The 72,089-nt window shown below is 37.9% G+C and overlaps 1 long non-coding RNA gene and 1 pseudogene across 1 annotated transcript; one reads left to right on the top strand and one right to left on the bottom strand.

The window, feature by feature from the left end:
• Positions 1-30,610: 30,610 nt before the first annotated feature.
• Positions 30,611-32,541, top strand: LOC123598107 (annotated as a pseudogene).
• A 186-nt stretch (positions 32,542-32,727) lies between these two features.
• Positions 32,728-42,800, bottom strand: LOC123598108. The gene is made up of 3 exons (XR_006712395.1): positions 42,791-42,800; positions 33,164-33,167; positions 32,728-32,837 (listed from the first exon to the last, which is right to left on the bottom strand). It is a non-coding gene; the product is annotated as an uncharacterized LOC123598108 (long non-coding RNA).
• Positions 42,801-72,089: the final 29,289 nt, after the last annotated feature.

The following is a 72,089-nucleotide window of genomic DNA, read 5'->3' as shown; positions in this document are numbered from 1 at the left end:
TTATCTTTCATTCTGTTAATGTGGTCTATCACATTTATTGATTTGTGTATGAAACTGTGCCAGGGATAGGGATTCTGGCAAGAAGGTGTCCTGAATCTCCCTACTGGCTTCAATGAGTCTGGTTTTATGTTTGCCTGGAGTGTAAGAGTCTTTCAATTAGTTTATGGATTTCTCACAGAGGGAAGTTGTCCATGAACTTTGGCTGCATTATTATGTTCAGAGAAGAAAAGAGTATCCATAGCTTCCTAGTCCACCACCTCACTGACATTCCTGAATTCATTTTTTTTTACTTTTTTTAATGTTTATTCATTTTTTGAGAGAGACAGAGCATGAGTGGGAGAGGGGCAGAGAGAGAGAGGGAGACATAGAATCCAAAACAAGCTCCAGGCTCTGAGGGGTCAGCACAGAGCCCAACACAAGGCTTGAACCCACAAACCTTGAGATCATGACCTAAGCCAAAGTTGGATGCTTAACTGACTGAGCCACCCAGGTGCTCCTGAATTCATTTTTTTTTTAACGTTTATTTATTTTTGAGACAGAGAGAGACAGAGCATGAATGGTGGAAGGGCAAGGAAAGAGGGAGACACAGAATCGGAAGCAGGCTCCAGGCTCTGAGCCGTCAGCCCAGAGCCTGACGCGGGGCTCGAACTCACGGACCGTGAGATCGTGACCCGGGTGAAGTCGGACGCTTAACCGACTGAGCCACCCAGGCGCCCCCTGAATTCATTTTTAATGATAAAAAAGAGTAAGTTTAGGGCGCTGGCTGGCTCAGTCGGTTAAGCTTCCGACTTCGGCTCAGGTCACGATCTCGCGGTCAGTGAGTTCGAGCCCCGCGTCGGGCTCTGTGCTGACAGCTCAGAACCTGGAGCCTGCTTCGGATTCTGTGTCTCCCTCTCTCTCTGCTCCTCCCCCGTTCATGCTCTGTCTCTGTCTCAAAAATAAAAAAAAAATAAACATTAAAAAAAAAGCATTTAAAAAAAAAGAGTAAGTTTTACATTCTTTAGTCATACAGTAATAGCATCTCAAAGTTAGTATATATTACCATCCCACTCAACCATGAATTCTGGGCTTGAGTTCCAGTGACAAATCAGAAACTACTTAGAGTTACCAGAATTGGGGGGTGCCTGGGTGGCTCAGTCCATTAATCCAACTTCAGTTCAGGTCATGATCTCACAGTTTGTGAGCTCAAGACCCACAGAAGGCTCTGTACCAACAGCTCAGAGACTGGAGCTTGCTTCGGATTCTGTGTCTCCCTCTCTGCCCCTCCCCTGCTCATGCTCTGTCTCTTTCTCTCTCTCTCAAAAATAAATAAACATTTTAAAAAGTTTTTTAAAGAGTTACCAGAATTGTGTGATAATGGAAGGACAAGAATAAGGCAGGGTTGAAGTCAGGATAAGGGTTAGATTAGATATAAACTAAAGAGATAGTCAGAGGCTCTTTACTTATATTTTTGGAAACAAAATGCTTGAGCATGTTTTTAAACTGAAAAGAAGATGCCATTGGGGAGAGATGGGTTGAAAAGAGATAGGATATAAAATATAGCTCAAAATCCTAAAGGAGATGGATAGAGTTAACTGAAGAGGGAGAAAAACAATTTCTTTCCTGGGTAATAATAATAATAACAGAAACAACAACAATAAAACTAGTTCTTCTAACTTGTACACTTACCTTGTGCCAAGCACATGCGCTCTATGTACACTACCTCATTACTCTTTATCTCAAGCCTATGTGGTAAGTACTGTTATTACACTCATTGTGTAGAGAAGGAGACTTAAGCACAGAGTAAGTAATCTGACTAAATTCACACACCCAACAGACTGAAGAGCTGAGATGCTGTCTGACTCCAGAGACATTCTCTTGTCCACTCTTATGGTTCTTCTAAGGAATGAAGGAAAGATGAAGAAAATATATTTAATTTCATAAATGAACAGAAGGAATACTGAGGAAATGCTTACCTGACTGTCTTGATGTTTTGAGTAAAGGTGGAAGCACCATATGCTCAGGTAGGGGACAAAAATGAGGCTAGGGATTGAGGAAAGGAGTAATCGTTTACAATAAATCCATACAATACAGGAAAAGGACCCTGCCACAGATTAAGAAAAGAATTGCTAAGCATAACTCAGAGGCCCAGCTGGGTATGGAACGTTTGCACTGGTAATGGCACCATCAGCATGGCTATGCAACTGTTTTGAGCACTTCTCAGAAACCCAGAGGCAGGAACTAAGAAGACAGATCATTGATCCATAACAGGGGAATGGAAAAGGGGTGAATGGACAAGAAATATCTTTAGGGAATTAATGATGGTGGTGAGAATAGTTGGAAAAATTGATTATTTGGTCCAGGTCAAGTTGGAAGGGAAACAAAGCAAATGAATATCTGTTGAGTCAAGCAGCACGAATAAAAGGCACTTTCTTTTCAATATGTAGGAACATTTGAAATGTATGTTAACCATTTTATTCGAAATCTTTAATTATATAAAGAAATTTTATCTTTTACTTGAAAGCTACCTTGCATTTTATCCTTCAGTTGAAACACACATATCTGAGTTACCTAGTAAGTACACTAGGTCAAAAATCTAGAGACGTGGGACTAGCTAGACTCTGTACTAGTGACCTAGGCAGTTAACTAATTCAGCCACCTTGTGTCTCAATTTTCTTGTTAAAAAAAGGAAAGCAAAGAAAAGAAAATTGGGTTTAATGATCTAATATTCTATGCTTCATTTCTTCCTTATATTCCATGGTAAAAATAAATTACAAAAATTTCCAAGCTTGTTCTCTACCTTTACTATAATTGGAAACTGACTTCCCTGAATATGTGTTAATACAAAACATTTTTATTTTATTTTTTAACATTAAAAAAACATTTTTAAACCAAAGGGCTGCACATTTTTCAATACCAACTTTAAAGTTTCAACAACCAGACAGTGAAATGATCTGCAAAACAAACTAGAAATCATTAGTTGCTCAACACCTCCATCTTCAGGGTCTCATTAGTCTTAAAACAGAATTACGACTCACACAGCAACATGTAAGATAATCACTAGTCTTAAAGTTGACTAAGTCAGGTTTCAATGTTAATACCATACCCAGTGAGTCTGTATTTACTTTTCAATTATTTAATTTCAATTATTTTGTTTTCTTTCAATTTCCTCATCAGTCCTTTATGTCATACAGTTCTTATCCAGAATATAGGCATTTACTAATCAATATTTACTGCATGTTTTTAAATTCAGAATTATTTTAAGTTTGAGTCAGTTGATTCCTTAAAACTAGTGTTCACTGTGTGCAGAGCTTCCTGGTCAATGCTGGACTCCGAGAGGGATAAACACATTCCTGAAAGTAGATGTAAGGGTCCTTCAGCATCCCTCATGGCTATGTGGACAGTGTCTGGTGCCCTTGATGAAGCATGAACTCTGGATTGAGACAGACCGGTCTCCAAACTTTAGTTCAGCTGCTTACTAGTGCTGGTAAGATCTTGGACAATTTTTCTTACACATCAGCACTTCATTAAAATAAGGGAGGATTTTTATCTCCTTAACAATGCAATCATAAGGATTGAAAATAGGTAATGCCTATTTTAAATATCTATCAAATAACAGAAATTAAATATTTGTTCTCACTTTAATCCTTCATGAAGGAGATAATAGAACAGTATCTCTGTGAGTATGAAGATTTAAATACAAGGATCTCTTAAATGGTATGCTGGGAACATGGCCAGGCAAAGCTTCTGCATAACCATTGGGCTCTGTGCTGACAGCTCAGAGCCTGGATCCTACTTCAGATTCTTTCTCTCTCACTCTCGCTCTCTCTCTCTCTCTGCCCTTCCCCCACTTGTGTGCACGTGCTCTCTCTCTCTAAGATAAACATTAAATATAGGTAGACATAGATAGATATAGATATAAATATAGATATAGATATAGATATATAGATATATAGATATATAGATATATAGATATATAGATATATAGATTCAGTCAGGAAAGAGAAACATTCTCCAAAGATAACTAATGTAAAATCTAGGACATTCTGCTACATTTCACTTAAAATCTATCTCCAAGCTAAAGTAGAGCCTCACTTGTAGGCAGCTAGTACTAAAACTAGAAAATCTGCTAAACATTGTAAGTTTTTAAAATGTCTTAAATTCATAGTAACTCAGTCTGATTTAATAAGAAACTCAAATGTTCAGTCCCACTACCAAATTGTCATCAATAAAAATCATTAAATACTGCAACATAAAAAAATTTTGTTGAGTCAGATAATGATTTTTACTGAATCAAAAACAATTTACCTTCCTACTCCATTTCAAAGGAAACCTAGGGATCTGAAATAGAAACCTAGACTTAAAAATATGACACTCCAAATCTGATTATTTTGTATCATATCAGCACTTCCTTCAAAATAACAAAATAATTATAACTATCGGATTCTAATTTTTATTTTTTAACATGGAAAATATTTAGGAATGTTATGAAATTCTACTTCCAACAATGGAGAAAGTTATGACCATAGAACAACCATAGGAAATAGCAATGTCAAAGAAAACACTGGGAAGTCCAAAAAAATATCTTTAAATTCACTCTTCGTTTTAGAGGTTTTCTTTTCCCAAAAGAAACTAACTGATTGGGGCACCTAGGTGGCTCGGTTGATTAAGTATCTGACTCTTGGTTTCAGCTCGGGTCACGATCTCATGGTTTATGAGTTCAAGCCCCAGGTTGGGCTCTGCACTGACAGTGCAGAGCCTGCTTAGAATTCTCTCTCTTCTTCTCTCTCTGGCCCTCTCCTGCTTACACACTCTCTCTCACACACAAAATAAATAAATAAACTAAAAAAAAAGAAAAAGGAAAAGAAAGAAACTGACTGGTTTACACAATCACTTACACTGACATTATTTAGCCAACTTGCTATTGGGGTAGTTTTGACTTCTATGTTAGATTCTAGTGCCACTAAACATCCAGATTATATTATCCCATTTCTCTTTGGAATGAAGATGGTAAACAACTATTTCTCCAAGATGTCTTCATCTTTTTGATTAATATTTTTTCATACCATTGTAAATTTCAAAATTTTTTAGTCTCAATATAATTGAAATTTAAAATGAGAGTCCAAGACCAAAACCAGTTTTTGTTGAACTCAACTAAATGCAAAGAGGCATTGAACAGACTTTAAGTAGGTCACTCAAAGAGCTATTGCCATCATTATTAAATACGTAAGAGTGAAATTTCCGGGATCAGATGGCAACTCTATGTTTACCATTTCAAGGAAATGCCCATCTGTTTTCTAAATCAGCTGCACCATATTACATTTCCACCAGCAATACATCAGAGTTCAAGTTCTCTACATCCTCCTTACCAACATTTGTTGTCTGTCTTTTTTATTATAACCATTATAGTAGATATGAAGTGTATCACATTGTGGTTTTAATTTGTATTTTCCTAATGGCTAATGATGTTGAATATCTTGTACTTATTAGCTTTTCATATATCTTCTTAGAAGGAATGTTTATTCAAAGCATTTGCCCATTTTTAAACTGAATTATCTGCCTTTTTATTATTGAATTGTAAGAAATATTTTATATTCTATATACCAGTACCTTATCAAATACATGATTTTCAGAAATCTTCTCCCAATCTATAGGTTATATTTTTGCTTTCTTGATGCTTTGAAACACAATAAAACAGGGGTGCCAGAGTGGTTCAGTTGGCTGAGCTTCCAACTTTGGCTCAGGTCATGATCCCATGGTTCAGGGGTTCAAGTCCTGCATCTGTCTCTGTGCTGACAGCTCAGAGCCTGGAGCCTGCTTCAGAATCTGTGTCTCCCTCTCTCTCTGCCCCTCCCCTGCTCATGCTCTGTTGCTCTCTCTCTCTCTAAAAGGAATAAACATTTTAAAATAATAAATAAATAAAAATAAAACAAACACAATAAAAAATATGCTTACACGCATGAGAGCACACACACACACACACACACACACACACACACACACACACACACTACATCAATGTTCAAAGTAGTATTATTCATAATAGCCAGAAACTAAAAAGAACCCAAATGTCCTTCACCAACTGAACAAATAAACAAAATGTGGTATATCCATTCAATGCAATATTATCTTGTAATAAAAAAGTTAAAAGTACTGATAGCTGCAACACAGATGAATCTCAAAAACATTACACATAGTGAAATCACAAAAGACCACCTTGTATCATCGTACTTAAAATGTCCAGGATAGAACAAATCAGGAGACAATAGATGCTGGTGAGGATGTGGAGAAACGGGAACCCTCTTGCACTGTTGGTGGGGATGCACACTGGTGCAGTTGCTCTGGAAAACAGTGTGGAGGTTCCCCCAAAAATTAAAAATAAATCTACCCTATGACCCAGCAATAGCACTGCTAGGAAGTTACCCCAGGGATACAGGAGTGCTGATGCATAGGGGTACTTGTACCCCAATGTTTATAGCAGCACTTTCAACAATAGCCAAATTATGGAAAGAGTCTAAATGTCCATCAACTGATGAATGGATAAAGAAGATGTGGTTTATATATACAATGGAATAATACTTGGAAATGAGAAAGAATGAAGTCCTGCCATTTGCAGCAACATGGATGGAACTGGAGGGTATTATGCTAAGTGAAATAGGTCAGTCAAAGAAAGACAGATATCATATGTTTTCACTCATATGTGGATCTTGAGAAACTTAACAGAAGACCGTGGGGGAGGGGAAGGGGAAAAAAAGTTACAAACAGAGAGGGAGGGAGGCAAACCATAAGAGACTCTTAAATACAGAGAGCAAACTGAGGGTTGATGGGGCCGGGGGAGAGGGGAAAGTGGGTGATGGGCATTGAGGAGGGCACTTGTTGCGATAAGCACTGGATGTTGTATGGAAGCCAATTTAACAATAAATTATATTTTTTTAAATTTTTTTAACGTTTATTTATTTTTGAGACAGAGAAAGAGACAGAGCATGAACAGGGGAGGGGCAGAGAGAGAGAGGGAGACACAGAATCTGAAATGGGCTCCAGGCTCTGAGCTGTCAGCACAGAGCCCGATGTGGGGCTTGAATTCACGAACCGCGAGATCATGACCTGAGCCGAAGTCGGACGCTTAACTGACTCAGCCACCCAGGCGCCCCGACAATAAATTATATTTAAAAAAAAAAACAAATATGATGATCTCTAAATGCATATTACCTTTGTCCTGGTATCAAATGGTATGGATAATCAGTTGCTTATGTGCTTAAGCTAATTAAAATTCTGATATTTCATAATAAAGTATACTGTAAGCTATAAAAATAAAATGAAATGAAATGAAATGAAATGTCCAGGATAGTCAAATCTATAGAGACAAGAAACATATTAGTGGGTGCCTAGGGATTGGGAGGTAGAAGAGGTACAAGAGATACAAGAGGGGGGAACTGGAGTGGCTGCCAATTGATACAAGGTTTCTTTGTATTATGTTACACTAGTCATGTTACATAGTTACGTTACACTAATGGTTTCACAGCTCTGTAAATACACTAAAAAACATTGACTGTACACTCTACACAGGTGAATTTTATGTTATGTAAATTATATCTCAATAATGTGTTTTAAAAAACTAGTATATATGATCACCACATATATCAAAAGTGAGCCAGAACCCCTTAAGGAAGGACCCTCCTACACCTCCAATATTTATACTGTAAATCTTTCTCCTATTCTTTTCCAAAGGGACTTATAGGTGACTGTGCAACTGGGGAAGAAGAAATAATTAGACTTTTAAGAGACTACTGAATACTGGAATTAATAAAATAAAAAGGAGCAGGGAGGAGTATGTCTAAAATGCAGGTGTACCCTTGAAGGGCATGTTAGTATATCCAAGATCTGCAATTTAAGTCAACAGAAAAATACAACTCAATGCAGACAGGACTGCTAATGGGCCAGATCCTTCAATTAGGAAGATTTGGGTCACCCCAAAGACAAAGCAGATGAAGCGTTATAAACTATTTTTCTTTTTTCCCCTTTCCCACTGTTAACAGCGAACAATTTTATATTTTGATATTTAATATACAGGTTATCAAAGGGAAAGTGTGATGCAGACAAAAGAGTAGTTAATACCATCCAAAGATGGATAAAGTGGGACTCTGTGTACACTACACTGAGGAGAAGCTTATCGTGTTTTTGATTTATGAGGAATGACAGCATTACACTAACTGGAAGAATGATTTAGCTACTGAATTTTTTTGGATATAAACATGGTGAAAAGAGGTGTGTATAAATCCCATATTAATAAGAGCGCTGGACTGCGGTATTGCCGCTTTTGTTAAAATGCAAATTATATCTCCCAAGATCCTCTTCCCACTATGGTAAGGGACAGGGAACTTGTGCAAGAATTGGAAGACCGAGTGAAGCAGGCGTCACTATTCTGAGAAGTTCATCACAGTCAGACACAGTGAGGGACAGATGCAGAGGTGTCCAGCATGTAAATCACACTCATCTGTTCCTGATTCAGCTTGTCTTTCAAACTACTGGCCCTGCCGACCATTAGCAGCCCAAGCCTAACACCAGAATCTTGGCTGTGGAATCACAAAGACAACCGTTTCCAATAGACCTTTCCACAAGCTCCCACTTTGAGGTCCCCCTTTGACAGCTGGATATACTTGACCTCTCAGAATTTTTTGCAAGCTGTGACTTCTCCACCCACTCCAATGGAAAAGGACGAGTCAATGACTTGTTTTGTGATCTGCTAACTACCCCTTTCAGACCTTCACTTTCTTAGCTTTCTCATGTGTGTGTTCTAATTCCTAAAACAAATCCCTTGCTCCCATAGCATTCATGGTGGTTTGGCTTTCCTGATAAACCCTGACTGAACTCTAACTGATTCTGTTTATAGCCACAAGGGCCTAATTGCTCACAAGTAATTCCAGGAATTATGTTGGGTGCGGAAGGGACCTGTCTTTATATAGTTATAACCTAGCAATTTCAGCTCTGTGCTCCATTTACATGTTTGAAAACATTTTAAGACCCATCTTTGTAAGTTATTATGTTTGCTTCACTCCCATAAAAAGGGGCCTGCTCAAACCACAATCACCCTTTTGGAGAGAATGTATTTTTTCCCAGTATCTTATGCCACTGAATGATTCGGGTCTACAATGCCCAGTCAAATAAGTGTCGATATACTGTTTGATTGACCTGTCATTAAAATCCCATCTTTGTGGCTTAGGTTGTTCACTTGGTTTAAATATTCTATACTTATCAACTCCAATTTGGTGCTTTTCTGAAGATGCCTCTCTAAAAAGTTTTAAAGCTATTTAACCTTAATATAAATATAAATTTTATGAGCTGCATTTTAACTACCAAAGCCACTATCACCTGAAAATGATGTAATGGTAATAGATTTATTACATTTATATTTGACATTTTCAAGCACTGAAATCCAAACTCATTTCCAAAGGTCTCTAAACTAACCTGTGTCAAGTCAGTAACAGTTTTATGACTTGGAACAAATACTCATTAGTTGTTAGAGTGCTTATCTGGTTTTGTCTTATTTAATTAAAAATAATGTCATGAACTTGAAATTATGAATATTAGCAGCTGAAAACCCTGACACAAAATTTATTTTTAAAACAGCTGTGACATGAGTGATAGAAGTCTTCACGTCCCTGCTAGTCACATTAAGTGTTCCTTTCTCTTTTTGAGACTTGAAGCAGCCCTATAATGTTAAGGAAGCTAAGGTAAGAAACAAACAGGATTGGCTTCTACTCTTCTGGTATTCATGAAATTAAGAAACAATTCATCTAAAAATGTAAGTGATCAGAGGGTGTCATCTTCTCAGCTACCAACAAGTTGGATTGACTGAATGAATGATACTTTTCTCTTGAAAGCAGACCATATGCAATCTCAGGGTGACCTGGAGTAAAGCTGTCAAATCCCCCTAAAAGGGTGGGGAAAAGTCAGATGGAAATGCATAGGAGTGGGTGATGGAGAAGAGGTTGTGACTCTTTTGAAATCATCATTTGAAATGATCTAAGGATGTATTTCCAGGATGCAAGAGGAACTAATAGTAAAGAACAGCCAAAATCCCATATGGGAAGATAGTATTACAGGCTAACTCAAAAGAGAGGCAAGAGAAGTTTTCCTGAATCAAAGGGAAAACATGGTAGAGTACTTGGGTGGCTCAGTCAGTTAAGCAACCTATTCTTTTTTTTATGTTTATTTTTTATTTAGTGTGTGTGTGTGTGTGTGTGTGTGTGTGAGAGAGAGAGAGAGAGAGAGAGAGAGAGAGAGAGAGAGAGAGAGAGAGAGAAAGTGCACACACAAGTGGGGGACGAGGAGAGGGAGAATTCCAGGCAGGCTCCTTGCTGTCAGTGCAAAGCCTGCAGGGCTCGAACCCAGGAACCGTGAAATCATGACCTGAGCAGAAATCAAAAGTTAGATGCTTAACTAAGCCACCCAGGCACCCCAAGTGACCTACGCTTGATCTTGGCTCAGGTCACGGTCTCCAGGTTCATGAGTTTGAGTGCCACATCAGCACTCTGTGCTGACAGCATGGAGCCTGCTTGGGATTCTGTCTCTCCCTCTCTCTGTCCCCCCTGCTCCCCCTCCAGGCCACTGCCACCTCTTGTGCACGTGTGTGCTCTCTCACACTCAAAATAAATAAACTTTCAAAAAGGGAGGGGGGACCATGGTAAAAATGAAAGTACGATAGATTCACATGAGTTAGAATTTTTGTCTTTGAACAGAGTTTGTCCTTTGTATTTGATATCTGACTTGTGGTTGGCTGCTGTATCTTTTCCTCATCCTTCTATCTTTCCGTGTCTTTTAAGTGTGTCTGATGAAAATCATATATTCTTGGATCTTGTTTTCTCAATCCAATCTGAGATTCTGAGATTCTAGATTTTTAATTGATGATTTTTTTAATGTTTATTTTTTAGAGAGGGGGGGAGCAGGGGAGGGGCAGATAGAGAGGGAGACAGAATCTGAAGCAGGCTCCAGACTCTGAGCTGTCAGCACAGAGCCATATGCAAGGCTTGAACTCAAGAACCACAAGATTATGACCTGAGCTGAAGTCAGATGCTTAACTGACTGAGCCATCCAACCACCCCTAATTGATGATCTTAAATCATTTGTTCCTATTTTATATTTGCATATATTTCAGCCACCTTATTTCATATTTTTTATTTATTGTATTCTCCCTCTTTTCTTCCCTTTCACAATTTCCATTTGGACAGAACTACTTTCCTTCTGTTGGTTTAAAAGGTAAACATCTAACACTGAGAGTCATTGAATCACTATACTCTGAAACTAACATAACACTATGCTAGCCATACTTGAATTTTAAAAAAGGTAAACATCCGATTTTTCTTCTTATGGTTTTTGCTTTTGTTGGAAGACTTATTTATTTACCATTATTGATTTCTTAAAGTTATTGACATTAATATCTTTCCCTCCAAGAAAGGTCCTGGTTCATTATATTGTACTTTGCCTTTTTTATTTATTTGATATTGGATTTTATTATTTATAATAAACCTACATGCTATTTTATTACTCTTAACTCCCAAATCTCTTCTGATTTAAAGATTTTCCCCAAGAGAATTTGGTTGGGGGTTGTATAACAAGGCCTTGCAGGCTGTATTTTTTATTATATTCTCATATTTGAATGACAATTTAGCTGGATAAAACCAAATTTTAATTCAAATTTTATTTTCCTTCAATGCCTTAAAATTATTTTTTCATTTTTTTTATATATCTAACGTTAGTGTTGAGAAATACGGTGTCAATCTGGTTCATTTTATTTGGTGGGGAAGCTTTTAGAATTTTTTCTTTGTCTTAATGTTCCCATATTGTGCTATTAAATTTCCACATGTGGATATTCCCTCTATCCTGTTTGGTCCTGTATGAACTCCTTCTAGCTGAGATTTTTTTTTATCTTTAATAATGAGAAATTAAACTATATTGTTTTTTCAAGTATTTATCCTCTCTTATTTTTCCCTCCTTTATGAAATCCCATCAACTGGATATTTTCACTTCCCCTGTCATCTCTCTTAGTCTTCTTTTTTTTTCCTCTTTATTCTATCTTGCTCCCTCTAGGTGAGTTCCTCAATCTTATCTTCATTAATTTACTCTTCTGCTAGTGTTGGCTGATATCTACCCCATTGCTTAATATACTTTAATACCACCTTCTCCATTCTGAATATTTCCCCTTAGTTCTTATTTACAACTTTTTTTAATCTTTTTTTATTTTATTTTTTGTTTTACTTATTTTTTTTAGAGAAAGAGAGCATGAGTTGGGGAGGGGGTGGGGCGGAGAGAGGGAGGAGAGAGAGACAGAGAGAGAGAGAGAGACAGAGAAAGAATCCCAAGCAGTCTCCACACTCAGCATGGAGCCCAATGCAGGGCTCAGTCCCATGATCCTGGGATCATGACCCGAGCCAAAATCAAGAGTTGCACACTCTACCTATTGAGCCACCAAGGAGCCCCAATTCTTATTTATAATTTCCTTTTCTTGCTTCATATTACTAATAAGTATATTTCTCAAGCATGTTTTAAATTCTTGGTACATTGTGTTGCAATAAAACTGCTTCAGATGATATATGGTATTGAGTTTATATCTTTCGCTTGTAATAGTTCTACTTTTCAGGGTTCTAGTATCTCTGTTTTGTTTTGCTTTGTGCACTTGAGAACTGGAGAGCATTCGCTATTCTATCCAGAATTGTGTCCTGAGAATGGCTTGAAGGCCAGGTACTAGTTTGTCAGCCCCAGTGAATTAAGTGAGAGAACAGGAGGCTAGAAGGCCTGAGGCACTACAAAACCTTCACTAAGCCTTCTTCCCTTTACTGCCACTGCACAGGCAGATCCTCTGATCAGGGTTTCACCTTAATACTTAGAAGCACATCTGAAAGGAGGAAGTCTTCCTACACTGTAACTTCATCATCCGTGGGCCTTTGGAGAGGCAAGAAATGGAGGAGTGAAAGCCCAAGGGCAGCTAGTCTCTCTGGGGCTGCTTTCAGCCACATCCCACCCACCCCAGCAGGGCTTTTGTGTTACTCTCTTATCATCACTGGACAGCTGCTGCCAATTTCCACGGTGAAGGGGTGGACATTGATGGTCCCAAGGACCTAGGGAGGAGGCAAGAGCATAACTTGCAAACTCCCCTCTCCCTGCTCACTGCCTCTGGCAGCCTGCTATCTGAGGCTGTGGCCACCACACCCACCAGCTCAAACAGCCTTAGTCCCACTCCTTCATTTTGTAGTTTCTTCATGGCTGATTTCCCCATCTTGACAGGAATGAAAAAACAGGTTTAATTCCTTCTGGAAGCCTTGTGCCTCACACACATGTTATTCTTTTTTTTTTTTTTTTTTCTCTTTTATTTATTTTTTTATTTTTTATAATATATGAAATTTATTGTCCAAATTGGTTTCCATAAAACACCCAGTGCTCATCCCAAAAGGTGCCCTCCTCAATACCCATCACCCACCCTCTCCTATTCTTGATCATCATCCAAGATACAATTCCCTCGAGTCAGATCTCCTTTCCCACAGTTTCATTCCCACTTTACTTTGGACTTCTTTCCTCTAAACCAACCATAATGTTCCTCTTTCTCTAAAATTTACTTATCGTGTCTCAAAGAAACTCCTTTCAGAGTATAAATAACTTTACAACATCCTCCATGTCTTCCAATGCCTTGCCTAAACTGAAACTTGGATACATCACAAGTACATCACAGCAGCCCACTGAGGGGCAAATGCCCATTTTCTCATATACATCAGGTCTGAGTTTGGAGATCAGACTTTTCCTTATTTTCCAATGCTCCTGTCCAGATCTCTGCTCCTCCCACTTCAAGTAAAAATCCCTGCTCCTTTAAGGATCATGCCTTTCTTTTCCTCATCACTGCTATTTACCAGTCTCTATCCACACCTCCCTGATTAACCAAAGACACTGGCAAACAACTCAGACTTATATACCCCTCTCCTGCCATCATCCTGGGTGACTTTGACATCCACATGGACAGTCCATTCATCACATTGTCCTTTTAATATCTTTGTCTCCTCAATTATAATGCCTTCAACCCATACCACTTCAGCTACTATTCCAGTATTAATAAACAAAAATCATGTTCACTTATTAAGTACTTAGTATTTTCCAGGAGATATCCTTAGTGTTTTACATGATGGTCTTATCTAATACTGACAGTATTACTATGAGTTAAGTACCATTATTGATTATTTCCATTTTCCAAATGACAAAACTAAGGTTTTGAGAATTTAAATAACTTGTCCAAAGTTGGTCACACAATTCACAATTAAAAGAACCAAGATTCAGGAAGGAAGTGAAGAAACAATATTTGAAATATTCAAAGTACAAAGTATATAAATTTTTATTATATTATCTATACTTTCCTCCCTTTTGCCACTAAAAAAAAAAAAAAAAAAAAAAAAAAAAAAAAAACAAGAATTGATACATCAGTAATATGGAACCTGCTCATCAAAAGCAGCTGGAAAAGTTGTTAAGACAGCAAATGAAGTGAATCATTAAAAAAAGGTATAAAGTGCGGATCCATCTGTCTTAATCTTTGTTAGAAAATACACTTCTTTTGCTAGAAATTCCTGGTGCTGACACAGTTATTACCACAATATTTATGAAAGTTGAAGTTGGTCCCAAGATAGTTTAAACAACCTAGCTAATGTGCTGAAAACGAAAATAAATGGCTTACAAACCTGATTCATGAGAGGACTCTAGGATACATTGCCCTTACTTCCTTTTTCAAAAACAGTGATATCTAATCTTATTCTGTGAATTAGCATTTTATCAGTTTTCAAGCATTATCTAGTGACCACATCTACATATTTATTCACAGAAGCATGAAGAACTAGAACAAGAAAATTATTAGTATCTCTCGCTTTGAAGATGTCCAGCTAAGTTCTGAATGCCTGCCAGCTTCGTCAAGCATTAATTATTTAAAAAAGTAAAACATAAAAATGATCCTGAACTTGAATGATCACTGTAGAGAGATTGTAAAACTGTTAGAAATGAAAAATGGCTCATTTTGATATTGGGAAAGGAGATTTTGTTAGAATTCATCATTTACTCATAGCATTCAGATTTTTATATTACCCTACCTCACCTTTCTTTCTTCTTCCTTAATTAAGGTGATAACAAAACCAATGAAGTTTAAAACACAATGGTTGCTTTTAGTCAAGAAGAAAATAGAAAATTTTTAATTTTCTACCTAAAGATAAGGTATTTCTAAATCTTTCTTTCACTCTCAAAGTAGCAGAATATATTAAATATCTGGGGAATATTTTGGAATTCATTACACAGGGACCAAAACTATCATGCTTTCCCCAACAATCCTGCAGCTGACAGAGTTCGTGCCTGGGCAATGTGCTTTTGAGTTACTGTTTCCCATAAAGAGAGGTAGGTGGAACATACAACTTTCTATATTGACCAAATTGCACCCATGCACACGTTTCCAGAAGATTCCATTGTGGCTTCATTTAAAACAATACATATTTTTTTTTTAATTTTTTTTTTCAACGTTTATTTATTTTTGGGACAGAGACAGCATGAACGGGGGAGGGGCAGAGAGAGAGGGAGACACAGAATCGGAAACAGGCCCCAGGCTCTGAGCCATCAGCCCAGAGCCTGACGCGGGGCTCGAACTCACAGACCGCGATATCGTCACCTGGCTGAAGTCGGACGCTTAACCGACTGCGCCACCCAGGCGCCCCTAAAACAATACATATTTCAGATAATACCTCACTGCTGCCACCTAGGCTGTTTAAGCCAAGAAAAGTGACTTATGCATTGACCATATTATACAAAGGCAACTCAACTCCTCAAGCCAGCCTATAATTGTTTCCCAAAAGTTAGAAAAAACTGAGAGGGTTTGTGATCAACACTCTCCCCCCAGCCAAGGAAATTCTACAGAATGTGCTGCAAGGAGAAAAAAATGATCCCAAGTTAAGGTTTGAGATGTAAGAAGGGATGATGAATAAAGAAATTGGAAAATATATGGGAAATCTGAATAAGCATTGAATGCATAAAACAAGAGTATACATGTCTAAAACAGTAGCAATAGTGTTTAACTAGTGATTTTTTTTTTTATGATACAACTAAAATACTGCACAAAAACAGCATATAAAATGGAGGGGCATATTTGACTTAATGTGTTTAACATTATATTATTCACAAAGATAATACTTACATTGATCAACTTTAGACTTGTTAAGTATGCATGTTTGAATGTTTTGGGTAAACACTAAATGTTTAGAAATAGAGTGTATAACTTCCAAACTAATATAAGAAGGAGAAGATGAAATGAGGGGAAAAGGAAACTAAAGAGAGAGAGGATTGGGTGCTACAACAGAGACCAGACCAATACACCTGTCAAATTAAGAATGTACAGGGGTGCCTGGGTGGCTCAGTTAGTTGAGTGTACCACTCTTGATTCTGGCTCAGGACATGATTCCAGGGTTGTGGGATGGAGCCCCACATGGGGTTCCGTGTTGAGTGTGGAGTCTGCTTAGGATTCTTCCTTTCTTTGTCTTCCTCTCTACCCTCTCCCCTGCTCGCTCGTGCTCTCTCTCTCTATTAAAAAAAAAAAGAATGCACATAACTGCAGAGCCCATGATCCACAAGTTCCATGCCTAGTAACACACATTTGAAAGCCTCTTGCACATGTGCACCAGGAGATACTTACGAAATATGAGGGAAGCAACCCCCTCAAGGTCTTTGCACTATCCCCTCTGCTTGTAACATTCTTTCCCCAGATCATTGCATAGTTCCTTCTGTCACCCCCAAATCCATTTTCAACTATTCACACTCTCTATTCATTCATTCATTCATTCATTTTGAGAGAGAGAGAGAAAAAATGTGAGCAGGGCAAAGGCAGAGAAAGAGAGAGAGAGAGAGAGAGAGAGAGAGAGAGAGAGAGAAAATCCCAAGCAGGCTCTGCACTGTCAGCACAGAGCCCAACATAGGGCTCAAACCCACAAACCGTGAGATCATGATCTGAGCTGAAATGAAGAGATGGATGCTCAGCTGACTGAGCCACCCAGGCACCCCCAAACTATGCACACTGTTAATGAGATCTTCTCTGATAACGCTGTTAAAATCTCCATTCTATCCCCAATATAGTCACTCCTTATTTTTGTCTCTGCTTTGTCTCTATCATACTTATCACATTCTAACAAATCATATAATTTACTTTTTTTGTCTATGTCTTCCAACTAGAATATAAGTTCAATAAGAGTGGGGATTTCTGTCTCTTTTGTTCACTGAGGTATACCCAGAATCTAAAACAGTGCCTCACACACAGTGGGCATTCCACTGAAATAATATCCTCACTTATTTTAGCAGAGAGGAATAAAGAAATATCCCTAATGTCCATCAACATGGAAATAGACATGGGATTTGTGTTTATACAAAGGTATATTATGCAAGTGAGAATGAATAAACTGCATGCATCGATATGAATGAATTTTAAGAACAGATTGTTGAGCAAAAGCAAGTCACCAAAAGATATATACAGCATGACTACCTTTACATAAAGCTCAAAAATGTGAAATGTAAACAATATATTGTTTAGGGATACATGAGTATCTGCTAGAACTATAGACAAAATCAAGAGAATGAAAACTCAAAATCAAGATCCTGATCAAGTCTGGGCTCTGAGAGAGAAGGTAGGTGAGATGGGAGTACAGAAGTTCTATGTATTAAGCTGAATGGTAAGTACATGGGTATTTGCTTTACCATTTTTTGTATTATTTCCTATATATTAGATATAATATATACCCAACTGATTTGATTTTTTAAATTTTTCAGTGTTTATTTATTTTTGAGAGAGAGTGTGTGAGCAGGGGAGGGGCAGGGAGAGAGGGAGACACAGAATCTGAAGCAGGCTCCAGGCTCTGAGCTGTCAGCACAGAGCCCGATGCAGGGCTTGAACCCATGAACCATGAGATCATGACCTGAGCCAAAGCCAGATGTTTAACCGACTAAGCTACCTAGGTGCCCCTATACCCAACTGACTGTAAAGAGCAACACAGGTTTGGTCTTTGTCTTTCAATGATTTTCTGCTTCTCTGGTCACTAAGATATAAAACATGGTTCATGTCTCCCTGCTGCTGAGTGAACAAGAATCTACTGGGCATCATTAAGTAACTACACTTGGGGACAGAAAGTAATAAGCCTCAGATCCAGGTCTAGCTCTTGTCTTCTAACAGAGTATATGAAAAGCCCACATTTGATGGGTAATAAAATGGTGCTTTGCTATTTAATCTTGCCAAATCCATCTTTATTCCTCTCATTCTTGATGAGTCACGGCAGTTAGTCCTCAGATAACATAAAAAAAATTCGTTCAGGGAGCCTGTGTGGCTCAGTCCATTCAACATCTGACTCTTGATTTTGGCTCAGGTCATGATCTCATGGTTGTGGGACCCAGTGCCATATCAGGTTCTGCGTTGACAGCATGGAGCCTGCTTGGGATTTTCTCTCTCTCTCTCTCTCTCTCTCTCTCTCTCTCTCTCTCTCTCTCCCCTTCTCCCCTACTCTCTCTCAAAATAAATAGAAATGTTTTTTTTTAAAAAAACAATTTCTTTCAAAACTACGCACAAATCTTTACAGCACAATGCCACAACTATGGTATTTAACCTCCAACAGACCATCAATCAGGCATCTAAGTCACTGTGACTAAACTCTCTCCATGGTCCATGCCATGAGTACATTTGTCAATGGCATTTATTCTATTTCACTTCTATCACCAAAGCAATTCCTGATGATGTTAGAATGAATAGACTTAAGTTTCATATTCTTGTAAAATGTTGCCACCTTGGACTTAAATTTTATAATATTATAATAAATATAAATTAATCATGACCTTTGGAGAGCCCCATCACTTAACTAATTTTAACCATTCTACATTAAACCTTTGAAGATTATTCTCAACATAGAAAAATAAACTGTTTCCCGATATTATACCTGTCATAGGTACCATATCTAAAAGTTCTTCAGTCACAACTAAATTTTCCTCAATACCAAGATAAATACAGACAACGTGGTAGTATTATTTATATCTGTGTTCTCATCAGCTACAATTTAAAAACTCTGCAAATGCTCCTACACTCAGAAGCAGTATTTCTAGATAGGCTTCTATCTGTAAATGCTTTCCTTTGTTTGGGAAAAAATTTCTGCCACACTTGGTAGATAATCTTATAAATAAAATCTTATAAACTTTTTACTATCTGCAAAAAGTTTTCATACTGGGTCAGTTGTTTCAATTACCACACAGTTGTTTCAATTAGAATTTCAAAGTATCTGCAACTGTTTTGTTAACACTCCAAAAGAAGCCCTACTGGTATGTCAGTTCCTTTATCAGATCCTTAGGTTTTTCTTTTTTATCAGTTGTCTTTACCTGGTATCAGTCACAGTCCTAGGATGATTTACTTCCTAATGACCTTTTAAAGTTGTATTCTTTCAGGGGCACCTGGGTGGCTCAGCTTGTTAAGCATCTGACTTTGGCTCAAGTCATGATCTCACTGCTTATGAGTTTGAAGCCCTGTGTAGGGCTTTGTGCTGACAGTTCAGAGCCTGAAGCCTGCTTGGGATTCTGTCTCTGTCTCTCTCTACCCCTCCCCCACTCATGTACTGTCTGTCTGTCTCTCTCTCAAATATAAATAACACTAAAAAATGTTTAAGTTGTATTCTTTCAAAACAGACATATCTCGATATTAAATACATGGAATATCTATTTCTTATGTGTACACACAGAAAATATTCCCTTTTGCTCTCTCCCATTTTTCTTGACATATGCAGCCTTCTTTATCTATCTTTTACTTTGCCACTGATGCCAGATATAAGAATACAATGTTTTATTTCTCTCTTAATAAGTGGTGATTGACCCTCAGTGTCAACATCAGAGAGACCATAAGAAGAGACAGAGCCTGGAACAACTCTAGTACTCACCTCCAGTCAATAGTTGCTTTATGAAAATGTGGGTCCATCATTGTCGAATGTCTGATGTTTCAAGAAGTACCAGAAATTCATGCTTGAGGTTATTAAAAATAACTCACAATTTTTAATATTGGCAAATAATTCAATTTCTTTCTAACATTATATGGTTCAAGTAAAACACTTAGCTGACCAGGTACAGATTATAGGGAAGCTGTTTGAGACACCAATAAATGCTTTGATGTTTCAGTTGTTGATGTGACCTTATCAAATTCAAAGGTAATTTAAGATACTTAAACTTAAAATGCTCCCAAGGAAACACAAGATTCTGGTACCAAGTAATTAGATTCTGAGTTCCAAAGCTCTGCAGAAAAATACCCACACTCCTAGTTAAACAGCAAAACAACAGATCTCTGGTCCACTGTCAGTGCAAGTTCACTTGTGGCAGTATTTAAACAGAAGGATAGGGGCGCCTGGGTAGCTCAGTTGGTTAAGCGTCCGACTTTGGCTCAGGTCACAATCTCACGGTCCGTGAGTTCGAGCCCCGCGTCGGGCTCTGGACTGATGGCTCACAGCCTGGAGCCTGCTTCGGATTCTGTGTCTCCTTCTCTCTCTGCCCCTCCCCCGTTCATGCTCTGTCTCTCTCTGTCTCAAAAATAAATAAAATAAACGTTAAAAATTTTTTAAAAAATAAATAAATAAATAAACAGAAGGATAAATGGAAAGAGCCAAGTCACCTTTTTCCCTTTAATCTTCACACACAGTGAGACTCCAATTCTTCCCCTTTCCTTTCCTTTTTCTACTTTATCAAATCTGAAAATGCCAAGGCATTTTACAGTTTCCCAATATTAACCAAAATGTCTGAAGTCACCAGATAAAAACAAAGAAATATCCTCATAGTTAAAGGGGATATGGGAGATAGTTAATTTAACTCATGTAAAAACCCAATAATTTAGTCTTAAGCTAAAAGAAAAAATTCTATGTGCAAAAGTAGCAGAATTAAATAATTTCTGAAAAAAAATTCCCAGCAACTGATGGACTAATTTTACATAGCTTTGCAGAGTGACTGACTACCCTCTTAGGAGTTCATTAAAAGCCATTTAATGAAAAATGTAAAATGTTAACATCCTCTCTGATACCAGATCTAACTTCATTGCAATTTGCATATTTTATTCATCAACATTGTCTTTTAATTTTTAATTAGTGTTAGCCTTAAAACACATTTCCATCATCCGTTTCATCAAATTAACCTTTATGATGTAATGAAAAAATACAAAGTACAAAACACAGACAGACTACATTTAGGAAATTTACAGACACTGATGATAATATTAAGAGCCTCTTAACACTGTTTCTTAGGTTAAGGTCCATCCATAACCTACTAAAGCTCTTAATTGACCTTCTATCTCAGGTCAGACAGATCCAATAAAGTATGTAAAACTAATGTGAATGCCTGCAAATAATGTTTTGAGGATGGAGCCAAGAAAGCACAACTTACTCATTGGTATATTACCAGCACCAATACTTAACTCATTTCACAAATGTTAGTTAAGCAGCTACTGTGTGTCTACCAAGCCCACTATACTAGGTACTGAGAATAATAAAATGATGAACGAGTAGCTAAAGAGTTTACAGAATTGCTATTTATTCAGCACTGTACCATATACAATACTGTTATAAGAAGATATGTTAATTTGAATCACAAAACCAAAGCATAGCCTATAATAAACATCCTTATGGTCTTTCTACATTTTCCACTTGAACATTTGGAAGTTTCAAGTGTATATAAATGATATCCTATTAACAGCATTATGCGCATATTAGAGGTAATTGTGCATTGTTATATCAAATATTTGAAAGTCTTCAGTATCCATTATTTAATCAAGTGGTTGCAGAGTCAGCTGGCATATTATTAACCAGCTTCTCTACTCTGCCTCATTAAAAAAGCTTGTGTACAGAAAACAAGCACTAAACATGAAATAACTCCATGAGGTATTTTATTTTAATAAAAAACATATCTGTGTATACATACACAAACACACACACACACATATTTTGTATGTATGCCCTAACTGTCCACTAAAGAAGCCTAGAAACTGATCGACACAGTAGTAAAATTCCTATTAATGAAATTTTTTCCATTAAAAGAAGCCAGAATTTCTTGAAGAAATTGTTGATTCAAAGTCTGGGACAGAAGATGTACGAGAAGAACCTGGAATATCTTGACATACCAGAGAGCAAGGAAGTTATCAATAGGACTCAAGAGGATATCACTGGTCAATGATGGGGTAATTTGAGCTTCAATAAAGAATATAATTGCATGTTTCTTGCTCAAGATGGTGATGTAGGAAGACTCTGAACTCACCTCCTCCGTAGAACACACCCAATTACACCTGTTAATAGAGCAATTCCTCCTGAAGAAGAACTGAGATCTGACTTAACAGCTATTAAATAACCAAAGACAAAGAGAATGGCAAGAGAAAAATAGGAGAGATGGAGACACAGTAACAAAGGGAACCCTTACCCCCAACACTGTGAGTGGCAGTGGGAAGGGATAGTACTAAGAGACCTAGAACATATCCCTCTGTCCTTGGGCACAGAAAAATAGTTGTGGTTTAAAAGAACAACTAGCATATAAGACAGAAAACACTAGAACCCTGCCAAGAAGTGAAGGAACTATGGGAAGGCTCTCCAGGTCAGTGGTACTGGAGAATGATAAGGTTTATGTTCCCACCCCACAATGGAAACCTGGACCAGAGCAGGGTCCTGACACCATAAGGAGTGGGTCCAGCTATCACAGGGAGCTTACAACTTCAGGGAACCCAGAGTCCACAGGCCCACACCAGCACTAGCCATGTTGGGACACAGGGAAAAAAAAGGCTGTGGTTCCAAAGGACCCAAGAACTACGGGAGTATTCTCTCCCCATGCACCTTAAAAGCCTGGAGCAGGATCTGACTCACTGTGATTCAGTCAGTCAACAAAAGTCACCAAGCATACATAGTTTGCATAGAGGTCACCGTACACAAGACCACTTCTTCCACTTAGGAGAAGTAGTCATTTTGCCTTATCCATAGAAACAAATACAGGAAATCAAGCAAAATGGGGATGCAGAAGAATATGCTCCAAAAGAAAGAATAAGAAAAAAACTTCAGTAAATGAATTAAATGAAACAGGTAAGCAATATGACTGATAAAGAATTCAAAGTAATGATCATAAAGATACTCACTGGGCTGGAGAAAAGAATAGAAGAACCCAGTAAGATCTTCAATAAAGAGATAGAAAATGTTTAAAAGAACGAATCAGAAGTAAAGAATATAATAACTGAAATAAAAAGAAAAACACACACTAGAGGTAATCAATAGTACATTAGAGAATGCAGAACACATTGACAATCTCTGGAAGACAGGGTAATGAAAAGAACACAAGCTGAGCAGCAAGAAGAGAAAAGAATTTAAAAAGTCCAAGAAATCTTTCACATTACAGGAGTCCCAGAAGAAGAAGAGAGAGATGAAGGTGTAGGAAGCTTATTTGAAAAAATAATAACTGAAAACCTCCATAACCTAAGGAGGGAAATAGTCCAAAAGCACAGTTCCAAAAACGATGAACCCAAGGAGGTCTACACCATGGCACATAATAATTAAAATGTCAAAGTTTAAAGATAAAGAGAGAATCCTAAAAGCAGCAAGACAGAAACAAAAAAAGTTACCTACAAGGGAAAAACCTACAACACTATCAGCTAATTTTCCAGCAGAAACTTTGCAAGCCAGGAGGGAGTGGCATGATACATTCAAAGTGCTGAAAGTAAAAAACCTACAACCAAGAATACTCTACCGAGAAAGGTTATCATTCAGATTTGAAGGAGAGATAGAGTTTCCCAAACAAAAGATAAAGGAGTTTATCACTACTAAATCAGGCTTACAGAAATGTTAAAGGGACTTAAGTGGAATAGAAATAGCCATAATAAGACATAAGAAAAATATGAATAAAAGATGTAAAATATGACAACATATACATAAAATGTGGAGAAGGGAGTAAAAAAGGAAGAAAAGAAGAAAAAGGAAAAGAAAAAAGTATTTTTCCAGGTTTTTTTTGGTTGTTTGTTTTTTGGGTTTTGTTTTGTTTTTGTTTTTGCTTTTGTTTTTGTTTTTGTTTTTGTTTTTTTTAGAATGTGTTTGAACTTAAATGACCATCAAATTAATATGGACTGCTATTTACATAGGACGTTATATATGAACATCATGGTAACCACATACCCAAAACCTATGATAGATACACAAAACATAAAGAGAAAGAAAACTGAACAAAATACTATAGCTACTCATCAATCACAAAGAAGAGAGTAAGTGAAGAAAAAAGGAACAAAGAGGAACTACAAAAAACAAACTTTAAAAATGGCAATAAGCACATATCTATCAATGATTACTTTAAATGTAAATGGCCTAAATGCTCCAATCTAAAGACAATGGTGGAATGGATTGAAAGAAAGAAAGAAAGAAAGAAAGAAAGAAAGAAAGAAAGAAAGAAAGAAAGAAAGAATAAATAAATACTCATATATATGTGGCCTACAAAAGACTCACTTCAGACCTAAAGATGCAAACAGACTGAAACTGAAGGGATGGAAAAACATTCACAATGCAAATAGAGGTGGAAAAAAAAAAAGCCAGGATAGCAATAATTGTATGATATGAAATGACTTTAAAACAAAGACTGTAGGGGTGCCTGGGTGGCGCAGTCGGTTGAGCGTCCGACTTCAGCCAGGTCACGATCTCGTGGTCCGTGAGTTCGAGCCCCACGTCGGGCTCTGGGCTGATGGCTCAGAGCCTGGAGCCTGTTTCCAATTCTGTGTCTCCCTCTCTCTCTGCCCCTACCCCGTTCATGCTGTCTCTCTCTGTCCCAAAAATAAATAAACGTTGAAAAAAAAATAATAAAAAAAAAAAAAAAACAAAGACTGTAACAAGGGACAAAGAAGGGTACTACATAATGATAAAAGGATTAATCCAACAAGAGGCTATAACAATTGTAAATATCTATGCATTCAACACTGGAATACCTAAATGCATAAAGCAAACATTAACAAACATAAAGAGAGAAACTGATGATAATACAACAATGGTAGAAGACTTTAACACTCCACTTACGTCAACGGATAGATCATCCAGACAGAAAATCAATAAGGAAACAATGTCTTTGAATGACACATTGGACTAGATGGACTTAATAGAAGTATATAGAACATTCCATCCAAAAACAAATACACATTCTTTTCAAGTGTGCATGGAACATTCTGCCGAATAGATCACATATTAGGCCATAAAGCAAGCCTCAATAAATTTAAAAAGATTGAAAAGATGCCATGTATCTTTTCTGACTGCAATAGTAGTACTATATCACAAGAAAAAAAAACACAAATACATGGAGACTAAGAAAAACCAAATGGGTCAATGAAGCGGTCAAAGAAGAAATAAAAAAATACATAGCGACAAATAAAAAAGGAAACACAATGGTCCAAAAATCTCTGGGACACAGGGAAAGCTGTTCAAAGAGGGAGGTATATAGCAATAAGGACTACCTCAAGAAACAGAAAAAGACTCAAACAATTTAACCTTATGGCTAAAGAAACTGGGAAAAGAAGAACAACGGCCAAGGTGAATAGAAGAAATGACATAATAAAGATCAGAACAGAAATAAAACACATAGAGACAAAAAAAACAATAGGAAAAGAAACAATAAAACCAAGAGCTGGTTATTTGAAAAGATTAAAAAAGTTGACAAACCCTTTACCAGACTCATCAAGAAAAAAAGAGAGGATCCAAATAAATAAAATCAGAAACAAGAGAGAACAAATGATATCACAGAAATACCAAAGATTGTAAGAGAATACCATGAAACTTATGTGACAACAAATTGGACAACCTAGAAGAACTGGATAAATTCTAGAAACATACTATCTTCCAAAACTAATCCAGGGGGGGAGGAGAAAATATGAACAGACTGAATATGAATAATGAAATTGAGTCAGTAATCCAAAAATACCAAAAAACAAAAGTCCAGGATCAGATGGATTCACAAGTGAATACTACCAGACATTTAAAGAAAAGTTAAAACCTATTCTCCTTAAACTATTTCAAAAAATAGAAGAGGAAAGAAAGCTTCCAAATACATTCTTCAAGACCAGCATTATCTTGACAGCAACACCAGATGACACTGCAAGAAAAGAAAACTACAGGACAATGTCCCTGATGAACATAGATGCAAAAATCCTCAAAAAAAATTAGCAAACCATATACAACAATACATTAAAAAGATCATTCATCATGATCAGGTGAGATTTATTCCTTTGATGCAGGGGTGGTTTAATATTTCAATTCAATCAACATCATACACCACATTAACAAAAAATAAAAAATCATATGATCATCTCAATACATGAAGAGAAAGGATTTGACAAGATTGAACACTCATTCATGATAAAAACTCTCAACAACATGGAGTTAGAGGGAACATACCTACCATAATAAAGGCCATATATGAAAAATCCACAGCTAATATAATCCTCAATGGTGAAAAACTAAGAGCTTTCTATCTAAGGTTAGGAGTAAGACAAGGATGTCCACTCTCACTACTTTTATTCAACATAGTACTAGAAGACCTAGCCACCTTAACCAGAAAAGAAAAAAGAAGGGGCATCTGGGTGGCTCAAACATCCAACTTTAGCTCAGTTCAGCTCTTGCAGTTCATGAATTTGGGCCCTGCATCAGGCTCTGTGCTGAGCCTGGAGTCTGCTTTGGATTCTGTGTCTTTCTCTCTCTCTGCCCCTTCCCAGCTTGCTCTCTCTCTCTCTCAAAAATAAATAATAAAAACATTGTAAAAATTAAAAAAAAAGAAATAAGAAGCATCCATACTGGTAAAGAAGATAAACTGCCACTATTCCTAGACAACATGATGCTACACATAGAAAATCCTAAAGATTCCATCAAAAAACTACTAGAAGTAATAAACAAATTCAGTAAAGTGGCAGGATACAAAATTAATATCCTGAAATCAGCATGTTTCTATACTAACAATGAAGTCACAGAATGAAAATTTTAAAAACAACACCATTTGCAATTGCACCAAAAAGAATAAAATAAAACATCTAGGAATAAACTTAACCAATGAGGTGAAAGACCTGTACTCCAAAAACTATAAAACATTGATGAAAGAATTTAAAGATGACACAAACAAATGGGAACATATTCCATGCTCACGGGTTGGAAGAATTAACACTGTCAAAATGTCCAGGTTACCCAAGGCAATCTACAGATTCACTGCAATTTCTATCAAAATACCAACAGCATTTTTCACAAAACTAGAACAAATAATACTAAAATTTTTATGAAACCACAAAAGACCTCAAATAACCAGAGCAATCCTGAGAAAGAAGAAAAAAGCTTAAAGTATCTCAATCCCAGATTTCAAGATATACTACAAAGCTTTAGTAATTAAAAAGTATGCTACTGGCACAAAAATAGACACAGATCAATAGAATAGGATAGAGATCCCAGAAATAAACCCACATGTTAATGGTCAATTAATCTATGACAAAGGAGTCAGGAATATATAATGGGGAAAGACAGTCTTTTCAATAAATAGTGCTGGGAACGTTGGACAGCTACCTGCCAAAGAATGAAATTGGACTAATTTCTAACACCATACACAAAAAATAAACTCAAAATGTATTAAAGACCTAAACATGAGACCTGAAATCATAAAAATCCTAGAAGAGAACAAAGGCAGCAATTTCTCTGACATCAGCCATAGCAACATTTTTCTAATTATGTCTCCTGAGGCAAGAGAAACAAAAACAAAAATAAACTATTGGGACTACATCAAAATAAAAAGCTTTTGTACAGTGAAGGAAACCATCAATAAACCAAAAAACAACCTACTAATTGGGAAAAGATTGTTGTGAATGATATATCTGATAAAGGGTTAATAACCAAAATATATAAAAAACTCATACACTTCAACACCAAAAGAACAATTCAATTTAAAAAAGACAGTCCCTTCAACAAATGGTGGTGAGAAAACAGGACAGCAACATGCAGAAGAATGGACCACTTTCTTATACCATACACATACAAAAAAAAATCAAAATCGATGAAAGACCTAAATGTGAGACAGGAAACCAGTAAAATCATAAAGAGAACACAGGAAATAACCTCTCTGACACTGACCATAGCAACTTCTTACTAGACATGTCTCTGGAGGTAAGGGAAACAAAGGCAAAAATGAACTACTGGGATTTCACCAAGATAAAAAGCTTCTGCACAGTGAAGGAAACAATCAACAAAACTAAAAGGCAACTAATGGAATGGGAGAAGATATTTGCAAATGACCTATCTGATAAAGTGTTACTATCCAAAATCTATTAAGAATTTATCAAACTCAACACCAAAAAAACAAATAATCCAGTTAAGAAATGTGCAGAAGACATGAACAGATTCTTTTCTAAAGAAGACATATACATGGCTAACAGACATATGAGAAAACACTCAATATCACTCTTCATCAGGGGAAAATCAAAACTGCAATGAGATACCACCTCACACCTGTCAGAATGGCTGAAATGAACAGCACAGGAAACAGATGTTGGCAAGGATGCAAAGAAAGAGAAACCCTCTTACACCGTTGGAGGGAATGCAAATTGGTGCAGCCACTCTGGAAAACAGTATGGAGGTTCCTCAAAAAGTTAAAAATAGAACCACCCTATGATCCAGCAATCACACTACTAGGTATTTACCCAAAAGATACAAAAATACTGATTTAAAGGGGCACACTCACTCTGATGTTTATAGCAGCATTATCAACAATAGCCAAATTATGAAAGAGTCCAAATGTCCATCAACTGATGAATGGATAAGGAAGATTTGGTATCTATATACAATGGAATATTACTCATCCATAAAAAAGAATGAAATCTTGCCATTTGCAATGACATGGATGGAGCCAGAGTATATTATGCTAAGTGAAATAAGTCAGAGAAAGGCAAATACCATATGATTTCATTCATATGTGGAATTTAAGAAACAAAACAGATGAACATAGGGGAAAGAAGAGAAAAAGGAGAGGGAGACTCTCCTTCAAATGGTAAGAGACTCTCAAACCATCAGAGACTATTAACTAAGAGAGAACAAACTAAGGGTTGCTGGAGGGGAGGTGTGTAGGGGATGGACTAAATTGGTGATGAGTATTAAGGAGGGCATTTGTTGTGATGAGCACTGGGTGTTATAGTAAGTGATGAATCACTAAATTCTACTCCTGAAACCAATATTACACTATATGTTAATTAACTAGAATTTAAATATAAACTTGAAACAAAAAAAATCCAATTAAAAATGGGCAGAGGATCTGAATAAACATTTTCCCAGAGAAGACATACAGATGGACAACAGATACATGAGAAAAATGCTCAACATCACTCAGCCTCAGGGAAATGCAAATCAAAACCACAATGAGCTATCACCTCATGCCTATCAAAATAACTGAAATCAAAAAACAAGAAACAACAAGTGTTGGTGAGGATGTGAAGAAAAAGTAACCCTCATGCCTTATTGTTGGGAATGCATTTTGCTGCAGCCACTATGGAAAATAATGTAGAGATTCCTCAAAAAATCAAAAACAGAATTACCATATGATCCAGTAATCCCACTACTACTTACCCAAGGAATACAAAAACACTAATTCAAAAGATATGTACCCTTATGTTTATTACAGCATTATTTATAATAGACATATTATGGAAGCAGCCCAAGTGTCCATCGATAAACAAATGGATACAGAAGATGTGGTACACACACACACACACACACACACACACACACACACACACACACAAATGGAATATTACTCAGGCATAAAAAAGAATAAAATATTGCCATTGCAACAACATGAATGGATTTAGAGAGTATAATGCTAAGCAAAATAAGTGAGTAAGAGAAAGACCAATACCATATACGATCTTACTTACATGTGGAATTTAAGAAACAAAACAAATGGGGGCACCTGGGTGACTCAGTCAGTTAAGCCTCTGACTTCAGCTCAGGTCATGATCTCCCAGTTCGTGAGTTCAAGCTCCGCATCAGGCTCTATGCTGACAACTCAGAGCCTGGAGCCTGTTTCAGATTCTGTGTCTCTCTCTGCCCCTCCCCTGCTCATGTTCTGTCTCTCTCTTTCTGTCTCTCAAAAATAAATAAAAACATTTTTAAAAACTAAAAAAAAAAAGGAACAAAGGAAAAAAGAGCAAACCAAATAACTAACAGACTCTTAACTATAGAGAACAAACTGATAGTTACCAGAGGAGCCGTCAGGGGGTGCAAGGATGGGTGAAATAAGTGAAAGGAATTAAGAGTATACTTATCATGATGAGCACTGAGTAACATACAGAATTGTTGAATCACTGCATTGTACACCAGAAACTAATATAACATTGTATGTTAACTATACTGGTATTAAAATAAATTAATTGAGGCAGCCACCTGAGTGGCCATTGCCACAGACACCTCCAGAGGGACCCAATTGAGGAAGCAGAGGTTTCGCTGGCTCCCGCCTTCACCTAGGTCCTCCCTGGACATTCAAGAGGGACTGCAGGTTATGGGTACTACATATGCTTTCAGAGCAGTACTGTGAGGAAGCTTAAAGTGGGATGGCAGGAGAGCCTCATCCTTATGACCCGTGACTCCAGTGATCCAGAGAACTGGAATCAGAAATTGCATAGCAGATCTCGTAAACTGTATAAACATTCAAGTACTCCCGCACGTGTTGCTAAAGGAGTTGTTGACCACACCAAAATGAGTCTACATGGTGTTAGTGGGGAACATGAACGATCAAGAGATAGATGAAGGTCAAGTGACAGATCACAAGATTCATCTCATGAAAGAACGGAATCTCAACTCACTCCTTGTATTAGAAATGTTACTTCTGTGGGGTCCTGGATGGCTGTCGGTTGAGCATCCGACTTCGGCTCAGGTCATGATCTCATGGTCTGTGAGCTCGAGCCCCACGTCTGGCTCTGTGCTGACAGCTCAGAGCCTGGAGCCTGTTTCAGATTCTGTGTCTCCTCTCTCTGCCCCTGCCCCACTCATGCTCTATCTCTCTCTCCCTCTGTCAAAAATAAACATTAAAAAAATTTTTTTTTAAAGAAATGTTACTTCTCCAACACAACAGCACCATGTAAATGAGAAAAAGACCATAGTTCCTCTCATCCAAGCAGTCCTCGTCTTCAGAAGGCATCTCCAAATGATTCTAGTAGCAGTGCTGGGAACAGCAGCAGAAACAGTAGTCAGTCAAGTTCAGATGGTACCTGTAAGACATCTGGGGAGATGGTGTTTATATATGAAAATGCAAAAGAAGGAGCTCGGAATGTAAGAACATTGGAACGAGTAACACTGATAGTGGATAACACTAGATTTGTTGTAGACCCATCCATTTTTACTTCACAGCCAAATACAATGTTGGGCAGGATGTTTGGATCTGGCAGAGAACCTAATTTTACACGTCCCAATGAGAAGGGAGACTATGAAGTGGCAGAGGAAATTGGCTCCACTGTGTTTCAAGCTATTCTGGATTACTACAAAAAAGGAATAATCCATTGTCCTGATGGCATATCTGTTCCTGAACTGAGAGAAGCATGCGACTATCTTTGTATTTCTTTTGAATATAGCGCTATTAAATGTAGAGATCTCAGTGCCCTAATGCATGAGTTATCAAATGATGGTGCTCGTATACAGTTTGAATTTTATCTGGGAGAAATGATCCTGCCTCTCACGGTAGCTAGTGCCCAGAGTGGGGAAAGAGAATGCCACATAGTAGTGCTTACCAATGATGATGTGGTTGATTGGAATGAAGAGTATCCACCACAGATGGGAGAAGAGTATTCACAAATTATTGATAGCAAAAAAATTATATAGATTTTTCAAGTACATTGAAAACAGAGATGTGGCCAAATCAGTTTTGAAGGAGAGTGGTCTTAAGAAGATTAGATTGGGAATAGAAGGTTATCCTACCTACAAAGAAAAAGTAAAGAAAAGGCCTGGCGTCCCCCCAGAAGTGATTTACAACCATGTCCAAAGACCCTTTATTTGAATGTCTTGGGAAAAGGAAAAAGGAAGGAGTCAGCATGTAGACTTTCAGTGTGTAAAAAGTAAATCTATCACCAACCTTGCAGCAGCTGCCACAGACATTCCCCAGGACCAGCTGGTAGTCATGCACCCGACTCCACAAGTGGACGAGCCGGATATTCTCCTGATGCACCCCCCTTCTGGCAACAATGACCTCAGTCCTGATGCACAGAATCCAATGCTGTGATGCTGATGTTCTTGAAACCATCACATGCTACCCTTCACGGTGACGTCGCACTCTCATTCTGCACTACAAGGCCACGCTCTTCATCGTGAGATGCACATAACAATGTTTAGGATATTGCACTGGAGGCTTTTTTTAAAGACCAAAGGTAGCTGAATGGTTTTTTAAATGAATGCAACTCTAGCATCCTGAGGTTCCAGTTATACAAATGTATTTGCTTACCAGTAGGTTTGTGAAATTGGTTCTTTGTATGGGGGACTGTCCTTTTTCATACACATAGATATTTTCAGAAGTGGGGAAAATTGGCAGGTGGGGTCTTTTCAGCTTAGATTGACACTTTTCACACCCCATGTAAAATGTAGAATATTACATAGTTGCATTTTATAAATGGTGGTTAAATGGAACTGTTCAAGCCATTTTTATAGTTGTGATGCACAATATAACTGAAATAAGTGCTTCTATCAAAGTATTCCTTCAGTAAAATGTATATAGTTTGCTGCCCATGATGAGCAAAAAAAATGAGTATTTATCATTGGGCTTATTTGAATGGTTAGGATGAGATTCAATGCCTATATCTTCTTTCTCCCCACTGCTGTTCTCGCCCTTTTACAGTGAGTCACATGCAGGAAGTGTGAACATGCCTTACCCTTAATCTGCTCAGATATTTACTTACTAATTTTTAAAAATTTTTTTTCAATGTTTATTTATTTTTGAGAGACAGAGACAGAGCATGAGTGGGGGAGGGGCAGAGATAGAAAGGGAGACACAGAATCTGAAACAGGCTCCAGGCTCTGAGCTGTTGGCACAGGGCCCAACAGGGGGCTCAAACCCATGAACCGTGAGATCATGACCTGAGCCAAAGTCAGACGCTTAACTGACTGAGCCACTCAGGCACCCCACTAATTTTTTATTCTTAAGAGTTATGGGATAGGAAAATGAAGTGTTTGCTCTTCATTTACTAAATGATTGTAAACTCAAGTTTTTCATCAAAATAAAATTCCATTGTTCTAAAATAAATAAATAAAAATAAATAAATAAATAAATAAATAAATAAATAAATAAATAAAATTAATTGAAATTTTATTTTAAAAAATTTTTTAAACAATTAAAAATAAAAATACCAGATAATCCAATAATTTCACTATTGGGTATTCACCCAGGAAAAACTTAAACACTAACTCAAAAAGATGTATGCACTCCTTTGTTTGCTGAAGCATTATTCACAATAGCTGAGACATGGTAGCAACCGAAGTATCCATCAGCAGACACATGGATGAGGAAAATGTGGCATATATATACAATGGAATATTATACATCCATAAAAAAAGATGAGATCATGCTATTTGAGACAACATAGATGGACCCAGAGAGTATTATGCTAAGTGAAATAAATCCACTGAAAAAGATAAATACTATATGATTTCACTCATAAATGGAATTTTAAAGAATAATAAAAAGCAAAATTAGAACTATAAATACAGAGAACAAATTGATGCTTGCCAGAGGGACAGGGGCTTGGGGGTTGGGAAAAATGGGTGAAGGGGAAAGGGAGATATAGGCCTCCAGTTATGGAATAAGTCACAGGGAAAAAAAGCAGAGCATAAGGAATGCAGTCAATAATATTATAATAGCAATGAAATGGGACAGATGGTATCTATACTCGTGGTGAACATAGTATAATATATAAACTTGTCAAAAAAACTAAGCTGTACACCTGAAATTAATGTAACATTGTGTGCCAACTATACTCAATTTTTTTTAAAAACACAATTTTATGGATTTCATGCTATTTCATTATATGGAATAAACCACAACTTTAAAACTTCAAAAAGAAAAGGAAAAGAATTGCAATGGGTTGAAACTCATAAAATATGTTTAAAGTTTTTAGAAACTATTAAATATTTATTAAATATTTTTATAAATTCAAAAAATGATAAAGAACAAATTTATTATCTTAAATAATGGCTTAAAAAGGGGGAAAGGGAAGGGGTGCCCGGGTGACTCAGTCAAATAAGCATACACCTCTCAATTTTGGTACAGGTCATGATCTCATAATTCATAGGTTTGAGCCCTGAGTCAGGCTCTGTGCTGACAGTGCAGAACGTGCTTGGGACTGATTCACTCTCTCTCTCTCTCTCTCTCTCTCTCTCTCTCTCTCTCAAAATAAATAAATAAACTATAAAATAATAAAATAAAAAGAAATAAAAAGGGGAAAGGCACTCTAGTCTTGATAAGGGATCAAAAGATTTATTCTGCTTTTCTTACACAAATTGAAACAATGGCAACAAATAGTTGAAAAGACAAAGTATTGCTTTATAAAAGTATTTCATTTATGAGATAAAAAGAAATTATAAGATTAGAATATCTCCACTGAATTAATAAGTTAAGGCTTTGAGCATTAAAAGCTACTGATATCAAAGAAAATCAAAACTTGATGAAAATCAAGCTGATAAAATTGGGATATACCTCCCAATGAAAGAAAACAGCAAAACAAACAATCCAATTAAAAAATGGGCAGAAGATCTGAATAGACATTTCTCAAAAAAAGACATACAGATGGCCAGGAGGTACATGAAAATATGTTCAACATCATGATGATCACGGAAGTGCAAATCAAACCCACAAAGTTATATCATCTCATACTTGTCAGAAATAGTTATTTTCAAAAAGACAAGAAGTAAGTGTTGGCAAGGATGGCGATGAAAGGGAACCCTCAAGCATTATTAGTTGAAATGTAAATTGGTGCAGCCACTAAGAAAACAGTATGGAGGTTATCAAAAATTTTAAAATAGAATTACAAGGTGTGCCTGGGGCTCAGTCAGTTGAACATCCAACTTGATTTCAGCTCAGGTCATGACCTCACCATTTGTGAGACTGAGCCCCAAGTCAGGCTCTGCACTTTGAGCATGAAGCCTGTTTGGGATTCTCTCTCTCCCTCTCTCTCTGCCCCTGACAGCTTGCACGTGCTCTCTCTCTCTCTCTCTCTTTCAAAATAAATAAACTTTTTAAAAACTTAAAAAATAAAAAAGTTACTAAGAAAGGAAATCTTATAAGTTCTCATTACAAAAATATTCTGTAATTATGTATGGTGACAGATGTTAATTAGACTTACTGTGGTGATCATTTTGCAATATATGCAAATATTGAATCATTATGCTGTGTACCTGAAACTTATATAATGCTGTATGTCAATTATACCTCAACAAAAAAGAGAAAATAAGAATAAAGAAAACATCAGCATCTATAGTCTTGTCAAAGGGTTAGAACCTCAGTCTGATAATTTCTCTGGATCCAGCTGCATATTTGCAGAAAATAGAGGAAACAAAGGAACAAGTTGAACTGCACCATGAGTCTTCAATAAGTAAACTCCAGATGGGGAAACTCTAGAGGTCAAGCAAAACAGACCAAGTTCTTCAAAAGAAAACTTATAAGGGAAAAATAGGAATAAAAGAAGAATTTGTAGGTTAAAGGAGACTAAAAAAACACACCAATTTTTCTTTTATTTGACAATACTAAACTACTAAATCTAGGGATGCACCTTGGCTCATGGTTGTATGAACCATGAAGAACTTCAAGGAAATGATTACTGTAAAAGTCAGTGGTGACTTTGGAAGAAAGAAGGGAACTGTGACTGAGATGTAGCACAGAGGCTCCTGAGGAGCCTAAATGCAATTTCTTGACCTGAGTGGCGGTTATTAGGGTCTTCACTCATTAATCTACATATTTATTTCACGCGATCCTCTGCATCAGCATTTTTTAGCCATTTCTTACAGTAGATAAGAGAGCACAAGTACTACAGCACATGCTTTAGGATTAGTCTTGGATTTATACAGCCCACATTCTATCCAGTCCTCGTTTTCTGAACACAAGCACCAAATGAAGTCATTCATCAAATTAGGCAATTAGGAAATATTTATTGAGACCTAGTTCAATAAACTTTTCAGACACCCTTCTAAACTTCTAAGCTGACATTAAAATGAAGAGTCTTGACATTTCTAAATAATGAGATTTTGCTTCATCAGTCTAGTAACTATTTACTGTGTATCTCCTAGGTGTCAGGCATTGTGCTGAACATACAGAGGAGGAACAAGACAGACATGTTCCCCAACTTCAAGAAATCCATATAATCTCCATTCATGAACTGAATGGTATGTTGTAACAGGTTCTCTGTATACATGCTTTCATTTCCATCCCTCAGAATCCCCATTGTATGCTTGAAGAAATTAACTTAAAGTTTAAGATAGATTAAGTGACATGTCAATTTAGGAAGAAATAAAGCCAGGATTCAAACTAGGTCAGTATAAATCCATAATTAGCATTCTTAAGTGTTTCCCAAAGCTTCTCAAAGTGAGATTCTAATTTTCACAAGAGTGTCTGATGATTTGCCAGGGTTATAAAAATTAAAAAAAAATCACAGGATAAATATGGAGCATTTTCCTGGAATGATGATTATACTAAAATTGTAAAGAATTTAAAACATATTTGATACTAGCATGGATATATTTTAGTGTATTACACAAAATTCAAGTACATTTTAAGATATAATATTACAACAAAGTCATTTCACTCTAGAAGGTGAGAGATCAAGACTTTCTTACTCAGGGCAAGTCATTTGTGCTTGTTCCTATAATTCCCTATTTTCCTTACCTGGATAACTCTACTCCTCTTCAGGACTCAAATCGAATCATCATTTCTTCTAGGAACCTTTCTTCCTCACCTGTCCCAATCCCTCAAATCGCAGACTGGATTGGAGGCCCATCCCTCCCCTCCCAATTGTGTACTAGTAGTACTAGCTAGTGGTGTACACTATCTACATCTTGAAATTGTTATTTTGGTTTTTGTTTGTTTGTTTGTTTGTTTGTTTTGTTTTTTTATTATTTTTTTAATATATGAAATTTATTGTCAAATTGGTTTCCATACAACACCCAGTGCTCATCCCAAAAGATGCCCTTTTCAATACCTATCACCCACCCTCCCTTCCCTCCCACCCCCCATCAACCCTCAGTTTGTTCTCAGTTTTTAAGAGTCTCTTATGCTTTGGCTCTCTCCCACTCTAACCTCTTTTTTGTTTTTTCCTTCCCCTCCCCCATGGGTTTCTGTTAAGTTTCTCAGGACCCACAGAAGAGTGAAAACATATATCTGTCTTTCTCTGTTGAAATTGTCTTTTGACAGTCTACCTACCCATCTTGACCATGAACTACAAAAGAGCAAAGTCCATGTCTTACTCGTGCTCTTAACAGTGTGAGCCATAGAGTAGGTTTTCAATACGTGTATACTAATTTATTTTATTCAACTTAACTATCAATTATTACTAGTTATTGCTAATTTATTCTAATGAGGTTTTTGATGAGTCAATCATCCACATTTATTTTAGTGGCTGTTGTTCTAAGAAAATGACTAAGATAGGGGTGCCTAGGTGGGTCAGTCAGTTAAGGGTCCGACTTCAGCTCAGGTCATGATCTCCCAGTCTGTGAGTTCAAGCCCCATGTCAGGCTCTGTGTTGATGGCTCAGAGCCTGGAGCCTGCTTCAGATTCTGTTCCCCTCTCTCTGCCCCTCCCCTACTCATGCCTCTCTCACTCTCTCTCTCAAAAGTAAAATAAACATTAAAAAAAAATTTTTAGAAAAAAGAGTAAGATATCCAAACTAGCACTTTTTTTCACTGTTCTAATTAATCAAATACCTAAATAGATGTAACATTAAAAGAATGTACTCAACGTAAGGCAGATCTTTTTTTTAATGTTTATTTATTTATTTTGAGAGAGAGAGAGAGAGAGAGAGAGAGAGAGAGAGAGAGAGAGAATCCCAAGCAGGCTCCACACTGTCAGCACAGAGCCCAATGCAGGGTACGTTCATGACCTGAGCTGGAATCAGGAGTCAGACACTTAACTGACTGAGCCACCCAGGTGCCCCATCAAAGTAAGGCAGATCTTTAAATGATATCTGGTGGCTTGAAAGTTGTGGAGATACACTGACCAAAATAAACTAGGAGATTGTTGATAGTGAGTTCAGATTCCATTCTTCATTCTTTAGAGTCAAGTTGTGAGGTCTTGGATAAATCCAATGTACATGTGGCCCAAAAGTTTTCAGAAGTAGTAATACAAAATGAAAGCATGAACAATACAAAAGCATTGTAAGTAGCAAACCCATTTTGGAAGAAAGTAGCTAGAGGCCTTTACCTGATTCTAGCTGCAGACTCCCTCCAGGTACACAGCTACATTTTCTCAGGCTTGTGCCAAAGACCAGTGGTGGGTGGAGTAGAAAAATGAGTAGCCACTAGGGGGACAGCCAACCAAAGAAAATTCCGTGCCAGGAGTGAGCAAATCATCTACTGGGAAGTGATGCAGAAGGGTTCAAGAGCCAAAATACTTTAATTGAGCTAGGACTCAAACTGGAACAGCCAAGCAGACAGAAAGCCAGGGAAAAAGAGTATGGGTCAAAACTGCACAGAGAGGAGATCAAGATACAAAGAAGATAAGGCCAATATAGAAACTGAACTTAACACAGCCCAACAGAACTTTGCCAAATAGCAAGCAATGATGCCTCGTACCTTTAAAATCTAAAAAGTGTTGTAGTAATGCATAATGCAGCTTTTGCTTGAACACTAAAAGTAGCCCTAAATTTTTAACAAGCATGGCTAATGGAAAGAATTCTTATTTTTCTCTTTTAAGAGGCAAAAAAAAAGAAAGGCAAAAGTGCTGTAGTGATAGATGAAAATACAACCTTGAAGATCAATTTATGTTATATCATGTAGAATTGCCATCTGTTCCATGTCATTCTATAAATCAAGGGAGAAAAAAATCCACTGTTTAATATTAAATAAGCAATTCAAAAGGCAATAAAACTCAAAGTAGTCATTTCTCTTGGAGAAAGTAAGGTTGGTTAGTTGGTTGGTTTGAATTCCCTAGTGTCATCACTGTGTCTCACACATAGTACACATTTGACAAATAAAAGAGGAATGATTTTCTGCATCTGGCCAATAGAGCATTCCCTTGTCCTAATTCCTCAGTGAAATAATCTCTTTCTAATATGAAATTTATTCAAAACTATAAGTGACTTTTTCACTCTGAAATTTCCATATAAAAATAGCCAGGGCAGAAAAATTGGATTCCATAAAATTTGTTTCTAAAATGACTCAGTAGAAAAAGAAATGTTTCCTTAGGATAGTCTCTAGGCTTCAATCCTTCATAATGTTTCATTCAGTTTTGGAACATATATGTGCAATGTGTGCATCTTGGACAGAGTGCTCCTTCAGAGCCTTCACCATATCGCTACTTACTTCAACAAGAGCAGGAATTACTTGTAAAAATAATAGCCACAAGGGGACTACAGTATTTAGAAAGCTGCTGGTTTGTAATTTACAGTTCATGTCAGTTCTTTCATAGCCAGTGAACACATAAAATGGAAATGATTTCACATTTCACTGGTTGGGTTGTTTGTTTTTAATATATTATAATAACACAGGAGGATAATATATGGATAAAACTAACAGGTATATAAGGGGTCTGCATTTGTTCATCAACACATTTTACAATCAGTGTAGATCTTTCATGAAAGCTACTCTGCAGTGAAAGCTAATTATTGTTTAGAATATTTCTTTCAAGAGGCCAAGGACTGTCAGAACTTATTCTTTCAAAACAGCTTTTCTGCAGATCTTCCTGAAAACTCATTCTTTAAGAAACAAAACAAATTCACTCAACATAATGAGAAGAAAAATGTTCCACTGTGTGAGGTTTAGACCTTGAAATAGGTAGAAAACAAGTTATTTTCATGGTAGGCCTTTGTTTATGTGTTTAAGAAACAACAAATCCTAAGACTATTTGTGGAGAAACCATTACTCTTGGCCATCAATCAGATATCAACTGCCGGGAACTTTCACTTCCAGCCAAGATGAAGTAACAGGAACTGGTTTACCCTTTCACCTTAAACAATTAGAAGACCAAACAAAATATATGGAAAAAAATAGTTTTCAGACATTTGACAAGAGGCAGCATGAGATTTGATCTCTTGGAAAATAGAAACAGATGAGATGAGTCCTACTTATTGCATAGAAGGATTTCCAAGCAGAAGCACAGACCATGGGTGACCCAAACAGAGATCAGCGAAATTACTCGGTGGACAACACAGAGATCAGAGCACAGGGAGGCCAAGGAAGCTAAAAGACATGGAAAAGAATGCCAAAGAAGAGAAAGCTTCACAGAGAGAGTGCGGAGGGGTCCCCTCCAATCTTGATAGATACAGTATGACTATCTCCACATGCATAAGAAGAAACAGCTCCAGGCCAGGCAAAGAACCAATAGAACCAAACAATTACCTGAACTTGCACAGGGCCAGAAAATATTTTGTGTCCCCTCCAACCAGAATGGAAAGATGTCTTAATATTCAAGATATTGGGTAGTCTTCAGGAGAGTTATCACCTTAGTAGTGAGACTAAATTAGCCCTAGACTAAATACTTCTCTGGATCTGCCCTAAGAAAGCTTAAAAGCAAGTTTCAAAAGGGTCAAACTGAATGAAGTAACTTAACTACATACCAGAACAGTCTGAAACACCACTGAAAGGAATTTGACCAAATCTACTAACACCTGATAATATAAAATTCCCAAAGTCTGGTACCCTATAAAAAAATACCAGTCATATACGACCCACAATCAGAAGAAAAATCAAACAACAGAAACAGATCCAGAAATTATAGAGATGTTGAAATTAGCAGAAAAGGACATTAAAATAATTATAACTATGATCCTTATGTTCAAGAGGGAGAAGAAAATATAAACAAGAAGAGGATAAATATGTGAGATTTTTTTAAAGACCAATGAGACTTCTACAGATGAAAAACACAACATATGAAAAAAAGGGGGGTGGCTGGGTGGCTCAGCCAGTTATGTGTCATGACTTCAGCTCAGGTCATGATCTCATGGTTTGTGAGTTTGAGCCCCATGTCAGGCTCTGTGCTGACAGCTCAGAGCCTGGAGCCTACTTTGGATTCTGTATCTGCCTTATCTCTGCTGCTCTCCCATTCACACTTTGTCCATCTGCCTCTCTGTCTCTCAAAAATAAACATTACATTTAAAAAAATACACATATGAAAATATATATCAACATGTTTAAGGAAATTTGTTGTGGGGCAAATATGCAACCACCACACATTACCTAGTGGGGCTGTTATTTAGGTAGCTGCTTTTGGGGCTCTCTAATCAAACAATGTAATGGTCTTCTGAGTAATAGGACCATTTCCCAAACTTTCTTCATATTCATATTTCTTTCATATTCTCAGGATTCAGGAAGCTTCTTTCATCTTAAGATTATTATCTTAACATATAATTCTTAATATCTAATTATATTTACGGCACCTGTGTGGCTCAGTTGGTTAAGCATCCAACTCTTGATTTCAGCTCAGGTCATGATCTCACAGTAAGTAAGATCAAGCCCCATGTCAGGCTCTGCACTGACAGCGTGGAGGCTGCTTGGTATTCTCTCTCTCTCCCTCTCTCTCTCTCTCTCTCTCTCTGCCCCTCCTCCATTCACTCTCACACTCTCTTTATCTAAAAATAAACTTTTTTTTAAAGAAAGGACACTTAGTCATGTTTGCCAGCTTATAGAATCACCTTCCATATTCCTGTAGGTTTTAGGAGCCAGCCTAGAGGAATGAGACAGGAGAAACAAATAGAATATTTTCCCATGTACAATGAGGTCAGCAATGACTTTGTATCTACCAGGATTCTTTCCAGTCCTTATCTCACTTAGGCTTTCTTTGGAATATACTACTGTTGGCTATCTGTTCCTTAAAACTCTCTCCATCTGGGGTTTTTCACCCCCATTTCTCCTGCTATGTCCTCCTTTTTTCTAACCACTCCCTTTCAGTCTGCCTTAATGATGCCCAGGGAAATGATTTAAACTAAGAAAGCTTAAGCTTCAAGGCCCCTAACAATGTGTTTCCAGAGTCAGGCATTTTTATAAAATGTATAAAAATTTATGAAAGATATATTCCCTGCATCTTGGAATCCAGGAAACATTGAATTGGCAATATATTTAGTGGAGTGTCTTTATGTGGTTCACAACTACTTTCATGTGTCATAAGTTATTGCTCATCATTACAGAGCAGGAACACTCCTACTGACCACTGTGCCTGCAACATGACACCAAAGTGCAAGACCAGAAGTCACACTGTAATGTGAACATGTCCTATAACTCCCAGCCCCAAAGGTATGTGAGGATGGAGGAAAAATAAGGTTTGAAACATACAGAGTCAGAAGCAGTTTTGTGGAAAATACTTCTAATCATCAGTCAAGTAAAATTATAAATGGAGGATTCATTTCTCAGCAACACCTAATCTAGAGGGAAGTTCTCTCCCTTCAAAACTCTATTTCATGGGGGCTCTTGGGAGGCTCAGTAAGCTAAGTGTCCAACTCAATTTCAGCTCAGGTCATGATCTCATGGTTTGTGAGACGGAGTCCAGCACTGGGCCCCATATTAGGCATGTTGCCTGCTTAGGATTCTCTCTCTCAAAATAAACTAAAAAAAACTCTATTTTATGGATAAAGAAGATGTAAGATATATAGAGAGATAGTCACACACACACACACACACACACACACACACACACACACACACAGTGGAATATTACTCAGCCATAAAAAGGGAAGCTAGAAAGTATAATGCTAAGGGAAATAAGTCAGTCAGAGAAAGACAAATACCATATTAATTCACTCACATGTGGAATTTAAGAAACAAACAAATGAGCAAAGGAAAAACAACAGAGAGGCAAACCAGTAAAACAAACTCTTAACTATAGTGAACAAACTGATGGTTACTGAAGAGAAGGTGGGTGGGAAGATGGGCTAAATAGGGAATGGCAATTAAGGAGTGCATTTGCTGTGATGAGCACTGAATGTTGTATGGAAGTGTTGAATCACTATATTGTACACCTGAAACTAATATTACACTGTATGTTAACTAACTGGAATTTAAATAAAAACTTTTTTAAAAACTCTATTTAATCAGAGCACCTGGGTGGCTCAGTCAGTTGAGTGTCCAACTTTTGATTGCAGCTCAGGCCATGATCCCAGGGTCATGCTCAGCATGGAGCCTGCTTGAGATTCTCTTTCCCTTTGCCCCTCTCCCCCACTCAAGCTCTCTCTCTAAATAATAATAATAATAATAATAATAATAATAATAATAATAATACAGCATATATAATTATATCTATATACCCAAAAGAAAATGTATTAGAATTCCTGTTTGTGGTTCCAAACAGCAAATATGTCTATTTCTGATGCCTTGTGTTTTATACACCCCAAAATATAAGTTCATATTCTAGCATAATAGACACATCTTGTCCTAAGTATGATGGTTCAAGCCTTGCAATAAAGGTTGCAACATGGCTAGCACAACTGGTATGGTCAGTGAGGCCAGGGTCAGGGATGTGGTGAGTTAGGGCTAGCTTTATGGAAGCATGTCTAGAACCAGCAATCCAGACAAAATGATCATCAAGTTCAGAGCAGTCTGTGTAATTAATGAGGTCCACGCAGTCACAGAGGTTTATGGGGCAAGGTCTATGGATGAGGCCAATATAGTTGCTGTGTTTATATAGGGCTGGGATTGAAGATTCGACCAGTACAGCTGGCACACTTAGTGGGTCAGGACCAAGAATTAAATGTACCCAGCAAGCCAAGGATCTGGCAAGAGCAAAAGAAAGCCTACCCCATAATCATTTTTTTCTTGAAATATTAAAATGTTAATCACAATATTTTTCATCAAGTGCTGTAATGTGAGAAGAAAATTTTTTTTCAGTTTGTTCTCTATACTTAAGAGTTCCTTATGGTTTGCCTCTCTCTTTTTGTTTCTTCCTTCCCATATGTTCATCTGTTCTGTTTCTTAAATTCCACATGAGTGAAATCATATGGTATTTGTCTTTCTCTGACTTATTTCACTTAGCATTATATACTCTAGCTCCATCCACATTGTTGCAAATGGCATATATATATATATGTGTGTGTGTGTATATATACATATATATATACACACACACATATATATATGGGAATATTACACATATATACATATGTATACATATGAATACATATATGCATACATATATACATATATATACATATACATTATACATATATACATATATATGAATGGATGAAGAAGATGTGGTGTGTGTGTATATACATATGTATACACACACACACACACACACACATCAACTCTTATGTTATCTGCAGAGTCAGCCAGCCTGGGAGGCCTTGCAGGAAAAGCAATGTTTCTCTCAGAAAGGCACGTTTTGGTTAAAACAAGGAATAAAGATAGGACTCTATAGAGATGTTCAAGACAGAGCAGAGATTTAGTAGAAAAAACAATAATTCTAAAAGGCACAGTAAAAGAAAGGTTGCCAGAGAGGGAGGGAACCAGGATAAGTATGAATTGGGAGCAGAAATCACACAACAGTGCTAAGATGACTAGACAGGCTTAGATTTTGGGTCTTGGCACACCACAAGAATGGCAGCATCAACTCCAAGGCTTTGGTTAGGACTCGTGACAGGTGACAACAATCTGTGACCCTCTTGAACCCATAACCTACATAGATAGGTGTGTGAGTCAAATTGCATTCAAAAAGCACATTCTCACAGCTTAAAAAATGCTTTATAATATCATCCTCAATGGGGAAACTGAGAGCTCCCCCCCTAAGGTCAGAAACAAGACAAGGATGTCCACTTTTACCACTGTTATTCAGCATAGTATTGGAAGTCTTAGCCTCAGCAATCAGACAATACAAAGAAATAAAAGGAATCCAAATTAGCCAGGAGAAGGTCAAACTTTCACTCTTCGCAGATGACATGATGATGGAAAACCCAAAATATTCCACCAAAACCTGCTAGAACTGATCCATGAATTAAGCAAAGTCACAGGATATAAAATCAATGCACAGAAATCAGTTGCATTCCTATACAACAATAATGAAGCAACAGAAAGAGAAATCAAGGACTTGATCCCATTTACAATTGCACCAAAAACCGTAAAATACCTAGGAATAAATCTAATCAAAGAGGTGATAAATCTATACACCAAAAACTATAGAAATCTTATGAAATGAATTGAAGACACAAAAAAAATGGAAAAATACTCCATGCTCCTGGATAGGAAGAACAAATATTGTTAAAATGTCGGTACTGCCCAAAGCAATCTACATATTCAAAGCAATCCCTATCAAAAAAACACCAGCATTCCTCACAGACCTAGAACAAACTATCCTCAAATTTGTATGGAACCACAAAAGAACCTGAATAGCCAAAACAATCCTGAAAAAGAAAACCAAAGCTGGAGACATCACAATCCCAGACTTCAAGCTGTATTACAAAACTGTAATCATTGAGACAGTATGGTACCGGCACAAAAACAGAGAGATCAATGGAACAGAATACAGAACCTAGAAATGGACCCACAAACATATGGCCAACTAATCTTTGACAAAGCAGGAAAGAATATCCAATGGAATAAAGACAGTCTCTTCAGCAAATGGTGCTGGGAAAACTGAACGGCAACATACAGAAAAATGAACCTGAACCACTTTATTACACCATACACAATAATAAACTCAAAATGGATGAAAGACCTAAATGTAAGACAGGAGGCTATCAGAATACTCTAGGAGGAAGCAGGCAAAAACTTCTTTGACCTTGGCCACAGCAACTTCTTACTCGACACATCTCCAGAGGCAAGGGAAACAAAAGCAAAAATGAACTATTGGGACCTCATCAAAATTAAAAGCTTCTGAACAGTGAAGGAAACAATCAGAAAAACTAAAAGCAACCAACAGAATGGGGGAAGATGTTTGAAAATGGCATATCAGATAAAGAGTTAGTATCCAAAAATCTATAAAGAACTTATCAAACTCAACACCCCCAAAAAAAAGTCCAGTGAAGAAATGGGCAAAAGACATGAATAGACACTTCTCCAAAGAAGACATCCAGATGGCCAACCGACACATGAAAAAATGCTCAACATCACTCATCATCAGGGAAATACAAATCAAAACCACAATGAGATACAATCTCACACCTGTCAGAATGGCTAACATTAACAACTCAGGCAACAACAGATGTTAGAGAGGATGCAGAGAAAAAGGATCTCTTCAGCACTGCTGGTGGGAATGCAAACTGGTGCAGCCATTCTGGAAAACAGTATGGAGGTTACTCAAAAAATTAAAAATAGAACTACCCTATGACCCAGCAATTGCAATACTAGGCTTTTATCCAAGGGATACAGGTGTGCTGTTTTGTAGGGGCACATGCACCACAATGTTTATAGCAGCACTATCAATAATAGCCAAAGTATGGAAAGAGCACAAATGTCCACTGATAGAAGAATGGATAAAGAATATGTGGTATGTAAACACAATGGAGTATTATACGGCAATCAAAAAGAATGAAATCTTGTCATTTGCAACTACATGGATGGAACTGGAGGGTATTACACTAAGCGAAATTAGCCAGAGAAAGACTAATATCATATTACTTCACTCATATGAAGAATTTAAGGTATAAAACAAATGAACATAAGGAAAGGGAAGCAAAAAGAATATAAAAACAGGGGGGGGGAATAAAACATAAAAGACTCTTAAATATGGAGAACAAACAGAGGGTTGCTGGAGAGGTTGTGGGAGGGGAACGGTCTAAATGGGTAAGAGGCATTAAGGAATCTACTCCTGAAATTATTGTTGCATCATATGCTAACTAATTTGGATGTAAATTAAACAATATATAACTTTTTTAAAAATTTAAAAAAGAATAAAATAAAGTGAAAAGAAAGAAGAGAGGGAGGGAGGGAGGAAGGAAAAGGAAGGAAGGAAGGAAGGAAGGAAGGAAGGAAGGAAGGAAGGAAGGAAGGAAGGAAGGAAGGAAGGAAGGGTCATTGTTATTGAGGAAAGACAGAACTCCTGGTCCTGCTAATTTAGGTCACACAACTCTGAATCCATCTCTGAAGCAACTTAAGGACCTAATCATACTGCCTGTCTCCCCAGTAAGATATGGGAAAAGACTTTGAAAACTTTTTGTACACTGCCAATTATTGGTGACTTATACCAACTTTCCTGTTCTATATTTAAAACTCTCCTTGGGACTAGCCACTAAGCATGCAAAATAAGATATATGGATGTTTGTAGATAAATGCGCCTTGTCACTCCCAACCTCTTCTCCCTCTGAGATTTAAAAGCTTGATAATATAAAGTTTATATCAATTACTGTTAACCTCTGTGGGTCCTTAGCCCTTTTAAAATGAGGCAAGCTACTGACTCTCAATCCTGAAAAAGTACATATATACATATGCACACCCCAAAATTTCATATAATTCCAAGGGATTCAGGTAGACTCCAAGTTTAATATCCTGTGAGATGGTTTACTAGATCCCTCTTGGAGACAACTGGGTCTCAAGGGACTCAATTAATTTACTCAAGGTAGTGAACTGATTAGCAGACATACGAACCCAGATCCTCTGACTCCAAATACAATGCTTTTCCTACCACCCGCATGGAGCTACTTCCCAAACATGTATCCATCCATAGACTGGGCTCAGCTGCTGTTTCACTTCCCAGGGTGCTTTAGAAATGTGAGAGTTAGCTGTAGGCATCCACATGGCAACTTTCACTTTTTCAGAGGACATAACTACAGAAATTCTTGGCATTGGTTTATTCATTTTACAAATATTTATTAGGTCCCTCCTATGTGGCTGGCACTATAGACTTCAGGGACACAGAGCCAAAAAAAAAAATACATACATATATATATATATATATATACATACACACACACACACACACACACACACACACACACACACATATATATATATATATATATATATATATATATATATATACACATATATGGTCACTGTCAGCATGGGACCTGTGATCTAATTTGCTGTCTCTCCTCTGAAAGGCAGCAAACCCCTAGAATGGTAATTTGTTTCTATAGCACTCTGCATAAGAAAAATTATAAAAAATTCACCATAATTTTTAAGTTAAATATATAGGTATGCATATTATGTATATACATTTTTATATATAATACAAATATACATTTAGCCAATATACATATGCTTTAGAGATACTGTTGGTATTTAATGGTAGAACATGATTGACAGTTTGGTTAAATAGTTTTTGTACTCTCAAAAAGTAAACTAACTGGCTTGACCTCATTGAAAAAATAATGTAAAAGAGATTTTGAACAACTTGTCCTTAATGATTCTAGACTCTATAAACTATTCAATAACTCTATGATATAGTCACATATTACTCAAAAATACTGATTTTGGGGTGCTGTGGAAGGAAAATGGCAGGCTTAAAAGGGGTAATAGCATGACATGGCCCAATGGGAACATTTGGGAATTAAAAGATCTATTATGTGAGCTCAGTTTCATTTTTAATTGATCAGAAGAGACCAGATTGCTACAGTAATAAAACTTTCAGTAACCTAACAACAAAGGTTTATTTCTTGTTCAGGGTCTATTACCAGTCCTGGATGCTCCCCAGGGCAGCTTTCCTCCATATGTTGGCTATAACATTCCTGACTGCTTCAGTGTAATGGCCTCTCCACGTCAACGTGTGCCTCAGTCACTGACAAAGCGAAGGAAAGAGAGCATAGAGAACATACCCAGCTTTTGAACATTTCCACCCAGACTTTCCCACTCTTCATGTTTCATTGGCAACCGTAGGTCACGTGACCATGCCTAGCTTCACAGTGGATAGAGAACTCTCCCTCTGACGTTGCTAGAGCGGAAGGTAAGAGTCATCTGCCAGTGCACAGAACTAATGTCTACATGCAGAGCTGCAAACTTAATGCCAACACAATGATTCCACAGATAGTCTTCAACATAGAAAGTATAAACTGAAACTAATTTTATTTGTTTTGTTAAAGCAAGGACGATGATATGTCAGGTGTTTTTTTTTTTTTCATTGTAGCTCTTAGTAGTATGTTGTTTTAGGTAACTGTCCATGAGAAGAAGGTAGTTTTTTAGCCACTTCTAATGTTTTCATTAGATTAGCTCTAGATTACAGAAGCCACTACCTAATATTCATTCTGAAATACAATGTGCAAATTCATAAGGCACTTGCCCAAAGTCACAATCTAGTAATCACACTTGAGTGTAAATTCTCTCTACTTTCCAGATCTGATTTCACCACTACTAGCCAGAGATTGGAATAACTTTGGAGGGCCGCTGTTGCAGTAAACCTGGGACAATATCCCCATCTCACAAGGTTGACATGATAAGCAAATTACACAATTAAAGATTAAAATGCTATTAAATCTCTAAATCAACATGAAAAGTAATATATTATTTAAAATATGCATAATTTGAAAGGTTAAACTTGGCTAACAACAATAAAAAAAATCCTTAAATTTAAATTCAATACCCAAGTAACATATTAGTCAAAAAATCTCACTGAGCTCTTATCATAATATCCAGAGATCTGAAAAAGAGTTTGGATAGGGTTTTGATAATATTTAATTGTTGTTTGTTTTCTAATTTTATTATCAACCGGGCATATCCATGCAAGTTCTTAAACAATCCTAATGAGTGTCATTTATGCAATCCCTTCTATGAGATCACTGTCATTTATGGCTCCCAGGAAAAAGCATGAGGTGGTCCAAAGTGAAAAATTACTCAAATTAAACCCATCTGCTGATACTAACATAATAGACCTAACTTGGATATAAAAGGGAAAAAACAATCAGGGTTTTACGTAATAACATCTTGTTCTAGAAATAGGAAAGACATGTGTTCGTGTTAACTGAACTATGTGGCTTTGTATCTAGTGTCCAACACTATGTGAATTGTCAGGTTATATAAAATCTCATTCCAAAACCAAATATCTGTCTAAAGTTACTATTTTTATTAAAAATTCAAACAAAAGAGGAGGAGGAGGAAGGGGAGGAGATGAAGGCGAGAGGACAGGAGAAAGTGAAGAAGTAAAACAGGAGATGGAGGAAGTAGGGAGTGATCTCTCTAATAAACTTTATCATTAGGTAGATATAGAAATTTATTTTCTGGGAAATATATTAATTCAAAATGTTTTTTTTTTCTAGTAAGAAACTAATGCAACAAGGCAAAGAAAAAAAGCTCAGACTAAAAGATAACCTTATAACTCTTTGGAATACCTTATTACTAATAGTATTTAAGCTAAGAAAGTAATTTTCTTCCAAAATACCCACACCTCTTTTCCCCCATTTTTCCCTCTGACTGGACAGGACAGTGTTCCAAAACAAATTTTCCTTTCTGGCACATACTTTCTAGTCCCTCTGCTTCTTACCAAATATGTGCTTCTGAATGTGTTTTCATTCAGCCTTGAGATAAGAAAACCCATGCTGTATCAAACCAAAGAAACCAAATGTCTGCAGTGGCATTACATTACTGTTCAGAGTTTCATCAGGAAACATCATCATGAAACTGATTATCACTCAGGAAGAATAAACACTAAAAAAAAATTTTTTTTAATAGCAACACATAGTCCATACTGAATTTGTAATCCTGAAAGAGCAATGGAATATTTCCTAAATATGTTTTCAATTTTGGATACCAGAATATAATAGCATCTTACTGATGAAGCACATTTTCTCTGTAATCTATACATGGAAATTCAGTTTTGTGAAATACTTTGACTCATCAGCTCTTTTTCCCTTTAGTATTTTTTGTAACAAAAAACACACTACACATACACACATACCTATTGAGTAGCCAAAAATTTGTTCTGGCCCTGCCAGACAGCAGTATGTTTCAAATTAACAGAGTTGGCACAAGACAGGGTACATATGGAGCACACTGACTTGCCTGTAACCTAACAATTAAATTAATACAATTTCTCCTATGTCTACAAAGGGTTGAGCCAGTCTGCAGATCCAGAAATGCAGCAGTGTAATCAAGCATGCTCTCCAAAGACAGCTTTTGCTGGCAAATAAAGCCATGAAAAATAAACCATACAACAGATAATTTGGGACTGAACCTGTGGGCTTCCCGGCACAAGGGTGGTAATCCAACCTGATACTTAGAGATATACTTCCTACAAAATGTATGATAATCCTGACAAAGGAAGCCCTCTGTCAGGTGGCACAGATCATCGCTAATAAATATATTAAAATCCGATCATGAAAGAACACTTACTTTTCACACCACTTTGAACTCAGCCAGTTAGAATGATTTGGTTGCTGCCCCGTTTGTTTTCTGTTTTGAATCTCTTTATATTGACTATTGAGGAACAGGGTAAGCCTTTCTCAAGCATAAGAAATACAGCTTGAGGTTGACTGGGAAAGTTCCCTCTCCTCCCCGACCATATGCTGATTCCTTAAATTCCATTACTAGCCAATGGTCCTTTTAACAAGGAGACCTTCTCCCTCAGGATCCCCTAAAATATCAATTACTGTAAGAAAGGTACCACACTGTGCACTAACGAATTTTGGGTTGATTTGTGAAAGAGCTGTTATTCTTTCCAGCAGGGGCTAGCAAACTATGGGCCAAAGTTTTTCTGGAACATGGTCATATCCCTTCCTTACCCACTGCTTATGGCTGCTTTTGTGCTGTACTATCCAAGCTGAATAGGCGAGACAGAAACAGTATGGCTCACAAAACCTAAAATATTTACCATCTGGCCCTTTACAGCAAAGTCTACCTATTCCTGATATAGAACAATGAACTTCCTGGGTACCTAGAAGTGAGGGAAAAAATGAAAGAGGAGATGGAGAACATAAGTAACAATGTTTTACATTTGGGGAATGCTGCATTTAAGGAAGGATCTTTGTTTTTGTTGTTGTTTTTGTTTTTTTAATTTTTTTTTCAATGTTTATTGAGAGAGCATAAGCAGGGAAGGGGCAGAGAGAGAGGGAGACACAGAATTCAAAGCAGGCTCCAGGCTCTGAGCTGTCAGCACAGACCCCCACACGGGGCTCGAACCCACGAACCATGAGATCATGACCTGGGCCGAAGTAGGACACCCAACTGACTGAGCCACCCAGGCTCCCCAGAAAGGATCTTTGCATAACTAATTCTCACAATATAATGTGCAGAGAAAGATATCACAGGCTCTGACACATGTAGGTGTTCAAGAAACATCTACTGGCTAAATACATTCATTCATTCATTCATTCATTCATTCATTCATTCAATATGTATAAAGGACTTACATGAAAAGCACTTTTTTTTTAACATTTATTCATTTTTGAAAGACAGAGAGAGACAGAGGGTGAATGGGGGAGGGCTAGAGAGAGAGAGAGGGAGGGAGACACAGAATCCGAAGCAGGCTCCAGGCTCCAAGCTGTCAGCACAGAGCCCGACGTGGGGCTTGAACCCACGGACCGGGAGATGTGACCTGAGCCAAAGTTGGCTGCTCAACCGACTGAGCCACCCAGGCACCCTGAAGAGCTCTAAGCCAGAAAAAATGTAACAAAACTCTACTCTTAAGGCTTTCATTCTAGTGCAGGGAAACAAATAACGTATAATTTACAAATTATACAAATATTAAATAATATTTTCGGGCAATTGGACAGTGGAGGGTGCAATTTCACAAAGCAGTCCCAGAAGCCTTCCCTAATCCTAAAACCTTCCATCAGAGTCCTGAAAAAAGTGAGGGTGAAGCCGCAGGCTAGCTGGTACCCTGGGGCCCTTGGGTACCAAGGAGTTTGGCTGGATCCAAAAAGCCACGGTGGCTGGAGCACAGTGAGGCAAGGGTCATGGCAGGTCAGAAGTCAGAGAGGGACCTGGAATAGCAGCACTTGGCTTCCCAAAGACCACCATAGGAACTTTGAATCTTACTCTGAACTGTGAAAAGTTTGTAAGGAAAGGAGACACAATCTAATTTGTGATTAGAATAATCACCCTGCCTGCCGCCTTAGGGAGCCAAGGTGAATATATTCATAGAGTAAACTAATTGCTATGAAAACAAACCAACCACAACCAAAAAAACACCAAAAAACAAAACAAAACAAAATAAACAAACAAAAAAACTTTCCACACAGTAGACTCTTTCTCCTTTGGGAAAATACCTTAATGAACTTGTCTGGTTATTAAAGGTTAGCCCCACTACCCTCACCCTAGGCAGACCCAAGAAGGGAGAGATTTATTTTCTTTTTTTTTTTTTTAATATATGAAATTTGTTGTCAAATTGGTTTCCATACAACACCCAGTGCTCATCCCAAAAGGTGCCCTCCTCAATACCCATCACCCACCCTCCCCTCCCTCCCACCCCCCATCAACCCTCAGTTTGTTCTCAGTTTTTAACAGTCTCTTATGTTTTGGCTCTCTCCCACTCTAACCTCTTTTTTTTTTTTTTCCTTCCCTTCCCCCATGGGTTTCTGTTAAGTTTCTTAGGATCCACATAAGAGTGAAACCATATAGTATCTGTCTTTCTCTGTATGGCTTATTTCACTTAGCATCACACTCTCCAGTTCCATCCACGTTGCTACAAAAGGCCATATTTCATTCTTTCTCATTGCCACGTAGTATTCCATTGTGTATATAAACCACCATTTCTTTATCCATTCATCAGTTGATGGACATTTAAGCTCTTTCCATAATTTGGCTATTGTTGAGAGTGCTGCTATAAACATTGGGGTACAAGTGCCCCTATGCATCAGTACTCCTGTATCCCTTGGATAAATTCCTAGCAGTGCTATTGCTGGGTCATAGGGTAGGTCTATTTTTAATTTTCTGAGGAACCTCCACACTGCTTCCAAGAAGGGAGAGATTTAAAATGAGAAGAGGTAAAGTGGCCTTTACCATAAACTGACAGTTTTTGCTATTACCCCACAAGAAGAGGTAGACACAGATTTGGGCTACTCTGACATGGGATAAAGGAAGGAGATGCTTGGGCAAGAGAAAGGCCTGAGCTGGGAGCTGCCAGAAGGGCTCTGAGAAGACACCAGCAGGTAGAGGTGGCTGGAGAATGTGAACAGAATGATGTCTACTACTTCCTTCTCAGCTGTGTACTTCTCTCTAATGAAATGTAACAACCCCTACACACCCTCTCCATTACCCCCAGTCATGAAATGCATCTGATACATACAACTGTTTGGTGTTGCTGTCATGTTTTGTAGTTTTTTCAAGAGAGATGAGAGAAACAGGCCTCATTGTAACCTGCATCCGGAGACACCTAAGGTCTCCCATTCTCTCCACCAGAAAATGAAAATTACTAAAATAAAAATACTGGCCGAACAACAACACTCACATTGTAGTGTTCAGAAATCAAGATATTTTATGTAGCTATTTTTTAAGGATAATTCCAGAGCACTAGAGGATTTGTGGTCTATCACCCACACAGCTGAAACTTGGGTTACATATTTGAATTCAAATTAAGGACATGGAGGCACTTTTAAGCTAGGGGACTTGCCAAGGTCATACAGCTGGTTGCCTGGTAACACCAGGACCTAAGCCCACTCCACCACAGCTGTGCTTACCAGCCCAACTTTTCCTAAGCCCAGCTGTACCGATGGTGTGTTTATTGAGCCAGATGTTTCCAACGACTCAAGTCACTTCCCGAGAGAAATTACTCATATAGGAGGGCAAGCTAGCACTGACTGCAAACAACTCTAAGATGCTAATTTCAAGAGCCAGTATGCCTCTCTGACAGCCATTCTCTAAGGTAAATAAATCCTTTGTATCTAAAACTACCTTTTTGCAAGGGCACCTGGGTGGCTCAGTCTGTTAAGACTTGGACTCTTGATTTTGGTTCAGCTTATGATCTCACAGTTTGTGGGTTTCAATCCCCTTGCACTGGGCTCTGTGCTGAATGTGCGGAGCCTGCTTAGAATTCTCTCTCTCCCTCTCTCTCTGCCCCACCCCCATGTGCGTGTGCACACAAGCGCTCTTTCTCTCCCTCTGTCTCTCTCTCAAAAAAAATTTTTTTTTAATTTACCTTTTTGCAGAAGCATAAACCCTTTCAATTCACTGATCCAGCTGTGATGTAGGAAATGAAAAGTTCAACCAATCAAAACGGGGTGCTCAAAGGGACCCATGTAAGGCCAGAATTGCTCAGGACTTTTCTGCCCAGCCCCCACCAAAGAAAAACCCCAGGTACAGCCACATACACACCTACCACCCCTGGAGCAGACGTCCTGAGGAATAATAACATGCACAGAGAGGTCCCACAGTTAGCCACATTCACTAGGTGAGGTCTTTAAGTTATCAACTGTGGTGTACAAGAAGAATTAATAAAATTCTGTACATTTTTAACTTGTTATAGAATCACCCACACTAACATTTTATTGTCTTTTCTTTTTTTTAATTTTTTAAATGTTTTTATTTATTTTTGAGACAGAGAGAGACAGAGCGTGAGCAGGGGAGGGGCAGAAAGAGAGGGAGACACAGAATCTGAAGCAGGCTCCAGGCTCTGAGCTGCCAGCATAGAGCCCGACGTGGGGCTCAAACTCACGGTCTGTGAGATCATGACCTGAGCCGAAGTCAGACCCTTAACTGACTAAACCACCCAGGTGCCCCTCTTTTCTTTTCTTTTAGTATGATTTCAGGAATAGAATTTAGTGATTCATCACTTACATATAACACACAGTGCTCATCCCAACAAGTGTCCTCCTTAATGCCCCTTGCCCATTTAACCATCAGCCCACCCAACACTCCTCTAGCAACCTTCATTTGTTCTCTGTATTTAAGAGTCTCTTATGGCTTGTCTCTCTGTTTTCATATTATTTTTGCTTCTCTTCCCTTACGTTCATCTGTTTTGTATCTTAAATTCCACAGATGAGTGAAATATGATATTTGTCTTTCCCTGACTGACTTATTTCACTTGCATAATACACTCTAGTTCCATCCACTGCATCCACATAGTTGCAAATGGCAAGATTTCATTTTTTGATTGTCCATTAATATTCCATTGTGTGTGTGTGCATGTGTGTGTATGTATGTATATTATATATATATATACATATATACATATATATATGTATATGTGTATATATATATATATATATATATATATATATATATATACACCACATCTTCTTTATTCAGCAGTTGATGGACATTTGGGCTCTTTCCATACTTTTACTATTGTCGATAGCACTGCTATAAATTTTGGGGTGTATGTGCCCCTTTGAATCAGCACTCCTGTATCCTTTGGATCAATACCTAGTAGTGTAATTGCTGGGTCATAGGGCAGTTCTAGTTTAATTTTTTGAGGAACCTCCATACTGTTTTCCAGAGTGGCTGCACCAGCTTGCATTCCCACCAGCAGCACAAAAGGGTTCTTCTTTCTCTGCATCCTCACCAACATCTACTGTTGCCTGAGTTGTTAATGTCAGGTGTGAGGAGATATCTCATTGTGGTTTTGTTTTGTATTGCCCTGATGATGAGTGATGCTGAGCATTTTTTCATATGTCTGCTCACCATCTGGATGTCTATTCATGTCTTTTGCCTATTTCTTCACTGGATTATTTGTTTTTCCAGTGTTGAGTTTGGTAAGTCCTTTATAGATTTTTGATACTAGCCCTTTATCTGAATGTCATTTGCAAGTATCTTCTCCAATTCCATCAGTTGCCTTTTAGTTTTGTCATTGTTGCCTTTTCTGTGCAGAAGCTTTTTATATTGATGAGGTCCCAATAGTTCATTTTTGCTTTTATTTCCTTTGCCTTCAGAGACATGTCAAGTAAGAACTTGCTGTGGCCAAGGCCAAAGAGGTTGCTGCCTGTTTTCTCCTGTAGGATTGTGATGTTTTCCTGTCTCACATTTAGGTCTTTCATCCACTTTGAATTTATTTTTGTGTATGGTGTAACAAAGTGGTCTAGTTTCATTCTTCTGCATGTTGCTGTCCAGTTTTCCCAACACCATTTGCTGAAAAGACTGTCTTTATTCCATTGGATATTCTTTCCTGCTTTGTCAGAGATTAGTTGGCCATATGTTTGTGAGTCCATTTCTGGTTCCTTGTTCTGTTCCATTGATTTGAGTGTCTGTTCTTGTGCCAGTACCATAATGCCTTGATGATGACAGCTTTGTAGTACAGCTTGAAGTCTGGGATTGTGATGCTTCCTGCTTTGATTTTTTTTTTATGATTGCTTTGGCTATTCAGGGTCTTTTCTGGTTCCATACAAATTTGAGGATTGCTTGTTCTAGCTCTGTGAAGAATGGAGGTGTTATTTTGATAGGGATTGCTTTGAATATGTAGATTGCATCGGGTACTGTCAATATTTTAACAATATTTGTTCTTCCAATCCATGAGCATGGGATGCTTTTTTCCATTTTTTGTGTGTCTTCTTCAATTTCTTTCATAAGCTTTCTATAGTTTTCAGTGTATAGATTTTTCACCTCTTTGGTTAGGTTTATTCCTAGGTATTTTATGGGTTTTGGTGCAATTGTAAATGGGATTGATTCCTTGATTTCTCTTTCTATTGCTTCATTGTTGGTGTATAGGAATGCAACCAAATTCTGTACATTAATTTTATATCCTGGGACTTTGCTCAATTCATGTATCAGTTCATGTATCTTTTGGGTTTTCCACATAGAGTATCATGTCGTCTATGAGAAGTGAAAGTATGACTTTCTCCTTGCCGATTTGGATGCCTTTATTTCTTTGTGTTGTCTGATTGCTAAGGCTAGGACTTCCAATAATATATTGAATAATAGTGGCAAGAGTGTATCCCTGTCATGTTCCTGACCTTAAGGGGAAAACTCTGTTTTTCCCCATTGAGGATAATATTAGCAGTGTGTCTTTCATATACGGTTTTTAGGATCTTGACGTGTGATCCTTCTATCCCTACTTTCTTGAGGGTTTTTATCAAGAAAGCATGCTGTATTTTGTCAATGCTTCCTCTGCATCTATTGAGAGGATCATGTGGTTCTTATCCTTTCTTTTATTAATATGATGTATCACATTGGTTGATTTGCAGATATTGAACCAGCCCTGCATCCTAGAGATAAACCCCTCTCGATCATGGTGAATATGTCTTTTAAAGTATTGTTGGATCCAGTTTGCTAGTATCTTGTTGAGGATTTCTGCATCCATGTTCATCATGGATGTTGGTCTGTAGTTCTCCTTTCTCTGGGGTGTTTGTCTGGTTTTGGAAACAAGGTAATGCTGGCCTTGTAGAATGAGTTTGGAAGTTTTCCTTCCATTTATATTTTTTCGAACAGCTTCAAAAGAATAGGTGTTAACTTTTCTTTAAATGTTTGATAGAATTCCCCTGGAAAGCCATCCAGTCCTGGACTCTTGTTTGTTGGGAAATTTTTTGATTACTGACTCAATTTATTTACTGTTTATGGATCTGTTCTAGTTTTCTATTTCTTCTTGTTTCAGTTTTGGTAGTTTATATGTTTCTAGAAATTTGTCCATTTCTTCCAGATTTCCCAATTTGTTGGCATATGGTTGTTCATAATATTCCCTTATTATTGTTTGTATTTCTTCAGTGTTGGCTGTGATCTCTCCTCTTTCATTAGGGATTTTATTTGAGTCCTTTCCTTTTTCTTTTTTGATCAATCTGGCTGGGGGTTATAAATTTTGTTAATTCTTTCAAAGAACCAGCTCCTGGTTTCACTGACCTGTTCTACTGTTTTGTCTTGGTTTTTATTTCGATATCCTTAATCTGCTCTAATCTTTATTATTTCCCTTCTTCCTCTGGGTTTGGCTTTATTTGCTATTCTTTTTCCAGATCTTTTAGGTTTAAGGTTGGGTTGTGTATTTGAGATCTTTTATCCTTCTTTAGGAAGTCCTGGATTGCTATATATTTCCCTCTTACGACTGCCTTTGCTGTATCCTAACGGTTTGGGGTTGTCGTGTTTTCATTTTCACTGGCCTCCATGTACTTTTTAATTTCCTCTTTAATTCCTTGGTTAACCCATTCATTCTTTAGTATGATTTTCTTTATTTTCCAAGTATTCATGGTCTTTCCAAATCTTTTCTTGTGGTTCATTTCGAGTTTCAAAGCACTGTGGTCTGAGAGTATGCACGGTATGATCTCGATCTTTCTGTACTTGTTGAGGACTGATTTGTGTCCCAATATGTGATCTATTCTGGAGAATGTTCCATGTGCACTGGGGAAGAAAGTGTACTCTGCTGCCTTAGGATGAAACGTTCTGAATATATCTGTTAAGTCCATCCAGCTCCATGTGTCATTCAAAGACATTGTTTCCTTGTTGATTTTCTGCTTTGATTGTTTCCTTGTTGATTTTCATTGCTGTCAGTGGGGTGCTGAAGTCCCCTACTATTATGGTATTATTATAAATGAGTTTCTGTATGTTTGTGGTTAACTGATTTATATAATTGGGTGCTTTCACATTGGGGACATAGATATTTATAATTGTTAGATCTTCTTGGTGGCTAGACCCTTTAATTATGATATAATACCCTTCTTCATCTGTTACAGTCTTTAAGATCTAGTTTGTCTGATATAAGTATGGCTACTCTGGCTTTCTTTTGTTGACCATTAGCATGATGGATGGTTCTCCATCCCCTCACTTTCAATCTGCAGGTGTCTTTAGGTCTAAGATGGGTCTCATGTAAGCAGCATAGAGATGGGTCTTGTTTTCTTATCCATTCTGATACCCTATGTCTTTTGATTGGGGCATTTAGTCCATTGACATTTAGAGTGAGTATTGAAAGATATGAATTTATTGCCATTGCGTTGCCTGTAGAGTTGGTGTTTCTGGTAATGTTATCTGGTCCTTTCTAGTCTCTGTTGCTTTTGGTCTTTTTGTTTTGTTTCATCTTTTCTCCACTCAGAGTCCACCTTAAAATTTCTTGCAGGGATGGCTTAGTGGTCATGAACTCCTTTATTTTTTGTTTGTCTGGGAAACTCTTTATCTCTCCTTCTATTTTGAATGACAGTCTTGCTGGATAAAGAATTCTTGGCTGCATATTTTTCCAATTCAGCATGTTGAATATGTCCTGCCACTTTTTTCTGGCCAGCCAAGTTTCTGTACATAGGTCTGCTGTGAACCTGATCTGTCTTCCCTTGTAGGTGAAGGGCTTTTATTCCCATGCTGCTTTCATAATTCTTTCCTTGGCGAAGGAGGGAAGATGGCGGCGTAGGAGGACGCTGGGCTCACTGCGCGTCCTGCTGATCACTTAGATTCCACCTACACCTGCCTAAATAACCCAGAAAACTGCCAGAGGATTAGCAGAATGGAGTCGCCAGAGCCAAGCGCAGACGAGAGGCCCACGGAAGAGGGTAGGAAGGGTGGCGAGGCGGTGCATGCTCCACGGACTGGCGGGAGGGAGCTGGGGCGGAGGGGCGGCTCGCCGGCCAAGCAGAGCCCTGGAGTCTGGCTTGCAAAAGCAGAGGGGCCTGACGGACTGTGTTCCGACAGCAAGCGCGACTTAGCGTCTGGGAGGTCATAAGTTAACAGCTCTGCTCGGAAAGCGGGAAGGCTGGAGGACAAAGGGAGGGAGAGCTGCTGAGCCCCCGGACGGACGACAGAGCTCAGTTTGGTGGGGAACAAAGGCGCTCACCAGCGCCATCTCCCCCGCCCATCCCCCAGCCAAAATCCCAAAGAGAACCAGTTCCTGCCAGGGAACTTGCTCGCTCCGCGCAAAAACCCAACTCTGTGCTTCTGCGGAGCCAAACCTCCGGCAGCGGATCTGACTCCCTCCCGCTGCCACAGGGCCCCTCCTGAAGTGGATCACCTAAGGAGAAGCGAGCTAAGCCTGCCCCTCCTGCCCCTGTGCACCTTGCCTACCCACCCCAGCTAATACGCCAGATCCCCAGCTTCACAAGCCTGGCAGTGTGCAAGTAGCCCAGACGGGCCACGCCACCCCACAGTGAATCCTGCCCCTAGGAGAGGGGAAGAGAAGGCACACACCAGTCTGACTGTGGCCCCAGCGGTGGGCTGGGGGCAGACATCAGGTCGGACTGCGGCCCCGCCCACCAACTCCAGTTATACACCACAGCACAGGGGAAGTGCCCTGCAGGTCCTCACCACGCCAGGGACTATCCAAAATGACCAAGCGGAAGAATTCCCCTCAGAAGAATCTCCAGGAAATAACAACAGCTAATGAGCTGATCAAAAAGGATTTAAATAATATAACAGAAAGTGAATTTAGAATAATAGTCATAAAATTAATCGCTGGGCTTGAAAACAGTATAGAGGACAGCAGAGAATCTCTTGCTACAGAGATCAAGGGACTAAGGAACAGTCACGAGGAGCTGAAAAGCGCTTTAAACGAAATGCAAAACAAAATGGAAACCACCACAGCTCGGCTTGAAGAGGCAGAGGAGAGAATAGGTGAACTAGAAGATAAAGTTATGGAAAAAGAGGAAGCTGAGAGAAAGAGATAAAAAATCCAGGAGTATGAGGGGAAAATTAGAGAACTAAGTGATACACTAAAAAGAAATAATATACGCATAATTGGTATCCCAGAGGAGGAAGAGAGAGGGAAAGGTGCTGAAGGGGTACTTGAAGAAATTATAGCTGAGAACTTCACTGAACTGGGGAAGGAAAAAGGCATTGAAATCCAAGAGGCACAGAGAACTCCCTTCAGACGTAACTTGAATCGATCTTCTGCACGACATATCATAGTGAAACTGGCAAAATACAAGGATAAAGAGAAAATTCTGAAGGCAGCAAGGGGTAAACGTGCCCTCACATATAAAGGGAGACCTATAAGACTCGTGACTGATCTCTCTTTTGAAACTTGGCAGGACAGAAAGAATTGGCACGAGATTTTCAGTGTGCTAGACAGAAAAAATATGCAGCCGAGAATCCTTTATCCAGCAAGTCTGTCATTTAGAATAGAAGGAGAGATAAAGGTCTTCCCAAACAAACAAAAACTGAAGGAATTTGTCACCACTAAACCAGCCCTACAAGAGATCCTAAGGGGGACCCTGTGAGACAAAGTACCAGAGACATCACTACAAGCATAAAACATACAGACATCACAATGACTCTAAACCCGTATCTTTCTATAATAACACTGAATATAAATGGATTAAATGCGCCAACCAAAAGACATAGGGTATCAGAATGGATAAAAAAACAAGACCCATCTATTTGCTGTCTACAAGAGACTCATTTTAGACCTGAGGACACCTTTAGATTGAGAGTGAGGGGATGGAGAACTATTTATCATGCTACTGGAAGCCAAAAGAAAGCTGGAGTAGCCAAACTTATATCAGACAAACTAGACTTTAAATTAAAGGCTGTAACAAGAGATGAAGAAGGACATTATATAATAGTTACAGGGTCTATCCATCAGGAAGAGCTAACAATTATAAATGTCTATGCGCCGAATACCGGAGCCCCCAAATATATAAAACAACTACTCATAAACATAAGCAACCGTATTGATAAGAATGTGGTAATTGCAGGGGACTTTAACACCCCACTTACAGAAATGGATAGGTCATCTAGACACACGAGCAATAAAGAAACAAGGGCCCTGAATGACACATTGGATCAGATGGACTTGACAGATATATTTAGAACTCTGCATCCCAAAGCAACAGAATATACTTTCTTCTCGAGTGCACATGGAACATTCTCCAAGATAGATCATATACTGGGGCACAAAACAGCCCTTCATAAGTTTACCAGAATTGAAATTATACCATGCATACTTTCAGACCACAATGCTATGAAGCTTGAAATCAACCACAGAAAAAAGTCTGGAAACCTCCAAAAGCATGGAGGTTAAAGAACACCCTACTAACGAATGAGTGGGTCAACCAGGCAATTAGAGAAGAAATTAAAAAATATATGGAAACAAACGAAAATGAAAATACAACAATCCAAACGCTTTGGGACGCAGCGAAGGCAGTCCTGAGAGGAAAATGCATTGCAATCCAGGCCTATCTCAAGAAACAAGAAAAATCCCAAATACAAAATCTAACAGCACACCTAAAGGAAATAGAAGCAGAACAGCAAAGGCAGCCTAAACCCAGCAGAAGAAGAGAAATAATAAAGATCAGAGCAGAAATAAACAATATAGAGTCTAAAAAAACTGTAGAGCAGATCAACGAAACCAAGAGTTGGTTTTTTGAAAAAATAAACAAAATTGACAAACCTCTAGCCAGGCTTCTCAAAAAGAAAAGGGAGATGACCCAAATAGATAAAATCATGAATGAAAATGGAATGATTACAACCAATTCCTCAGAGATACAAACAATTATCAGGGAATACTATGAAAAATTATATGCCAACAAATTGGACAACCTGGAAGAAATGGACAAATTCCTGAACATCCACACTCTTCCAAAACTCAATCGGGGGAAATAGAAAGCTTGAACAGACCCATAACCAGCGAAGAAATTGAATCGGTTATCAAAAATCTCCCAACAAATAAGAGTCCAGGACCAGATGGCTTCCCAGGGGAGTTCTACCAGACGTTTAAAGCAGAGATAATACCTATCCTTCTCAAGCTATTCCAAGAAATAGAAAGGGAAGGAAAACTTCCAGACTCATTCTATGAAGCCAGTATTACTTTGATTCCTAAACCAGACAGAGACCCAGTAAAAAAAGAGAACTACTGGCCAATATCCCTGATGAATATGGATGCAAAAATTCTCAATAAGATACTAGCAAATCGAATTCAACGGCATATAAAAAGAATTATTCACCATGATCAAGTGGGATTCATTCCTGGGATGCAGGGCTGGTTCAACATTCGCAAATCAATCAACATGATACATCACATTAACAAAAAAAAAGAGAAGAACCATATGATCCTGTCAATCGATGCAGAAAAGGCCTTTGACAAAATCCAGCACCCTTTCTTAATAAAAACCCTTGAGAAAGTCGGGATAGAAGGAACATACTTAAAGATCATAAAAGCCATTTATGAAAAGCCCACAGCTAACATCACCCTCAACGGGGAAAAACTGAGAGCTTTTTCCCTGAGATCAGGAACACGACAGGGATGCCCACTCTCACCGCTGTTGTTTAACATAGTGATGGAAGTTCTAGCATCAGCAATCAGACAACAAAAGGAAATCAAATGCATCAAAATTGGCAAAGATGAAGTCAAGCTTTCGCTTTTTGCAGATGACATGATATTATACATGGAAAATCCGATAGACTCCACCAAAAGTCTGCTAGAATTGATACATGAATTCAGCAAAGTTGCAGGATACAAAATCAATGTACAGAAATCAGTTGCATTCTTATACACTAACAATGAAGCAACAGAAAGACAAATAAAGAAACTGATCCCGTTCACAATTGCACCAAGAAGCATAAAATACCAGGAATAAATCTAACCAAAGATGTAAAGGATCTGTATGCTGAAAACTATAGAAAGCTTATGAAGGTAATTGAAGAAGATTTAAAGAAATGGAAAGACATTCCCTGCTCATGGATTGGAAAAATAAATATTGTCAAAATGTCAATACTACCCAAAGCTATCTACACATTCAATGCAATCCCAATCAAAATTGCACCTGCATTCTTCTCGAAACTAGAACAAGCAATCCTAAAATTCATATGGAACCACAAAAGGCCCCGAATAGCCAAAGGAATTTTGAAGAAGAAGACCAAAGCAGGAGGCATCACAATCCCATACTTTAGCCTCTACTACAAAGCTGTCATCATCCAGACAGCATGGTACAGGCACAAAAACAGACACATAGACCAATGGAATAGAATAGAAACCCCAGAACTAGACCCACAAACGTATGGCCAACTCATCTTTGACAAAGCAGGAAAGAACATCCAATGGAAAAAAGACAGCCTCTTTAACAAATGGTGCTGGGAGAACTGGACAGCAACATGCAGAAGGTTGAAACTAGACCACTTTCTCACACCATTCACAAAAATAAACTCAAAATGGATAAAGGACCTGAATGTGAGACAGGAAACCATCAAAACCTTAGAGGAGAAAGCAGGAAAAGACCTCTCTGACCTCAGCCGTAGCAATCTCTTACTCGACACATCCCCAAAGGCAAGGGAATTAAAAGCAAAAGTGAATTACTGGGACCTTATGAAGATAAAAAGCTTCTGCACAGCAAAGGAAACAACCAACAAAACTAAAAGGCAACCAACAGAATGGGAAAAGATATTTGCAAATGACATATCGGACAAAGGGCTAGTATCCAAAATCTATAAAGAGCTCACCAAACTCCACACCCGAAAAACAAATAACCCAGTGAAGAAATGGGCAGAAAACATGAATAGACACTTCTCTAAAGAAGACATCCGGATGGCCAACAGGCACATGAAAAGATGTTCAGCGTCGCTCCTTATCAGGGAAATACAAATCAAAACCACACTCAGGTATCACCTCACGCCAGTCAGAGTGGCCAAAATGAACAAATCAGGAGACTATAGATGCTGGAGGAGATGTGGAGAAACGGGAACCCTCTTGCACTGTTGGTGGGAATGCAAATTGGTGCAGCCGCTCTGGAAAGCAGTGTGGAGGTTCCTCAGAAAATTAAAAATAGACCTACCCTATGACCCAGCAATAGCACTGCTAGGAATTTATCCAAGGGATACAGGAGTACTGATGCATAGGGGCACTTGTACCCCAATGTTCATAGCAGCACTCTCAACAATAGCCAAATTATGGAAAGAGCCTAAATGTCCATCAACTGATGAATGGATAAAGAAATTGTGGTTTATATACACAATGGAATACTACGTGGCAATGAGAAAAAATGAAATAGGCCCTTTGTAGCAACGTGGATGGAACTGGAGAGTGTGATGCTAAGTGAAATAAGCCATACAGAGAAAGACAGATACCAAATGGTTTCACGCTTATGTGGATCCTGAGAAACTTAACAGGAACCCATGGGGGAGGGGGAGGAAAAAAGGAAAAAAAAAAAAAGAGGTTAGAGTGGGAGAGAGCCAAAGCATAAGAGACTGTTAAAAACTGAGATCAAACCGAGGGTTGATGGTGGGTGGGAGGGAGGGGAGGGTGGGTGATGGGTATTGAGGAGGGCACCTTTTGGGATGAGCACTGGATGTTTTATGGAAACCAATTTGACAATAAATTTCATATATTAAAAAAATTTAAAAATAAGAAAAAAAATAAAGAAGAGATTAAAAGGAAAAAAAATAATAATAATAATTCTTTCCTTGTCTGTGTACTTTATGAATTTGACTATGTTACACTTGGTGATGGTCAGTTTTTGTTGAATCTAATGGGAGTCCTCTGTGCTTCTTGGATTTTTATGTCTGTGTCCTTCCCCATATTAGGAAAGTTTTCCACTATAATTTGCTCACATAAACCTTCTGCCCCTTTTTCTCTCTCTTCATCTTCTGGGACTCCTCTGATTCAGATGTTATTCCTTTTAATAAGTCACTGAGTTCTCTAAGTCTTGTATCGTGCTCTCTTGCCTTTGTTTCCCTCTTTTTTTTCTGCTTCATTAGTCTCCTTAATTGTCTATATCTCTTATTCGCTGCTCTGCTTCGTCCATTCTTGCTGTCATGGCATCCATCCAAGATTGCATCTCGGTTATAGCATTTTTAATTTCGCCCTGACTAGATTTTCTTTTATTTTTTATCTCTGCAGAAAGGGATTCTATGCTTTTTTCCAACCCCAACTAGTATTCTTATTGTCGTGGTTCTTAATTCTATTTCAAATATCTTGCTTATTATCTGTGTTGATCAACCCCCCTAGCTGTCATTTTTTCTTGTTCTTTCCTTTGGGGTGAATTCCTTCAGTTTGTCATTTGGAGGATGAAAAAAAATAATAAAATAAAAATGTTTAAGTTAAAAAAATTTAAAAATTAAAAATAAGACAAAAATAAAATAAAGGAAGCTAGATCCCTAGGTGTGTTCTGGTCTGCTTGTTGAAAGAAGCTTGAGTAGAATAAAGAAAACAGGGAAAGAAGAGAAAGAAAAAAAATGTAAGAAAAAATTTATACAATAAAATAGAATAAAATGAAATTTAAAAATGAAATCGAATAAAAAAAATTTAAAAATTAAGTAAAAATAAAGTTAAAAGTAATTAAAATTTTTTTAATGTAAGAAAAAAAGAAAAATAAATTTTTTCCTTTCTGCCAAGTTCTGTGGCTCAAGTTGCAGACTGTTGTGTTAATCCTCAGATCAATTTCCTAGGCATGCAAAATGGTTTGGTGCTGATCTAGCTGTGTTTCGGGGACAAGACAAGCTGACAATCTCCATGCTGCTCCACCATTTTCTCTCCTCCCTTCACACTAACATTTTAGACGCAAGAGTGAAAATGACCAGGTCTAAAGTGACTTAATTTTAGGACCTGTATAAGTTAAACTCTATGATTCCATTACCAATAAAACATAAATCACAAAATCTGCTTCATATAATGGTTTTTCAGTATTAGAGATAACATCTATATGGTATTTAGCACTGTGTCTGGCACAGAGATGGCACTCAATAAGTTGTACCTATTATTTGTAATTAATAATGATAATTACATGAAGTAAGCAGAGCTGACCCTATATTGGGGTGGTGGTGAGGGCCACCCACATGATTTGTGGAGTTCTCTAGAACACCTGCTTCCCCGAGTAACTTCCCTTCCTGAGAATACAAGAACTGAAGAAGTACAACATGGTCAAGACAACAATAGACATCAAATGTCTGCAAGCTGCATAAATACCTCTCAGCACTATATCTGTTTCTGTCCCCACGCTAAAACACTGTGTAAACATCATAACCTCAGCTATAGCCAGGTAAACCTTAATAAACATCAGGTTTGAGAAATAAAAACCACAGTTTACTTACTATCAGCTCAAACTTTCACCACCTTTACTTAAAACAATAAACTTTAACAAGGTCAAAATTGAATTTAAGAAGTAATCCTGGAAAAGTTTAGGTTAGGACAGCCAGGCAAGGGAATGCCCTGGACAATTAAGCCTGAGCCGCTATCCTGGGAAATGTGGTTCAAGGAAGTTTGGCACAGAAGAACACACAGATCTCAGGTCAGGAGGGCCTGGGCTCTGTCTTAACACCCACCACTTACTAGCTGTATAAACATCAAGCAACTGTTCCAAGACTCAGCATCCCTATATGTAAATGGGGGATAACAACTGACCTACCTGCTTTATTGGAATACTAAAAGATTTAGTACATGAAGGTATTTTATAAACTATAAAGTGCTATGTGTGAGTTATTGTTTTCAATTCTGTTCCACATTCAGTAAAACAAACAAGCTTTTAGTTTATGAGTGTCCAGTAAGCTAATAATTAACTAGTGGGGTTATTTTCTGTTTTATTTTTTTGTTTGATTCATTATTTCCAAAATGACCCTGATCCTGTTTTATAAGTATTTTTAAAATGAGGAATAAGTTAGGCAGTTGGGACTCACATAGGCCACTGAGTGTCCCTACATTTGATAAGTTCCTTTTCCCTATGTAATCTCCTTAGACACAAGCTTTGCTGTATGCCGAATAAACAGGGCTCCCTGCATACAACCTTACAGCAGTAATGGGTCTTTGGCAACCCCCTCCCCTCATTTTCAATGCTCCCTTTTTCCATAATATCTTGTACTTTCCCAGTGCTTAGTATCCTCATACTGGTCCCTGATCACCCAGAGACCCCACCAGCAGTCCATTCCAGTCTGGCATCCTGAGGAAGGGCCCCTTGTTTGGGCCTTTCTAATGCCCCATATTTCCTTCTTCCATTAAATTGTTTCTGTCCCAAGTTATATCACTTTGACCTCTGCTAATATGAATGACAGTAATGTCTCTCTCAGGTAAGGGACTTTCATTTAGGTCTTCTTAGATATTGCCTAAATCCCAAAGGTGAGACTGCAGAAATTAGAAACACCAGCACAAGAGGTATTTGAGGTGTTCACACACCCTCATTTGTTCATTCACCAAACATGTACTCAGAACCCACAGGAGATTAGGAACAGTCAGAGGGAGGAGGTTACAAAGATCATGACAATGATGACACCCCCCAACACATCTGAGAAAAGCCCAATAGCCAAGGTGTCAATGGTCTAAGGCCCAGTTATGCAGTATGATGAATGATGTGGCAAACAGGCCAGGAAAAAGGCCTCTTACAAGTAAATCCAGTATTTCTGACTAGGTGAATACCCAAACCCACTGCATCATTGTTACCCAAGCAACAGTACCAGCTGCATGAAGCATTTCAAGTTGCAATTTAAAATCAATTGAAAAACGCAGAAGATACTGTTCTTGTCCTCAAAGATCACCCAATCAGATGGGAAAGGCAAACAAGGAGGCAGTTTATTATAATACAAGGAGATACTAGCTTATCTTCAGTCTAATCAAATACCCCTAACACCAATAAATACCAGGAACTAAAAGAATTCTATCCACTACCAATAAATGAATGTACCACATAATACTGAGAGTCCATATAATAGTAATGGGAATCAGTTTGTGCCCATCAGGAGCAAAATTCTAAAGACACTCTCAAGTTGAAAACTAACAACCAAACCTTTCATCCTGAGAACAAATTGGACATCTAGAATGACAGTGCAGCTGGATTTTCTTATTGCACTGAATTGCTCAGTAGTAGTTCTATTTAGAAGATCAGCCTATTTCCAAAGAGCCTATTTTATAATCCCTTAATTGTGGTCTTTGGGGGCAAGACAAATAGAAGAACAAGATATTTATCCCCTTTGTCTTGATTAGATTGTTTTCTGCTGAGCTTTAAGATTTGCTAAGGTGCAGTAACCACCTAGCAGCAAGGCTATCAACACACCACTGGAATTAGGTGATGAAATGAGACCCCATTTGGGGAGAGGGGTTCAATAACTGCCAATCCAGTCAGCAGCCATCAGGACTTTTGTCTTTCAGTTAATTTAAGAGAGCAGACAAACTGACCAACACATAGGTGCCATGAGGTAGCAAGTTAACACGTGACTCAAGGGCTAGAGTCTCTTCCTTGAACACATTTACCAAAGAACAGAAAAGTATTTTACGAAGGAACTGAAGGTTAGGAGGCTCCTGCATGCTGGCCCCATTTAGGCTCTAGGCTAGGAAAACACTTGGCTGCAAAGAGTTTAAACCTCTACCATCTCCGAGTCTCTAGCCATTCACCCCGTTCTTGATGGTTTCAACTTGGAAATGTCTGAGGGAAGCCCATTTAATAACAACAATAAATATTGTTCAATAAAATTTCAGAAAATTTGTGCTTCTCGTATTTCCTTCTTTTAACCCTGATTTCTGGAGCCAGAAAAACAATGTTCATTTTAACTTGTTAGTTTTAGAATCTGGATTACATTTCCAATTCAAATGGAAGCCATCTTTATGAAAAAGGAATCAGTTCAAATCTTATCAATCAGAAAAAGGCAAAGCTATGTTTGAAAAATTTTTTAGCCAAATAATAAATAATAGTAAATAGCTTAAAAATATCTTTGGATTGTATAGAAAATCCATAAATAAAGCAGAAAATAAAGGTGGCAGGAATTCTGGATAATATCCTGTCCTTACAAAATGCCTGATTCAAAGCATACAATGAAAGGAGTAGAAGAGGACAAGACACTTGATCACTGGCTTTTTCCTTCCAAATGAAGAGAATACACTAATTATTGAGACTGTGTGTATGTTCTTGGAAAAATTACTTTCTGCATATCTATTTAAAAAATAAAACCAGCCTTGAGGCTAACATAGGATTAAAGGAGGTAATATCTGAGAAGTACTTAACATAATAATCAATCACTAAATGCTCTTATTTATTCATTTGGTCACTTGGGCAATAAATGTTTAGTGACTGCCTGCTACATATCAGACATTCTGCACCAGAATACAAAAGGACCAAAACACAGCCCCTGCCCTTATAGAACTTAAAGTCTAGATAGACTGACCAGAGTTTGGTGGGGAGGAGGGAAACAAAAGAAAACAAAAACAAAAATTTAAAAAAAAACCAACCTTAAGAGACTCTTAAAAAAATAAGAACAAACTGAGGGTTGATGGGGGGTGGGAGGGAGGGGAGGGTGGGTGATGATTATTGAGGAAGGCACCTTTTGGGATGAGCACTGGGTGTTGTATGGAAACCAATTTGACAATAAACTTCATATATTGAAAAAAAAAAAAAAAAAAAAAAAAAAAAAAAAAAAAAAAAATCATTTTTGTCTGATCCCATACATTTTCTTTTTTTTTTTAATGTTCCTTTATTTTGAGAGACAGAGCATGCACAAAAGGGGCAGAGAGAGAGAGGGGAGAGAGAATCCTACACAGGCTCCAAGCTCAGCATGGAACCCCTTGTGGGGCTTAATCTCACAACCGCGAGATCATGACCTGAGCCAAAACCAAGAGTCGGATGCTTAACTGACTGAGCCAGCCAGGTGCCCCTGATGTCATGCATTTTCTTAAATAGTCTTGGTTTTCATCAGATTCTCAAAGGTGTTGTTAAATATGCTAATAACCATCAAAAGAAAAAGAGACACAGCTCTGAGGACAGGGACTGTGGTGTAGACAGAGGGTGAAACAGAGAGCTTGTGATCCTCTCGGAACTGAGCAAGGCCATCTGACCATTCTGTAACAGTCAGACTGGTCCATAAATAGGCCACATCTGCGGTTCTACATTCTGCCCATATTGCATCCCCAAACAACCAACTGTATACTGATGAGACATCAAACAAAGAAAGCTAATGGGCTAATTGGGTACCACCTCAAAGGACAAGGCCCTTGTAAGTAAATGTATTCTTCTTTGAATGTGATCCATTAGGAAACCCTGAGTAAACTGGCTGATTTAGGTCATCTAATCCAGAAATAAGTGATCTTTTCATTCCAATCAAATAAGAATTTAATGAAGATATGTAAACAGTGATTCTATCAGACCACAAACCTGCTGTGTACAGACCATAAAGAGACTCTGTGGTAAGACACAAAAGAAATGAAACACAGATTATAAAAGAGGGAAATAAAATGTACCCTAACCTCACTTTCCTTTCTGGGTTAATTTCTTTCCAACCTTCAAGTTTCAGCTAAGGGCTTATCTCTTTGAAGGCGTC

The sequence above is a fragment of the Leopardus geoffroyi genome, chromosome C1 (genome assembly GCF_018350155.1).
Source record: "Leopardus geoffroyi isolate Oge1 chromosome C1, O.geoffroyi_Oge1_pat1.0, whole genome shotgun sequence".
NCBI lineage: Eukaryota > Metazoa > Chordata > Mammalia > Carnivora > Felidae > Leopardus > Leopardus geoffroyi.
This window is presented reverse-complemented; position numbering and strand designations above follow the sequence as displayed.